This window comes from Artemia sp. Qi Xiang Cuo, chromosome 16, assembly GCF_049724085.1.
Source record: "Artemia sp. Qi Xiang Cuo chromosome 16, ASM4972408v1, whole genome shotgun sequence".
Lineage (NCBI taxonomy): Eukaryota > Metazoa > Arthropoda > Branchiopoda > Anostraca > Artemiidae > Artemia > Artemia sp. Qi Xiang Cuo.
The window spans coordinates 13,482,359-13,554,447 of NC_142809.1; the positions used below are offsets into that span (position 1 = coordinate 13,482,359).

The 72,089-nt window shown below is 31.9% G+C and overlaps 1 protein-coding gene across 1 annotated transcript; it reads left to right on the plus strand.

The window, feature by feature from the left end:
• Positions 1-1,539: 1,539 nt before the first annotated feature.
• LOC148942588 (FAD-dependent oxidoreductase domain-containing protein 1-like) lies at positions 1,540-53,280 on the plus strand. Its single transcript, XM_089102310.1, has 4 exons — positions 1,540-1,584; positions 42,223-42,941; positions 47,888-48,047; positions 53,113-53,280. The coding sequence occupies exons 1-4, from the start codon at positions 1,555-1,557 to the stop codon at positions 53,278-53,280; spliced, it is 1,077 nt and encodes a 358-aa protein (XP_088958436.1). The 5' UTR covers positions 1,540-1,554.
• Positions 53,281-72,089: the final 18,809 nt, after the last annotated feature.

Sequence of the window (72,089 nt, forward strand, 5' to 3'; positions counted from 1 at the left end):
TTAGGATATATATATGAATATATATATATATTAACAAAAGTTATGTTGATACATAACTTAATTGTTAAAAACAAATAATAATTATGTACTTTAATAATTTATTTAATCACTGCAATATTTATTCTTTGTAAAACTTTTAAATAAGTCTGTCAAGACTTTTATATTATAAGTCCTAACTGTAATTAAAATATTTACAAAACAAAAGCAACTCCAACAAATAGATTTATGCACTATAACTGATTTTCAATTCTTTTCGAGTTTCTAAGCACTTGAGACAGTTTTATAACATTTTTGTCTGTAATCTCTCTTTTTTCAGCTTGAATATGTTTTTCGTTTAAGATTCTATTTATCGCTTATATCTGATAAGCTACAAATTATTTGCTGTTCACATTTTAAATGTAGTGACACTATCAAATGACTTTGCCTGTACTCTGAAGGTTCGCTTACCATGACTGCCTTCTGGTAGCTCCTTATAACTTTTCCAGGTCCTCTTGTCATGGGCTACCGCTAAAAGGACTATTATGAACCTGCACACACAATAATTAATTATTTAATAATTTTTGGCTACAATTTTCTCTTGGGCTATTCTTTTTTCAGAAAAAGTGGCCCTTCTGCCGAAAATACCTGGCCTTCATGGCACACAGTTTTTGACATACAAGTGACAATAACTATTTTCACTTTAACTTCCCCACTTTTAGTGGTCTTGTCTTAGGTTTCAACTTCAAGTTCTTAAGGCTATTATGTGCCTTACTTTCAATTTTCTATGTCATGCTTGTCATTTTTTTTTTGAAGCCTTTTTCCACTTTTTCAGTAAAATAGGTCTTTCCTAAGCCTATATTTTAATGGTTCACGTATTTTTCAAAACCCTTAACAAGTTTTTATGCTGATTGCCCTTCTATGGTTGAATTCATTATCTCCATATTTTTAAGAGGTGGGGGGGGGTCTAATTTTTGCAACCTGTATTTTTTGAAATTATTTAAATTTTTTCTTCCGAAAAGTTTTTGTGTTAGAAAAGTACTGTAGTTTTTTCAGCTAATTTTTTTTTTTAACACTTTTAATTAAGTTTTGCCCCGCATTTGCCAGTTCTCAGTTCTTTCTTAAAATGCTATTAGTACGATATACTGGTGGTCAATTTAATCCCAGCTATAATTACCATTTTATTTGCCGAAGAAAGAGAGACAATACTTCCGTTGCAAGACTAAATAGCATTGAATTTGTCGCTCCTTATCTGTGGTTTATTGATAAGCTTGAATCTGGGAGAATGACAAGAATGAATTTCTGTTCAGTGTTCATTGCTGCGAGTTTTCTTTTGTTGTGTAAAGCTATATTTTATTTTCAAAGAAAAAGTGGATACTGTTTAGTTTGTGTTAAGGTGTCAACGGGTTGGGATTTGGGTGTTTGGGTTGGAGCAGGTGACAACTAGTTATTTAAACTAGGATTCTCCTGTAGCCAGTTCGTTTTCTCAGATCCAAAACATCGCTAGAGTTAAAATTATTATCTTGAACTACTGTGGTTTGCTTGTGACGATGAGGTTTAATTTTTGGTTTATTTTTAATGGATTTTGTCCTTGGCTTTTACCTCCTGGTAAGTTTTTAGGTTATAATTTATTTTTATATCGCTTTTCGTTTCCTTTACCTAGCACTCTTTTTGCTTTCTAAGCTTATTCTAAGTTTTGCTTAAACCTTTATTGCGCTTCTTTAAAATTTCTTTTTTTTCTTTTTACCATTTGTAACTAATAAAAAAGTATTATATTAGACTATAACTAATTATAATAAGATTACAGCTAGCTTTTACATGTAGCGCGCACTTAATATAAACTCTCGCTGTTTTTCCTATTATAATTATTTTAAAATCCTTTAAAAACAATTTTTTTTTAATTTATCCCCCAAAAAAATATTTTTTCAATATATATATTAAAATAATTGCCTTTTAATGCTGGTTCTAAGTGTATAATTTAATTAGTTTCACAACACCTATTTACAAGTTACGTGGCCTTATTAATATCTTTTATGAAACGAAGCCTAATTTGTTTCGACAAGTCTTGTCACCATTCGCGAGATTTTATCTCGTCTCGGAAACAAAAGCTTTTGCAGGAACCTATGATGTCACTTCAGGTCGGAGCTAATAATTTAGAGTTAAAACGTAACGGTAATAATTTTTACTGGCGATATATATTGGAAAGAAAACTTGATGTTATTTATATACCGATTGAAAAGAAAATATAGATATTTCTTTAGAGGCTTATTACTCGTTTTATTTTTATTTATTATTTTTTTGTTACAATTGTTTTATTCAAATATTAATCTTCTGGGTGCTACGCTCGTTCTGCCTTTCTCCGTTTCCTGGTCCGAATTTTGGACCCCAAATGTTTGCTTTTCTTCTTTATAATATTTGCAAGTTTTTCCGTGGTCTCTATAGTGTGGTTTACAAGGCTCTGATTCCGAGTGCTGTTTTGTTGCCCCGTCAAATATCTTTAACCTTTGTTTCTCCTGAGGTTTGGCCTTTTTCATAAATGTTTTAGCTACTTGTGCTGCCGACAAAGGAACTTGTTGCTGCCCCTTTGGTTTCTTTACTGTTCTCCATAATTTTTCTCGTAAAGAAGGTTTTCTTGACGATGGCCCTAGTTTAGTTATATTGGTTTCTATAAAAGAATTATCTGTGTCACATTCTGTTAGCTCACATATGGTAGAAGACGTTTGTTCCGAAAGCCATTTTTGAGTTCCGGCTGTAGACGAGTCTAACGAATGAAAATCAGCTAATTAATTGGTTTCTTCAAATTTTTCTTCCTCTGTGAATTTTATCCTTGGTTTATCACATTTTAAACCCTTATGTTGGGTTTGATTTTCTTCATCGCTAGTATCCAAGGAGTATCAAATATTTCTCTTTTTCTCTTGTTTGTTGTGTAGAGTTTGTAGCCAAGACTGGGCTAAATACTCCTTCCACGCCTCCCAACTTTTGTGGTCATTAAAAAGGTCATAAAATTCATATGGTCTTCTTATATATACTGGTGAACTCGTGTCCTCAATTTTTTCTTCTGACAGTATAGGCTCTGTTTTCCACGGTTTTGAAAAATATCCCTTTTTCATTCCATTATGGTGTATTACTTCTTCCTTTTCCTTATGCTGATGCTTTAGAAAATATTTTAAGTTATTTGGTAGAATTTTTATAATCCTGTAGGGTCCATCCCATTTCGGTTTTAACTTCTTTGTTCCTTCCAGATTCGTTTTGTAAACATAAACCAAATCTCCTAAACAGTAACTCGTTTTATTTTTGCTTGTTCTGTCATATTTTTCTTTTTGTTCTGTTTTCGCATCTTCCAGATTGCCTTTAACTTGTTCCATACCTTTTTTCATTCGCATCACCATCTCTTGCTTATATTGGTCTAAGTTGTAATATATTCTGTAATTTTTTATTTTATCTAAACAAATTCGGGGATCTCTTATATGTTGCAAAAAAATGGCGTTTCTTTTAAGGTACGTGAAAAAGCCGTATTTATTGCAAAGACTACAAATGGTAAATGTTCATCCCAATTTTCATTTTCCTCTCTTGCATGTATTCCCAGCATGTAAGCTAATTCCCTATGTTTACGCTCAACCTTCCCATTAGCTATTGCCATGTAAGACTAGGTAAACCATCGTTTAACATCTAGATAATCTGTAGCTTCGTCTAATCATTTTTTTCGATGACCGTACACGTGATCGCTTCGGAAAAATCAGGGAAGAGTCCCAAGCTCTAGGGCCAGCTGATCGACTAAAACCTTTATACGGGTTTATGTCTCCATAAATTCAAATTAAAAAGCGTAAAACACGAGTTAAAATGGTCTACAATCGTTAGTACGCACCTGTTTCCTTTCCTGGAAACTGGTAAACTTCCCCCGGATCCCCAAATGTCTATTGACATTAATTCTCCTACCCCTGAAGGGGTGGGCTATTGACCTAATTCAGCCCTAGGGGTTCTTGGTGGCGACTTTTGTTTGGCGCACTCTTGGCAGCTTTGTATAAAAGTTTTTACTTTTGAGTACATTTTTGGAAAATAACATTTTCCTTTCAGTCTTCCCATAGTTTTTGCTTCTCCCATGTGACAGCCAATCGTCGCATGTGCAATCTGTAAAACTTCTCTCTCTAGAGATTTTGGAATAATTGTAATAATTTTAAAGTCCTTTTTTATATATTATTGCATTGGTCTATTATATATTACTAGAATATTTTTAATTTAGCCAAGTTAGAAATTATCCAAGTCCTTTAAAAAATGTTTAAATGGCTCTGGCTGTTCCGTTCCTTTTGATAGAAAGGATTTTATTGCTAAACAAAAATCATCTTTATCTTGATGGTCCGCAATATTTTCATTAGACAGTATTTCTGGCCCTTCCAGTTCGTTCTGGATGGTTATTACCAAATTTCCTTCCGTATCTGGATTTCGTGACAAATAGTCTGGTAAAATATTTGTACGGCCCTTTATATATATTGGGGTATATGAATATGCTTGCAGTCGTAGTATTCACCGTGTCAGCCGGGCTTAAGTATTCTGCATCGTATATATCCAAACTAATGATTTTTGGTCTTAGCGTAAAATTAATTTTTTTCCCAAGTAAAAATTGTCGAAAATATTCTGTAAAAACCACAAGTGCTAAACACTCCCTTTCGGCTTTCGAGTATTTTTTTTCTGCCTCCGACAGTGACCTGCTCGCGTATTGGACTATCGATTCTACTCCTTCAGAATTTATGTTTAATAATATGGCCCCTATACCGTACCCCGAAGCATCTGTTTGCAAACAGAAGTCTTGTGACAAATCTGGTAGTTTTAGTATTGGTGCCAGTAATAGTTGCCTTTTTATTTCATTTAATGCTTGTTTTGCTTCCGCTGGACATTCGAATTTACCTGATTTCTTCAAAAGCTTTGTCAAAGGTTGTGCTATTGTGGCATAATTTTTAATATATCGTCTGAAATAGCTTAACAAACCACAAACTGATCTGCAGCTTTTTTGATCTTTAGGAGGCTGTAAATTTTCTATGACTGTAAATTTTTCTGGATTTGGTGAAATAGTACCTTGGTTTATCAGGTGTCCAAGGAGAACTTATTTTGGTACTACTATTTTTAATTTTTCTGGTTTTAATTTTAAGCCTGCTTTTTCAAACTTTTCCAGTATTTTTCTAAGTCCAACCAAGTGGTCTTCCAGGTTTTCATTAAACAAAATTACATCATCTAAATAAGCCAAGGTATCTTTTTTTCTTCCTGGTTCGTTATCTTTTAAAACCAAACTCATTAGGCGACTAAAACAATTTGGACTAAATGACAAGCCAAAAGGCATACGTTCAAATGTGAACGTTCTCCCATCATCTAAGATTACTGTAGCCTTATGCTTTGTTTCTGCATCTAAAGCGATTTGCCAATATCCTGCTATTAAATTAAAACTAGTGTAATATTTTGAACCCCCTAACGAATCTAAAATCGTATCAATTCTTGGTAATTTCATCAAGTCTTTAACCGTGACGGCATTTAGTGATTTAAAGTCTATACATAATCTCCAGGTGTTATCTTTTTTCCTGACTATTGCTAGTGGAAAACACCAATCGCTAATACTTTCTTTAATTATTCCCTGATCTTCCGTTTCTTTTATTTGGCTTTCTAGCCATGGCTTTAAATAATAAGGTTTTTTATACGGTGACTTTTTGATTGGAGGGCCCTCTGTTGATATCTTGTGCGTGAGTAAGTGAGTTAATCCCTAATCCATTTTGTGTCTTGCAAAAATCCATTTAAAATCCCAAAGAATATTTTCCACCCTAGTTTTTACGTTTTTCGGTAAATGTTTTAAATCAAATTGTTGCAAAAAATCCGTTTTCGATATTTCATACTCTTCTTGTGGTTACGGTTTTAATGAGGATAAATGTTCATGGCTAGTGAAGTTTACGCTTAATTCTGGACTATTTATAGATTTTATTTCTGAATTTGAAATCTTTTCTACTGATCCAAGTTCTACCTGGTTCAGTTTTATTTTATTATTACTTAGATTTGATAGTTTTAAGTATGTCACACCATTTTCAATTTTTATAACTTGATTTTCCACGAAAATCATTGGGTATTCTTTTATGGTGTACCCTCCTATCATGGCATCCATTTTTTTAACCTTTCCTACTTTTGCATTCAATGTCGCTAAAACTTGAGCTGTCGTTCCCCCTTCTATGGTGATTTTTCCGCTTATTTTTAGGTTATAATTCGAATTTTCACTTTAGTAATCTGTTGCTATGCAAATTTGTCTATTATTTTCATTTGCCTAGCTTATGGTTATTGTATCGGATATGGGTTCCAAAACGATCCCATATTTTCTGATAGCATCTACTCTTAAAATACAAGGAAATTGTAGCTGCTTACATATTATTACTGTTACTGTTATTTCTTTATCCCCTGCACTAAATTTCAGTGGACATTTTCCTAAAATTGTCAGCTTTTGTCCTGTCACAGAAGTCAGGGTATTCAGGCATCTGCTTACGTGATTTTTGACACTAGGAGACAACCTCTTAGAAAGTTTCTCTCCAATTAATGATTTAGATGTGCCTGTATCTAGTAAACATTGTAAATTTTGAAAATACTTAATTTTAAAACAACGCAGAATCGGTAGACTATTGTTATTTGCATTTGTATCACAACATTCTAAACTATATAGGGGTCTTTGTAAGGAAACAGCTCTGTCGACCCTTACAGGCTGGTTTCTCCGTTTAAATGTCCACTGTTTGGCCAAAAGTTTCTGGGATTATCCCAGTTTTCTTCAGCGCTGCTACTTTGACCCTGGGTATTATTAACCGTTTGCCTCCTAGGCCTAAATTCATGAATATTATTAGATGTCTGCCAAGTCTTATTTTTTTCCTGTCTTCCTAAATTTCTATCCTCCTGCGTTATGAATTGGCGTCTTGTCTTGTAAGATTGGCCTTCTTTGAGTATTCTATGCCAACAATCTGCTGGATAGTGGTTCGGTTTGCTACAATAATAGCAATAAAATTTTCTCTTAAATTGTTTGTTTGTTTCCTGGTTATTTCTAAATATTTTTGATCGGTCCTTGTTGGTTCCCCAACTATCTGTCTTTGGTGGGGGAGGGTGCCCATATTTTCTATAGTTATTAGCTGCTAATTTCTCAAGGTCGTGGAGTCTGTCAGCTATTTTCCTAGGCGGAGACCCTCGGCCTCCGTCGCGCCTTTTTGGTTCACGATTCGGCTCCTCAACGCTCACCCTTTTCTTTCCCCTTTCATATTTTATACTTTCTTGGGCTCCTGTGTTATTTATTGACATCTGATCAAACTTTTTCATAGCCTCGTTAATTTTTACCTCTGTTTCGACTAGTATTATAGCCTGCTTTAAATTTTCAGGTTTCCGTGATAATATTAGTCTTAATAACTTTTTTGATAACCCTTGGGTAAAAGTATGTAGTTGTACTTTCTGTACCGTCTCGTCATTTCCGCCTTTTCCTAATTGTAAACGCACAGATCTAAAACTTTTGTCAGCATATACCCTGATACTAGTTGAGGTATTGAATGTGATTACCTCTTTTCTTTATCTCTCGGAGATGCTTGTCTCTTTGAATCTTGTTTTAAAAGATTCAATTGGAGTACTGATGTCCTTAGGCTCTTTTTCCTTAATTGCCTCAAAATATTTCAGGGCGCTTCCCTATAATCTGGCTGCAAAGCATTGCTCTTTGACCTTATCTTCAAATGATTTAGTTAGTTCGTCGAAAATTTTTAATTTTTCGATTAACTCATCTATGTCTGAATTTCCAGCGTATTCTGGTATCATTTTTGCAATTTCAAGTACTGTTGATAGGGAAGTCATTTTTTCCTCTGGTAAAGCCATTTTATTTCAATTTACTATTTTTATATAGCCTTCTCGACCCAGTTTTTCCAGCGACCACCAGTTGTTGCGAAGTTGATTTGTGGTATTTGGGTGTTTTAGTCGTAAATGCCTTTATTCTCCCTTTATAGGGGAGATAAACTCTGGCCCTAAGGTAATTTAACTTTGGTAGCGTGCCTTAGGCTATGACCAAACCAATGAGGCGTACCGACTGGGTATGTTCGAGAGGCTATAGGTAGATCGTAGAGAGGTTGTCTAAAACACAATACTTTTATTCAATTTACACATAGTAATTACAGATATAGATATGCTACTGGGACTGGCTGCCCCAAATAGACCACAAGTCTCAAAAGCTACAATAATATATAATAAGATACAGACACTTAAAATGATCCAACAAAGTCCCAAGGTGTTTCTAATGAGAAAATAAACGGGCAGAGGTTCACCCTGCAAGTCAAAAAGTCTGCCCCAGTCTCAAAAATCGGGGTATATGTATGAAAAACTAACCACGTCCTTCCGGTACATTGACGCATTTAGCCAGGAAATTTGTTATTGGGCAAGTTCCCTCCAAGCCCACACATTCCAAAATTTGTATCTTTATCTTAAAAAGTGGTAGTTTGAAACTTTGTTTTTGCGTCTTAATATATTTTTACTCAATTAATAATTAACTAAATTAGAAAGCTTTACCACATTTTTGTCAAGAGCATTTGGAAAAACTTGAAATGGTTTGAATTGAAAATCAAGTATTTTATAGGTTAGGTTATAATTTCTTTGTGTGGTTACAAAAATGAAATACTTTTGGGGCCTTTTCAGGGCTCAAGATTAAATTTACAAGAATAATTATTTCCTTGTAGTCTAGGCTAGCCTAAGAAAAAAGATTAGTTTGAGTTAGTTAAAATAAGGAGACCTAGTTAAATTTTTCTGAGGGAACAGACAACCTTCAAAAGTTTTTTTTCAGTGGGCCAAAGTCCACAAAAAAGGTTAAAGCTTTATTTTGTTCTATGTGTTACGGGTACATATCTTTCCTATAGTGGCTTAATTCTCTCTGCCTCCAGAGGGAGTATTAGGGGTATCCTCTCTATAATGAAACCCCCTAAGGAGGTATCATTCTAGTTGGATAGCTCTGTAGAAGGAAACATCTTAATAAAAAAAACAATTTCATTAGATTCCTTTTTTTATATCCTTTTAATGTATCATAGTTCTGTTTTTGACAATGCACCCAACCTACTGAATGATCCTGTATAGGCCTATAGCCCTTATAATATATATATATATATATATATATATATATATATATATATATATATATATATATATATATATATATATATATATATATATATATATATTTGTTGTTTTCACATTGTAATATGTTGTATACTACATTATGAAATTGATGAATTTCATTCTTGAATTGATGAAATACTATTTTACCCAAGTGATTAAAATAGATTTGAGGATAAAATATTATTTGGAATGATTTAAAAACATAGACAACAATAGGAGGAATTTGAGGAAACATGGCAAAAGGAATTTGATTAATATTGGCAAAAAAGACAGCATAGCTGTTAGAAAAAATCTTAATCTATCATGAAATACCCTTCTTATTTGGATAGACCTATTGGGCTGTGTAAATGAATTTTTTAGGAATTAAGTATTGTATTAAAAATGTTTGAAAATTATTCACTTCAATTAAAGTGCTTTTTCTCAATTGTTAATAAAATTTGTTCAGAAACTGATAGAATACTATATGTACCCTTGTCTGAAATAATTGTTCATCCAACTATATAAACATTAATTAAAATGTTTAACTAATTAACACATACTAACATAAATTTTATTAATTTATAATAATATAATATATAATTAATAATAATTTAATAATAATTCTGGTTGTGTTAGTTGTAAGTTGTGTCTTTGTATTTTATATTTATTTTGAATATACTCCTCATGGTAGATCCTGAGGAAAATAAAATAGTATTATTATTATTAAATAGCACCTCTGGAGCAATTTAGCCTATAAAATCAAACACTTTCATATGCATATGCATGCTAATTTATGTTTTCTGTTACTGTAACTGCATGTCAGCCCCCCCCCCCTTAATGCCTGGATAATGCTCTAGGCTATATTCAAGAATTTTCTGATTTTTTGGGTTTACTTTTCAAATTGAAATTTGGAGCAACCTTAGATCCTCCTGTACTGTCAGAGGCACCAAGGGTATCCATAAAGAGCCACCAGTCATCATCCATGTGCACCACCACCTAAACATCTTCCCATTGACGTGGGGTTGTTGTGTGAATCATAGACAGGTCTTGTTGATCTGTGTGACACAAGATGCTCTTTGGTTGACCTCTCATATGGATTCTGTGAGGTTGCCATTCCAAGATCTGTCTCAGAATTCTATCATTCTTTATACGGATTATATCCCCAAGGTATTGCCACCTTTTTCACCAAATAATGTCAGTAACTATGGGCTGGCCCAAGATAGAGCACACTAACTGGTTTGTGATGCAGTATCTCTAGTCAATGTTCAGAATCCTCTGAAGGCAGTTGTTCAGATTTTGAAGCAATGGTTGATGAGAAAAAAAAAATGTAAATTAGCACAATCTTTTGCATATAGCCCAGGGCTTTGTTAAGGAACTAGGAAGTGAGAGTTGTGAAATTAAGCTAAGAGCCAATACAAACATCCATTAAATACAGCTTCTCTGAAAAGTTAAAGTAAGAATTTTATTGTTTTTTGCTAGTTTAGAAGGTGAATTTTTCACCAAGATCAGCTCAGGTTTAACTGAGTTTGATGTTTCAAGGGATTTTCAATTATTAAGTCAAGTGTGAAAATTTTATGTATGTATCCATTTCCCCTTCCTAAAACCAAGCTGTTCTTTTCTTAAAACTTTGTCTTAGAACTTTTCTTAAAACTTTAAAACTTAATCTCTATAAGTCTTATAGGTACCATTGTACTAATTTGTACTGAAAAAATTCAAATGAATTTACTGAAAAAAATGTGTATTGTCAGTTTAATATACATATGCTGATATTAATTCCTTAAAATCTGAATTAATTTTTGTTTTCTTAAAGTTATAAGTGAAAACATTTAAAAGAATTTTTCTCAGCAAAGTACAAATTATATTCTGGCTTTTAGAAAGCCTAGGGTTTAGAACCCTACTCAGATTCATTTCTGCTTGTTTTGAGTTTGACCTATTTTAATTTTTGTTTGTTTTGGGTTTCATTTATTTATTGATACTGATTTGTGGTAGTTGTATGCTTGGTAGATTATTTGATTGCATTTTTGTTCATTTTTTGTTCAGTGGAGTTCTTTACTTAAAAAAACAACTTATTTTGTGCAAAAAGTTTTTTTGATTAATTTCTGTTCATTTTATATTGACATAGTCTTTTTCAGGGAGAAAGACTGAGCCTCTTCTGAAGTTAAACAACCATCCCTTCCATAAAAACCTTAAATATCCCCTGGGCATAACTTGCAACCCTTGCCCTCTAATCTCTGGGGTTTCTTTCAACTCCAAAAGCCTTGTTATATGATATTTAGACTATTTTGAATAGAATGGCTATCTCAAAATTTCTATAAGACACATTTCGGGACAAAATGACGTGTGTAGGGGTGAGAGGGTAGCTGCCCTCTGATTACTTTGACTCTTAAAAAGGGCACTAGAGCGTCTGATTACCAATCCAATAAGCCCCTTTGAAGTTTATATGACCACACTTTCTATAAAAAATCCTATATGTCCCCAGGGCACAACTTACAACCCTTGCCTTGAGGACTGGGGGGATTTTTTATCCTCAAAGACATCATTTCCAGACCTCTTTGATAGGCTTAACAAAATGGCTATATCAAAATTTTGATTAAAAGTGATTTGGGAAATGATAGGCATGGAGAGAGACATTTGCCCTCTGATCACTTTTGACTAATAAAAAAGGCACTAGTCCTTTCAATTTCAAATCAAATAAGCCCTTTTGAAGCTTCTACAACAAAACATTCTATAAAAATGTTATATGCCCAAAGCGCATAGCATACAACCCTTGTCATGAGGGCTATGGGGAGAGGATTGTCATTGTCAAAGATACAATTTTCAGACCTTTCAACTACATTGAACAAAATGGCCATATAAAAATGTTGATTGGAAATTTTTGGGGAAATGATGGGTGTTGGGGGAGAGGGGGGAATAATTCTCCCTCAGATTATTTTTGACTATTAAAAAGGACACCAGCCCTTTCAATTTCCAATTGAGTGAGTCCTTTTTGAATTTTTTATGACAATGCTATCTATAAAAACCTTCAGGGCATAACTTACAACCCTTACCCTGAGGGTTGTGGGGGGTTTGTCATCCCTTCAGGGCATAACTTACAACCCTTGACCTGAGGGTTATGGGGGGTTTGTCATTCTCAAGACATAATTTCCAGAATTTTCAACTACGTTGAACAAAAAGGAAATCTCAAAATTTTGATTGCATGTGTTGGGGGATATGATGGGCGTGAGAGGGGGATCAGTTGTTCTCAAATCACTTTCGACTATTAAAAATGGCACTAGCCGTTTCAGTTTCCATTCGAATGGGCTCTTTTTGAAGTTTCTACGACAACTCTTTCTATAAAACACCTTATATGCCCCCAAGGTGTTACTTATAACCCTTACCCTGATGGCCGTGGGGGGGGGGGGGGTATCATCCTCAAAGACTTAATTTTCAAAATTTTCAACTAAGTTGAACAAAATAGATATCTCAAAATTTTGATTGGATGTGTTTGGGGAAATGGTGGGCGTCAGAGGGGGGTTAGTTGCCCTCCAATCAATTTTGACTATTAAAAACGGCACTTGCACTTTCAACTTCCAATTGAATGAGCCCTTTTTGAAGTCTCAACAAAACGCTTTCTATAAGAAACCTTTTATGCCCCCCAGGACATAACTTACAACCCTTGCACTGAGGGGTTTGGGGAGTTTGTCATCCTCAAAATCATAGTTTCTGAGCTTTCAACTATGTTGAACAAAATGGTTATCTCAAAATTTTAATTGAATATGTTTAGGGAAAGGATGGGCATGAGAGGGGGATTAGTTGCTCTCCATTCACTTTCGGCATATTATAAAGGGCACTAGCCCCTTCAATTTCCAATCAAATAAGCCCTTTTTGAAGTTTCTACGACAACATTCTTATAAAAACTTTATTTGTCCCTAGGGTATAATTTGTAACCCTTGCCCTGAGGGCTCTGAGGGGGTTATCATCCTCAAAGACCTAATTTCAAGAACTTTTAACTATGTTGAGTAAAATGAATATCTAAAATTTTGATTGGATGTGTTTGGGGAAATGGTGGGCATGAGAGGGGGTTAGTTGCCCTCCAATTACTTTCATCTATGAAAAAGGGCACTAGCCCTTTCAGTTTTTAATTGAATGAGCCCTTTTTGAAGTTCTACAGCAGCGCTTTCTATAAAAACCTCATATGCCCCAAGGCATAACTTACAACCCTCGTCCTGAGGGCTGTGGGGGGTTGTCATTCTCAAAGGCATAATTTACAGAACTTTCAACCATGTTGAAAAAAATGGCTATCTCAAAATTTTGATTGTATGTATTTGGGAAAATGGTGGGTGAGAGAGGGTGGTTAGTTGACCTCCAATTACTTTTGACTATTAAAAAGGCCACTAGCCATTTCAATTTCCAATGGAATAAGCCCTTTTGAAGTTTCTACAGACCTTTTTGAAGTTTCAACAACGCTTTCTATAAAAACCTTACATGCCCCCAGGGCATAACTTACAACCCTTGCCTTGAGGGCTGTGGGGAGGGTGTCATTCTTAAATACCTAAATTTCCAAATCTTTCAACAACGTTGAACAAAATGGCTATCTAAAAGTTTTGATTGTATGTGTTTGGGGAAAAAGTGGGCGTGGGAGGGGGGTTAGTTGCCCTCCAATCACTTTTGACTATTAAAAAGGGCACTAGTCCTTTGAATTTTCCATCAAATGTGCCCTTTTTCAAGTTTCTACAACAAAGCTTTCAGTAAATACCTTATATGCTGCCAGAGTATAACCTATAACCCTTGCCCTGAGGGCTCTGAGGGGGTTATCATCCTCAAAGACTTTCAACTATGTTGAACAAAATGGCTATTTCAAAATTTTGATTGGATGTGTTTGGATAAATGGTGGGCATGGAAGGGGTGTTGATTGCCTTTCAATCAATTTTACTAATAAAAGGGCATTAGTCATTTAAATTTCCAATTGAATGAGCCCCTTTTTAAGTTTCTACAACAATGCTTTCTATGGAAACCTTATATGCCCCAAGGGCATAACTTATAACCCTTGATCTGTGGGCCGTGGGGGGGGGGGAGGGGTTGTCATCCTCACAGATTTAATTTTCAGAGCTTTCAACTACTTTGAACAAAATAGCTATCTCAAAATTTTGATTGGATGTGTTGGGGGAAAAGGTGGATGAGAGAGGGGGGTTATTTGCCCTTCAATCACTTTTGACTATTAAAGAGGACACTACCCCTTTGAATTTCTAATCTAATGAGCCTTTTTTGAAGTTTCTACAACGACACTTCTATGAAAACTCATATGCCCCCAGGGCATAACTTACAACCCTTGCCCTGAGGGCTATGGGGGTTGTCATCTTCAAAGACATAATTTACAGAACTTACAACTACGTTGAAAAAATGGCTATTTATGCCCCCAGGGCATAGCTTACAACCCCTGCCCAGAGGACTGTGGGCGGGTTGCCATCCTCAAAGACATAATTTACAGAACTTACAACTACGTTGAAAATATGGCTATCTCAAAGTTTTGATTGGATGTGTTTGGGAAAATGGTGGGCATGAGAGGGGAGTTAGTCGACCTCGAATTACTCTTGACTACTAAAAAGCCCACTAGCCATTTAAATTTCCAATTGAGTAAGCCCTTTTTGAAGTTTCTACAACAACGCTTTCTATAAAAACCTTACATGCGCCCAGGGCATAACTTACAACTTTTGCCCTGACGACTGTGGGGGGAGGTTGTCATCCTCAAAGACATAATTTCCAGAACTTTCAACTACGTTGAACAAAATGGCTATCTAAAAATTTTGATTTGATATGTTGCGAAAACGGTGGGCGTGAGAGGGGGTAGTTGCCCTCCAATCATTTTCGACTGTTAAAAAGGGCACTAGCCCTTTGAACTTTCAAACAAATGCGCCCTTTTTCAAGTTTCTACGACAAAGCTTTCAGTAAAAACTTTGAGGTAGCCATTTTTCAAAAATAGTTAAAAGACCATATAATGAAAACTCTGGGGTCGAGACAGCCCCCTAGGGCCCAAAGGCAGGCATTGTAAGTTATGGCCTGGGGGAATATATGTTTCTTATGGAAGGGATCCTCGTAAAAACTTCAGAAAGGGCTAATTTTTTTGGAAATTGAAAGTTTTAGTTCAGTTTTTGAGAGTCAAAAAGACTGGAGGGCAACTAACCCCTCCCCCCCTACATCCCTTTTTTTATGAATGCATCCAATACAAATTTTGAATTAGCCATTAAGTTAAAAATTATTAAAAAATCATATAACAAAAACTCAGGTGCCAACACAACCCCCCAGGGCCCAGGGGCAGGCGCTGTAAGTTATGCCCTGGGGCATATATGGCTCTTATGAAAGGGATTCTCCTATAAACTTCAGAGAAGGCTTTTTTGATTGGAAATTGAAAGTTTGAGTTCACTTTTTAATAGTGAAAAGAGATCCAAAGGCAACTAGCCCCTCCCACGCCTTCTTTTTCCAAACCCATCTGATGAAAACTTTGAGATAGACATTTTGTTAAAAAAAAAAAAGTTTAAAGGTCGAATGAGAAAAACTCCGATGTCAATACAACCCTCCACTCCAGGGCCCGGGGTGAATGCGTTCTAAGTTATGCCCTAAGGGCATGTATGGTTCTTATGAAAGGGATGCTTGTATAAACTTCACAGAGAGAGAGAGAGAGAGAGAGAGAGAGAGAGAGAGAGATATATATTTATTTCGAGAAATTACTATCACAAGCCCTGAAGGGCTGAATTCGAATTTCGAAGTCCATAAAAAAACAAACAAGCAAGAAAATCATAACAAAAGCACAACAACTAAAAATTGGCAACCAATACAAAAAAATAAAAATAAATAAATAATTAGATATCGGAATGCTATATGATTCCTTTGTCACTTATATTAAAAACTGCAAAATGGCAACTAGTTAAAAAGATAAAAACTAATAAAACTAAAAAAAAAAATAATATATACATTAACAAATGTTTAAAAATCAACGTAAAAAAGAGATAGGGAACAAAAAAAAAGAAACACGAGCTGTTTCTTTTATTGTATAAGAGAAAAGACAAAATTTATGTACAAATTAACCACTATTTATTATATCAGTAAAAAAAGGGATAAAAGATTTCTTATACCGCAAGGTAGTACAAAGAATGGGAGATGAGGTGGGGATAGTCTGGAACACAGTTCGTGTCGAACAATTTCTATCAGGTACATGGTATACAGGGAAAAGGTTCGCAGTACGGGGGTTCAAAAGTGCCAAGTTAGCAACACGGAGGAAAAACTTATTTCTTCTTCTCTTGAGGCTTGTAGTTTTCAAATATTTAACAGATGCGGATATGGTATATGACCCTCTTTAACAATAATTCTTAGACCTCTCTTTTGGACATTTTCAATTTTTTGTGTTGCTTCATTTGAGAGGTTAGGGTGCCACACAGGACAAGCATATTCTAATATGGGATGCACAAAAGAAATGTATACTTGTAGTAAATGTAATTGGGGGCAACTAAATTTGTTTAAAAGTATAAGGTGAAAAATGGAGGAGTTTGCTTGTCCTAGGATATTATTTACATGGACATTCCATTTCAAATTGGAAGAAATAGTAACGCCAATGACTTTATGAGATGTAACATCGAGGTTTCAGGAGAAATAGGGGCAGGAAAAAGGGGAGGGGATTTAAGGAAACTTACTGAGACTATTGCGGATTTAGAAGGGTTAACTGTCATGTCAAGGGAAGAGGCCTCACAGGCAATATCTTGGAGTATGCCCATTGGGTTGCTAAAGATGTTTTTATGACATATCTCTAAAACTGTCAAGTCATCGACAAATTTCCACCTATTGTCATAAAGGGTTGAAAGGCTGTTAATCATAAGAGAAAAAAGGAGAATGCCTAGAATAGTCTAGAGGGCCTAGAATAGGGCTCATTTGATTGGAAATTGAAAGTTTGAGTTTATTTTCTAAGAGCCAAGAGATTTAAGGGCAACTAGCCCCCCCTCCCACGCCCTTTTTCCCCAAACCCATCCGCTACAAATTTTGAGATAGCAAGTTTTTTATAAACAGGAATTTTCTCACTTTGATGGATGTTTCAAGGTCGATTTATTCGCTGTTGTTTGTCCAAGTGTAATGACATTGGGGTTATTTACATAATCGGTGGGGTAATTATGGGTTCACGAAAGATCAATTAAGAAACAAACATCCCTTCATTGTTGTTTGGCTAACCTAACCTGAGAAATTGATTTACATAATCGGTCGGGGAGAATGTAATGACTTACGAAAGGGGAATTAAGAAACAAACATGGCTTCTTTGATCTTTAGGCTAACCTATCCTGAGAAATTGATTTACATAATCGCTAGGGGAATGTATTGATTCACGAAGGGGGAATTAAGAAACATTATGGTTTCTTTAATCTTAGGTCTGAGGGATAAACGTTCTTTAGGTCAGAGAGAAAAATTAATATTCTATTTTTAAATAGGACTTCATTGATCTTTACTGTCAGGAATTAAAAATGACATCACTTATTATCTTGGAATTATGCGGGAGTCTAAAGAGATAGAAATTCTATTTTTAAATACGGCTTCACTGACCTTTAAGTCGGAGAGATAAATTGATATTCTAACGAAACATTAATAGTGTAGCTAGGAACATTTATGAGATGAAGAGATTAATTTAGGAAAGGGTTTCCTAGAAATTTGAAATGTGTCAGCGCAGAGATGCCAAAAACAAAAGGAATACGCTGAAGTTACGATTAGGGATTATTTGGGCGAAACCGTTTTAGGGAATTATTTCGGCGAAACAGTTAGAGACATTTTAAAAGATGATTTAAAAGATGATTTTAGAAGAGGATTTGAGGGTGAAACTCTGTGGTCGTCATAATACACAAGTTCCATTTGCACAGTGTTGTGAGGTCCCCTACCACAACCCCAAAGAGTCCCCATACCCCACCCCAACCCCGAAGGGTCCTCATACCCCAACCCCGAAGGAAGCCCCCGGTCCTCAAAGGTCCACCGGGCTCCCAAAGGGCCACCCGGCCCTCAAGGGTCCCCCAGACCCGCAAAGGACCCCCCAGGCCCCAAAGGCCCCCCCTTGGCCACCAAAGGGCCCCCTCTCTCTCTCCCTCCTCACCTTCCCCTCCCCCACCCCTCCTCCCCTCCCCTCCCCCACCCCCTCCCCTTCCCTCCCCCCATTTTTTTATATTTTTTTGTGCATTGAGACACAGAAGGACCCCCTCCCCCGCCCCCCTAAAGGGCCCCCGGTGCCCCAAAAGCTCCTGAGCCACCATTTTAATACTTTTTTAAGGCTTCATTATATCTTTTCAGAACAAATTATTATTTTATGGAATTATTTCAGCGAAACAGTTAGAGACATTTTAAAAGATGATTTTTGAAGAGCTTTTAGAAGAGGATTTGAGGGTGAAACTCTATGGTCGTTATAATACACAAGTTCCAATTGAACAGTGTCATGAGGTCCTCTATCCCCAACCCCAAAGGGTTCCAATACCTCTAACCCAAACCCCCAGGTAGCCCCTGGACCTAAAAGGTCCCCCCAAGCTACCAAAGGCCCCACCCGCCCGCCAGGGCCCCCCCAGACCCTCAGAGGCTCACCCTGGGCCCCGGATTTCGTTGATGTATGTTGTCTGAAACCTATGATTTGGGGTGTATGGGTTGCTATTTTTGACTTTTCTTAGTTGGATTTCCTAGTCTTTCATAGGTATGTGTTGTCTGAAACCTATGATTTGGGATGGGTGGTTTGCTATTTTTGACTTTTTTGAGCTGGATTTCTTAGCCTTTCATAGGAGTGTGTTGTCAGAAAATTATGATTTGGGATGTGTAGTTTGCTATTTGGACTTTTCAGAGCTAGGATTCGTAGTCTCTCATAGGTGTTTGTTGTCTGAAACTTCTGGTGTGAAGTTTTTTTTTGTGTGTGTAAGTTTTTGTGTGTGTGTGAGTTTTTTTGTGTGTGCCCATATCAATTAAATTTTACTAAAATAATATAAAATTGTCGTGTGTGTGTGTGTGTGTAGTAAGTTTTTGTGTGTGTGTAAGTTTTTGTGTGTGTATGTTTGTGTGTGTGTGTAAGTTTTTTTTGTGCATGGTTTTGTTTTTGTGTGTGTGTATGTTTTATGTTTGTGTTAGTTTTTTTTTTTTTTATTGTTTTTGTGTGTATGTAAGTATTTTTTTATATTTTAGTTTTTGTGTGTGTGTAAGTTTTTGTTTGTGGGTGTAAGTTTTTATTTGTGTTTTTGTTTTTTTTTGTGTGTATGTTTTTGTGTGTGTGTAAATTTTTTTTTGTGTGTGATAGTTTTTTTGTGTGTGTTTAATTTTTGTGTGTGTGTAAGTTTTTATGTTTGTGTAAGTTTTCGTGTGTGTGTAAGTTTTTATGTGTGTGTCAGTTTTTGTGTGTGCGCAAGTGTTTGTGTAATAAGTTTTGTGTGTGTAAGTTTTTGTGTGTGTGTTAGTTTTTGTGTGTGTAAGTTTTTGTGTGTGTTTATGTTTTTTTGTTTGTGTAAGTTTTTGTGTGTGTTTAATTTTTTTGTGTGTTTGTAAGTTTTTTTTGTGTGTAAGGTTTTTGTGTGTATGTAAGTTTTTGTGTGTATGTAAGTTCTTGTGTGTGTGTAAGTCTTTGTGTGTGTGTGTAAGTCTTTGTGTGTGTGTAAGTCTTTTTTGTGTGTGTGTAAGTCTTTGTGTGTGTGTAAGTCTTTGTGTGTGTGTGTAAGTTCTTGTGTGTGTGTGTAAGTCTTTGTGTGTATGTAAGTTCTTGTGTGTGTGTAAGTCTTTATGTGTGTGTAGTTTTCGTGTGTGTGTAAGTTTTTATGTGTGTGTAAGTTTTGTGTGTGTGTGTAGTTTGTGTGTGTGTGTGTAAGTTTTTGTGTGTGTGTGTAAGTGTTTGTGTGTGTGTGTAAGTTTTTGTGTGTGTGTAAGTTCTTGTGTGTGTGTGTAAGTTTATGTGTGTGTGTGTGTGTGTCATCATGTGTGTGTGTAAGTCTATGTGTGTGTAAGTTTTAGTGTGTGTGTAAGTCTTTGTGTGTGTGTAAGTCTTTCTGTGTGTGTGTAAGTTTTTGTGTGTGTAAGTTTCGTGTGTGTGTGTAAGTTCTTGTGTGTGTGTAGTTTTTGTGTGTGTGTAAGTTTTTGTGTGTGTGTAAGTTTTTGTGTGTGTGTAAGTTCTTTGTGTGTGTAAGTTTTTGTGTGTGTGTAAGTTTTTGTGTGTGTTTAAGTTTTTGTGTGTGTGTAAGTTCTTTGTGTGTGTGTAAGTCTTTGTGTGTGTGTAGTGTGTGTGTGTGTGTGTTTCTAAGTTTTTTTGTGTGTGTATGAGGTTTTGTGTGTGTATTTTTTTTTGTGTGTGTGTAAGTGTAAGTTGGTTTGTTTGATTTTGTGTGTGTGTATGTTTGTGTGTGTGTGTGTAGGTTTTTGTGTGTGTGTGTAATCTTTTGCTTGTTGGTAAGTTTTTATGTGTGTGTAAGTTTTTGTTTTTTTGTAAGTTTTTTTTGTGTGTGTATTTTGTTTTGTGTGTTTATTTTTTCGTTTGTGTGTGTTTGTTTTTGTTTGTGTGTTTTTTTTTGTTTTTTTGTTATTTTTTTGTGTGTTTTTTAGTTTTTTTTTGTGTGTGTATTTTTGTTCTTGTGTTCAAGTTTTTGTTTTTGTATGATTTTGTGTGTGTGTAACTTATTTTGTTTGTGTGTAAGGTTTTGTGAGTGCGTAAGTTTTTGTGTGTGTGTAAGTTTGTGTGTGCGTGTAAGTTTTTGTGTGTGTGTACGTTTTTTTGTGTGTGTAAGTTTTGTGTGTGTGTGTGTAAGCTTTTGTGTGTGTGTGAGTTTTTGTGTGTGTACCCATATCAATTCTATTTTCCTAAAATAATATAAAATTTCCACTTCAATTCAGATTTTTCTCAAACAGATGAAAGAATTTAAAATACTGTTCTAAATTTTTCATAGAAGATAGAAAAGTTCAAGTTCTCTTCTGAATTTTACCAAAGAACATAATTCAATTCTAATTTCTCCAGAGAAAATAAAAAGCTTCCACTTCAGTTTTAAGTTCACCAAGACATGAAAAATTTAATGTTCACTTCTAAATTTTTCCGTAGAAGATAGGAAGTTATACTATGATTGTGATTATTTTCCATGAAGATAAAAAGTTTCACTTTAATTCTAAATTTTCTTAAATTCAATTCAGACCTTTCTCAAAGACATGAAAAAATTGAAAGTTCTGTTCCAAATATTTCCCCAGAAGAAGAAAATCTCAACTTCGATTCTGAATTTTCTCAATGAAAATGGAATAAGTTATTGATCAATTCTATTTTCCAAAAATAATATAAAAAGTTTCCACTTCAGTTCGGATTTTTCTCAAAAAGATGAAAAAATTTAAAATACTGTTCCAAATTTTTCATAAAAGATAGAAAAGTTCAAGTTCTCTTCTGAATTTTACCAAAGAACACAATTCAATTCTAATTTCTCCAGAGAAAATAAAAAGCTTCCACAGATTATTTTCCATGAAGATAAAAAGTTTCACTTTAATTCTAAATTTTCTTAAATTCAATTCCGACCTTTCTCAAAGAGATGAAAAATTTAAAGTTCTGTTCCAAATATTTTCCCGGAAGAAGAAAAGTTCAACTTCGATTCTGAATTTTCTCAATGAAAATGAAATAAGTTATTGATCAATTCTATTTTCCTAAAATAATATAAAATTTTACACTTCAATTCAGATTTTTCTCAAAGAGATTAAAAAATTTAAAATACTGTTCCAAATTTTTCTTACAAGATAGAAAAGTTCAAGTTCTCATCTGAATTTTACCAAAGAACATAATTCAATTCTAATTTCTCCAGAGAAAATAAAAAGTTTCCACTTCAGTTTTAAGTTGACCAAGACATAAAAAATTTAAAGTTCAGTTCTAAATTTTTCCGTAGAAGATAGGAAAAGTTATACTATGATTTTGATTATTTTCCGTGAAGATGAAAAGTTTCACTTTAATTCAAATTTTTCTCAAATTCAGTTCTGACTTTTCACATAGAGATGAAAAAATTTAAAGTTCTGTTCCAAATTTTTCATTGAAGATAGGAAAATTTATACTTTGATCGTGAATATTCAAGTTCTCTTCTGAATTTTACCCAAGAACATAATTCAATTCTAATTTCTCCTGAGAAAATAAAAAGCTGCCACTTCAGTTTTAAGTTCACCAAGACATAAAAAATTTAAAGTTCAGTTCTAAATTTTTCCGTAGAAGATATGAAAAGTTATACTATGATTGTGATTATTTTCTATGAAGATAAAAAGTTTCACTTTAATTCTAAATTTTCGTAAATTCAATTCCGACTTTTCTCAATGAGATGAAAAAATTTAAAGTTCTGTTCCAAATATTTTCCCGGAAGAAGTAAAGTTCAACTTCGATTCTGAGTTTTCTCAATGAAAATGAAATAAGTTATTGATCAATTTTATTTTCCCAAAATAATATAAAAAGTTTCCACTTCAGTTCAGATTTTTCTCAAAGAGATGAAAAAAATTTAAATACTGTTCCAAATTTTTTAAAAAAGATAGAAAAGTTCAAGTTCTCTTATGAGTTTTACCAAAGAACACAATTCAATTCTAATTTCTCAAGAGAAAATAAAAAGCTTCCACAAATTATTTTCCATGAAGATAAAAAAAAATTTCCATAGAAGATAGGAAAAGTTATACTATGATTGTGATTATTTTCTATGAAGATAAAAAGTTTCACTTCAATTTTAAATTTTATCAAAGAAGTGAAGAAAAGTTCAACTTCGATTCTGAATTTTCGCAATGAAAATGAAATAAGCTATTGATCAATTCTATTTCCCCAAAATAATATAAAAATTTTCCACTTCAGTTCAGATTTTTCTCAAACAGATGAAAAAATTTTAAATACTGTTCCAAATTTTTTCATAGAAGATAGAAAAGTTCAAGTTCTCTTCTGAATTTTACCAAAGAATATAATTCAATTCTAATTTCTCCAGAGAAAATAAAAAGCGTCCACGTCAGTTTTAAGTTCACCAAGACATAAAAAATTTAAAGTTCAGTTCTAAATTTTTCCATAGAAGATAGGAAAAGTTATACTATGATTTTGATTATTTTCATAAAGATAAAAAGTTTCACTTTAATTCTAAATTTTCTTAAATTCAATTCCGACCTTTCTCAAAGAGATGAAAAAATTTAAAGTTCTGTTTCCAAATATTTTTCTGGAAGAAGAAAAGTTCAATTTCGATTCTGAATTTTCTCAATGAAAATGAAATAAGTTATTGATCAATTCTATTTTCCTAAAATAATATAAAATTTTCCACTTTAATTCAGATTTTTCTCAAAGAGATGAAAAAATTTAAAATATTGTTCAAAATTTTTCATAGAAGATAGGAAAAGTTATACTTTGATTGTGAATATTCTTCATGAAGATATGGAGCTCCACTTTAATTCTGAGTTTTCTCGAATAAGTGCTAAATGTACAATGTCTCTAATTAATTTTAATAAATAAGAGAAAAAAAAGTTAGCTCAATTCTTAAATTTACCATTGAAAATGAAAAAGATTCCATTTCAGTTCCTAATTCCTCAAAGACATAAAAAATTTAAAGTTCAATTAAGAATTTTTACTTAGAAGATAGGAATGGCTATACTATGATTGTGATTATTTACCATGAAGATAAAAAGTTACACTTTATTTCTGATTTTTCTTAAATTCAGTTCATTCATCTAACCACCAAAAACAATAGGTTAGGTTAGGTTAGCTATAAATAAATATAAATAAATAATTAGAAACATTTCTCCATGTTTAAGTTAGGTTAGGTTAGGTAAACTTATCACGAGCGCTCATGATAAGCTAACCTAACCTAACTTAAACATGGTAAAAAGATTAAATTAGGTTAGGTTAGGCTAGATTAAGTTAGGTTAGGTTAAGTTAGGTTAGGTTAGGTTAGCCTACGTACGCGCGCGTACGTAGGCTAACCTAACCTAACCTAACTTAATCTAGCCTAACCTAACCTAATTTAATCTTTTGATTGTGAATATTCTTCATGAAGATATGGAGCTCCACTTTAATTCTGAGTTTTCTCGAAGAAGTGCAAAATGTACAATTCTCTTCTGAATTTTCTGAGAGAAGAGAACAAAAAGTTAGCTCAATTCTGAAATTTACCATTGAAACAGAAAAAGCTTCCATTTCAGTTCCTAATTTCTCAAAGACATAAAAAATTTTAAGCTCAATTCAATATTTTCCCTTAGAAGATAGGAATGGCTTTACTATGATTGTTATTATTTACCATGAAGATGAAAAGTTTCAATTTGTTACTGATGTTTCTTAAATTCGTTTCATTCATCTAAGAACCAAAAACAATAGGTTAGGTTAGGTATAAATAAATATTAATAAATAATTAGAAACATTTCTCCATGTTTAGCCTACGTAAGCGCGCGTACGTAGGCTAACCTAACCTAACTTAACCTAACCTAACTTAATCTAACGTAACCTAACCTAATTTAATCTTTTTACCATGTTTAAGTTAGGTTAGGTTAGCTTATCATGAGCGCTCCTGATAAGTTTACCTAACCTAACCTAACTTAAACATGGATAAATGTTTCTAATTATTTATTAATATTTATTTATACCTAACCTAACCTATTGTTTTTGGTGGTTAGATGACTGAACTGAATTAAAGAAAAATTAGAAGTAAAGTGAAACTTTTTATCTTCATGGTAAATAATCACAATCATAGTATAGCCATTTCTATCTTCTATGGAAAAATTTATAATTTAATTTAAATTTTTTTTTGTCTTTGAGAAATTAGGAACTGAAATGGAAGCTGTTTCATTTTCAATGGTAAATTTCAGAATTGAGCTAACTTTTTTTTCTCTTCTCTCAGAAAATTCAGAAGAGAACTTGTACATTTTGCACTTCTTCGAGAAAACTCAGAATTAAAGTGTAGCTCCATATCTTCATGAAGAATATTCACAATCAAAAGATTAAATTATGTTAGGTTAGGCTAGATTAAGTTTGGTTAGGTTAAGTTAGGTTAGGTTAGCTTACGTAAGCGCGCGTACATTGGATAATCTAACCTAACTTAACCTAACCTAACTTAATCTAGCCTAACCTAACCTAATTTAATCTTTTTACCATGTTTAAGTTAGGTTAGGTTAGCTTATCATGATCGCTCGTGATAAGTTTACCTAACCTAACCTAACTTAAACATGGAGAAATGTTTCTAATTATTTATTAATATTTATTTATACCTAACCTAACCTAACCTAACCTAACCTATTGTTTTTGGTGGTTAGATGAATGAACTGAATTTAAGAAAAATTAGAAATAAAGTGAAACTTTTTATCTTCATGGTAAATAATCCCAATCATAGTATAGCCATTCCTATCTTCTAAGAAAAATTTATAATTGAACTTTAAATTTTTTATGTCTTTGAGAAATTAGGAACTGAAATGGAAGCTGTTTCATTTTCGATGGTAAATTTCAGAATTGAGCTAACTTTTTTTTCTCTTCTCTAAGAAAATTCTGAAGAGAACTTTTACATTTTGCACTTCTTCGAGAAAACTCAGAATTAAAGTGGAGCTCCATATCTTCATGACGAATATTCACAATCAAAGTATAACTTTTTCTATCTTCTATGAAAAATTTGGAACAATATTTAAAAATTTTTCATCTCTTTGAGAAAAATCTGAATTGAAGTGAAAACTTTTATATTATTTTAGGAAAATAGAATTGATCAATAACTTATTTCATTTTCATTGAGAAAATTCAGAATCGAAATTGAACTTTTCTTCTTCCGGAAAAATATTTGGAACAGAACTTTAAGTTTTTTCATCTCTTTGAGAAAGGTCGGAATTGAATTTAAGAAAATTTAGAATTAAAGTGAAACTTTTTATCTACATGGAAAATAATCTGTGGAATCTTTTTATTTTCTGTGGAGAAATTAGAATTGAATTGTGTTCTTTGGTAAAATTCAGAAAAGAACTTGAACTTTTCTATCTTCTGAGAAAAATTTGGAACAGTATTTTAAATTTTTTCATCTCTTTGAGAAAAATCTGAACTGAAGTGGAAATTTTTTATATTATTTTTGGAAAATAGAATTGATCAATAACTTATTTCATTTTGATTGAGAAAATTCAGAATCGAAGTTGAACTTTTCTTCTTCCGGGAAAATATTTGGAACAGAACTAAATTTTTTCATCTCTTTGAGAAAGGTCGGAACTGAATTTAAGAAAATTTAGAATTAAAGTGAAACTTTTTATCTTCATGGAAAATAATCACAATCATAGTATAACTTTTCCTATCTTCTACGCAAAAATTTAGAAGTGAACTTTAAATTTTTCATGTCTTGGTGAACTTAAAACTGAAGTGGAAGATTTTTATTTTCTCTGGAGAAAATATAATTTAATTATGTTCTTTTGTAAAATTCAGAAGTGAACTTGAACTTTTCTATCTTCTATGAAAAATTTAGAACAGTATTTTAAATTCTTTCATCTCTTTGAGAAAAATCTGAATTGAAGTGAAAATTTTTATATTATTTTAGGAAAATAGAATTGATATGGGTGTATACACAAAAACTCACACACATACAAAAAAACTTACACACACACAAAAAATCTGACAAACACAAAAAAACTTACACACACACAAACTTACACGCACACACAAACTTACACACACACAAAAACTTACACAAACACACAAAAACTTACACACACACACAAAAACTTACACACAAACAAAAACTAACACAAACACACAAAAAAAAACTTACACACACATAAAAGCTTACACACACACACAAAAACTTACACACACACACACATAAACTTACACACACACACACAAAATCTAACACACAAACACACAAAGAAACACACACACACACAAAAAAACTTACACACACACACAAACTTACACACACACACACACAAACTTACACACACACAAAAACTTACACACACACAAAAACTTACACACACACAAAAACACACACAAAAAAAAATACACACACAAAAAAATTAACACAAACACAAAAACTTACACACACAAAAAAAATAACACACAAACAAAAGTAAAGAAAAAAAAAAAAACTAACACACACACAAAAAAAAATACACAAAGACAAACAAAAACAAAAACAAAAAAACAAAAACACACACACAAACAAAAACACACACAAAAACATACAAACACACAAAAATCTTACACACACAAAAAATTAAAAACACACACAAAAACTTACACACACAAAAAAAATGACACACACACAAAAAATTACACACAAACAATGACTTACACACACACACACACACACACACATAAACTCAAAAACAAACAAAAATACAAAAACACACACAAAAACTTACACACACACACAAAAACTTACACACACACACAAAAACTAACACACACACACAAACAAACTAACTCACAAAAAAAAAATTACACACAAAAAAGAACTAAAACACACACGAAAACTTACACACACATAAAAACTTACACACACATAAAAACTTACACACACACAAAAACTTACACACACACACAAAAACTAACACACACAAAAAAAAATACAAACACACAAAAAAAAACACACACAAAAAAAACTTAAAAACAAAAAGAAACATACACACACACACAAAAACATACAAACACACAAAAACTTACAAACAAACAAAAACTTAAATACACAAAAAAACCTTACACAAACAAAAAAATTAAATACACAAAAAAACCTTAAACACACAAAAAACTTACATCCCAACAAAAAAAAACACACACAAAAAATTACACACAAACAAAAAACTTAAACACACAAAAAAAATTATTACACACACACTTGCACACACAAAAAAACTTACACACACATAAAAACTTACACACACACGAAAACTTACACACACAAAAAAACTTACACACACAAAAACTTACACACAAAAAAAAACTAACACACACACACACAAAAACTTACATACAGACACACAAACTTACACACATACAAACATAAACACACACACACCCAAAAACATACAAACACACAAAAACTTACACACACACACACACACAAACTAACACACACACAAAAACTTACACACACACAAAAACGTACACACACACAAAAAACTTACACACACAAAAAAATTACATACACAAAAAAATATTACAAAAAAAAAAAAAATTACAAACGCACAAAAAAACTTACTAACAAAAAAACTCTTACACACACAAAAACTTAAACACACACAAAAACTAACACACACACAAAAACTTATTACACACACACACACACACACACGAAAATGTAATATTGTTTTTGGAAAATTGAACTGAGATTGACCCACACAAAAAAACTCACACACACACAAAAGCTTACACACACACACACAAAAACTTACACCAGAAGTTTCAGACAACAAACACCTATGAGAGACTAAGAATCCTAGCTCTGAAAAGTCCAAATAGCAAACTACACATCCCAAATCATAATTTTCTGACAACACACTCCTATTAAAGGCTAAGAAATCCAGCTCAGAAAAGTCAAAAATAGCAAACCACCCATCCCAAATCATAGGTTTCAGACGACACAGACCCATGAAAGGCTAAGAAATCTAACTCAGAAAAGTCAAAATTAGCAACCCATACACACCAAATCATAGGTTTTAGACACCATACATCACCGAAATCCGGGGCCCGGGGAGAGCCTTTGAGGGTGTGGGGGGGGGGGCCCTGGCGGGCTGGGGGGTCATTGGGGAGCTGGAGGGGACCTTTGTGGACCAGGGGCTTCCTTCGGGGTTGGGGTAGAGGGATTGGAACCCTTTGGGGTTGGGGATAGAGGACCTCACGACACTGTTCAAATGGAAGTTGTGTATTATAACGACCAAAGAGTTTCACCCTCAAATCCTCTTCTAAAATTTCTTCAAAAATCATCTTTTGAAATGTCTCTTACTGTTTCGCCGAAATAATTCCCTAAAATAATAATTTGTTCTGAAAAGATATAATAAAGCCTTAAAAAAGTATTAAAATGGTGGCTCAGGAGCCTTTGGGGTGCGGGGGGCCCTTTAGGGGGGGGGGGTGGAGGGGGTCCTTATGTGTCTCAATGCACAACAAAAATATAAAAAAATGGGGGAGGGAAGGGGAGGGGAGGGGGAGGAGGGGAGAAGGAGGAGGGGTGGGGGAGGGGAAGGTGAGGAGGGGGAGGAGAGGGAGGGAGAGGGAGGGGGGCCCTTTGGTGGCCAAGCGGGGGCCTTTGGGGCCTGGGGGGTCCTTTGGGGGTCTGGGGGACCCTTGAGGGCCGGGTGGCCCTTTTGGAGCCCGGTGGACCTTTGAGGACCGGGGGCTTTCTTCGGGGTTGGGGTATGAGGACCCTTCGGGGTTGGGGTGGGGTATGAGGACTCTTTGGGGTTGTGGTAGGGGACCTCACAACACTGTGCAAATGGAACTTGTGTATTATGACGACCACAGAGTTTCACCCTCAAATCCTCTTCTAAAATCATCTTTTAAATCATCTTTTAAAATGTCTCTAACTGTTTCGCCGAAATAATTCCCTAAAACGGTTTCGCCCAAATAATCCCTAATCGTAACTTCAGCGTATTCCTTTTGTTTTTGGCATCTCTGCGCTGTCACATTTCAAATTTCTAGGAAACCCTTTCCTACGTTAATCTCTTCATTTCATAATTGTTCCTAGCTACACTATTAAGGTTTTGGTAGAATATCAATTTATCTCTCCGACTTAAAGCTCAGTGAAGCTGTATTTAAAAATAGAATTTCTATCTCTTTAGACTCCCGCATAATTCCAAGATAACAAGTGATGTCATTTCTAATTCCTGACAGTAAAGATCAATGAAGCCCTATTTAAAAATAGAATATTAATTTTTCTCTCTGACCTAAAGAACGTTTATCCCTCAGACCTAAGATTAAAGAAACCATAATGTTTCTTAATTCCCCCTTCGTGAATCAATACATTCCCCTAGCGATTATGTAAATCAATTTCTCAGGTTAGGTTAGCCTAAAGATCAAAGAAGCCATGTTTGTTTCTTAATTCCCCTTTCGTAAATCAATACATTCTCCCCCGCCGATTATGTAAATCAATTTCTCAGGCTAAGTTAGCCAAACAACAATGAAGGCATGTTTGTTTCTTAATTCCCCATTCGTGAACCCATAAGTTCCTAACCTATTATGTAAATCACCCCAATGTCATTACACCTACACAAACAACAACTAATAAATCGACCATGAAACATCCATCAAAGTGAGAAAATTCCTGTTTTTCCATTCTCACTGACAATGAACCATAAAACATCCATCAAAGTGAGAAAGTTCCTGTTTTTTCATTCTCACTGACAAAAACCATAAAACAGACATGAAATGCTGTTGACATCCATGACAAACATCAAATATATTGACCATCGACCTTGGAAAAAGAAGTCATTGACCCCATTAACCATGGGTTCTCCCTAGGGACTCTATGCCCATATTTGGTGCCCCGTTCGGAACTTCTGAGGCCTTTCTACTCTCCTATGGTTTTTATTAAAGGAATGCTCATATAAACTTCAGAGAGGGCTTATTTGATTGGAAATTGAAAGTTCTATTTAAATTTTTAAGAGTCAAAAGATATCCAAGGGCAACTAGCCCCCCCCCCCTGACCCACACAACCTTTTCTCCCCAAGCCTAAAATAGCCATTTCATTAAAAGTAATTCAAAGGTCAGATAAGAAAAACTCCTGTGTCGACGCACCCCCCAGGGCCTGGATGTAGGTGTTGTAAGTAATGCTCTGGGGGCTTATATCATTTTTATGGAAGGGATGCTTGTATAAACTTTGGAGAGGGTTAATTTGATGGGAAATTGAAAGTTCTCGTTCACTTTTTAAGAGTCAAAAGAGATCGGAGGGCAATTAGCCCCCCCTCCATGACCTAAATGCATCAGATAAAAATTTTGAGGTTGAAATTTTGTTAAAAATGGGCGCTTTTTAAAGTTTCTACGACAAAGCTTTCAGTAAAAACTTTGAGATAGCCATTTTTTAAAAAATAGTTCAAAGACCATATAATGAAAACTCCGGAGTCGACACAGCCCCTCAGGGCACGAAGGCAGGCGTTGTAAGTTATGCCCTGGGGAAATATATGGTTCTTATGGAAGGGATCCTCGTAAAAACTTCAGAAAGGGCTAATTTTTTTGGAAATTGAAAGTTTTAGTTCAGTTTTTGAGAGTAAAAAAAGACTGGAGGGCAACTAACCCCTCCCCTCCCCCCCTACATCCCTTTTTTTCTGAATGCATCCAATAAAAATTTTGACATAGCCATTAAGTTAAAAATTATTAAAAAATCAGATAACAAAAACTCAGGTTTCATCACAACCCCCCAGGGCCCAGGGGCAGGTGTTGTAAGTTATGCCCTGGGGCATATATGGTTCTTATGAAAGGGATTCTCGTATAAACTTCAGAGAGGGTTTTTTGATCGGAAATTGAAAGTTTGAGTTCACTTTTTAATAGTGAAAAGAGATACAAAGACAATTACCCCCCCCCCACGCCTTATTTTTCCAAACCCATCTGATAAAATTTTTAGATAGACATTTTTTTAAACAAAAAATAGTTTAAAGGTTGGATAAGAAAAACTCTGATGTCAATACAACCCTCCACTCCAGGGCCCAGGGAGAAGGCGTTTTAAGTTATGCCCTAAAGACATGTATGGTTCTTATGAAAGGGATGCTCGTATAAACTTCATAGAGGGCTCATTTTATTGGAAATTGAAAGTTCTAGTTTATTTTCTAAGAGTCAAGAGATTTAAGGGCAACTAGTTCCCCCCCCCATGCCCTGTTTCGCCAACCTCATCCGCTACAATTTTTGAGATAGCAAGTTCTTTGAAAATTTTTCATAAATTAGATAACAATAACTCTGGTGTCAACACAGCCCCCCCGGGCCCTGGGGGTAGGCGTTGTAAGTGTTGTCCTGGGGGCTGCTATGGTTTTTATTAAAGGAATGCTCGTATAAACTTCAGAGAGGGCTTATTTGATTGGTAATTGAAAGTTCTATTTCAATTTTTAAGACTCAAAAGATATCCAAGGGCAACTAGTCCCCCCCCCATACAACCTTTTTTCCGCAAGCCTAAAATAGCCATTTCATTAAAAGTAATTCAAACGTCAGATAAGAAAAACTCCTGTGTCGACGCATCCCCCAGGGCTGGATGTAGGTGTTGTAAGTAATGCTCTGGGGGCACATATCGTTTTTATGGAAGGGATGCTCGTTTAAACTTTGGAGAGGGTTAAGTTGATTGGAAATTGAAAGTTCGCGTTTTCTTTTTAAGAGTCATAAGAGATCGGAGGGCAACTATCCTCCCACCCCTCCACGACCTAAATGCATCAGATAAAAATTTTGAGATAGATATTTTGTTAAAAATAGTTCGAAGTTCAAATAACAAAAACTCCGGTGTCGACACAGCCCCCCAGAGCCCGAGGGTAGGCGTTGTAAATTATGCCCTGGGGCATATATGGTTGTGATGGAAGGGATTGTTGTATAAACTTCATAGAGGGCTCATTGGTTGGAAATGGAAAGTTGTAATTCACTTTTTAAGAGTAGAAAGTGATCAGAGGGCAGCTAGCCTCCCCTCACACTCCATTTATTTTTTCCCAGAGGCACTTCATATAGAAGGGGTCTTCGTATAAACTTCAAAGGGGGCTTATTTCAAAGGTGGCAAACTTTTTTCACTTTGATATGGTCATTTTGATACCAGTTTTGATACTTTGATGAACATTTGATTTTTTTTTTTTAAGTTTGATTTTGAAATAAGAAATTTTTAAAAACTTGAAACTTCAAAAACAAACAAAAATTAATTAAAAAAAACTTTCTAAAAAATAAGTTTTTCAAAGAAAAGTACAGGCCAATTTAAACTTACGCTCAGCAGATACAAATACCTGCTAAAGTTTAAACCCAAAACGACCAGAAATTACTATTAAAGAACAAATAAAATCCAAAACAAACAGAAATTAAATAAACAATCATAGGAAAAAACATACAACAAGTAATAATATAAATGAAAAAATCTAAGCAAGTAATGCTTAGATTGAATATGAAAATCAAGCTTAAAATGAAAAAAAAATGTTTTGCTATCTAAGTATAAATGAAACTTAAAACGAACAGAAATTAAACAGACAATCAATGCAAACAAACATACAATAGATATTAATGTAAATGAATAAATAAATCTTAAAACGAGTGAAACTTAAATTGAATATGCAAATCAAGCTAGAAACGAATAAAAATCACTACAAACAAGAGTTTGCGTATCGCCTCCTTCTCTCACTGTAAAAGTCTAAAACCTACTGCGTCATTGGCACTTTACTGAAAACTATATACATCTTGAACGGTCTTGGAAAGTATAAACAACACCAAACTGAATATTTGGTATATAATGATACTAGTTGTTGAAAGATCCATCAGTTCAAGAATTTATTTCACTCTTAATTTTATTTTTATTTTCAATGCTGTAAGAACTGGAAAGGAAAATATTTTTAATATAATTCGTTTTCAGTGAAGTGCCAATGACGCAGTAGGCTTTTGGTTTTTATTTACAGTTAAGGAAGGGGGCAGTATCCAAATTCTTGTTTGTAGTGAAACTATATTCGTTCGTCTTCAACAACTTTAGAAAGAACTAGTAAATTGAACTGAATATTTGATGTATAATAATATTAATTGCCGGAGTTCATCAGTTCAAAATTTTACGATAATTTTAATATTTATTTTCAATATTAAGTACAAAAGAAGATATTTGTAATAAAACTGGTTTTCAGTAAAGAGCTAATTACGTAGAAGATTTTCGACTTTTTCAATGAAAGATGCAGGTAATACCGAAACCTTTATTTGTAGTGATTTTTGTTCGCTTCAATCTTGATCTGCTTATTAATGTTAGTTTGCATTTGTTTTAAGATTAATTTATTCTTTTATTTTGACGTTTTTTTTGTGTTAGTTTTAATTTAATTTTCATTTAATTTATGTTCGTTTTAGGTTTCACTTATTCTTCAATAGCAATACATTTTTTTTCGTTTTAAGCTTGATTTTCATATTCAATTTAAGCATTACTCGCTATTAGATCTATTTATTCATTTATTTTATTACTTGTTGTATGTTTTTTCCTACTATTTTCTATTTAATTTCTGTTCGTTGGATTTCATTTTATCTTCAATAGTAATTCCTGGTTGTTTGATTTTTAATTTTAACAGGTATTTGTATCTGCTGAGCTTAAGTTTAAAATGGCCTTTACTTTTCTTTGAAAAACCCATTTTTTGGAAAGTTTTTTTTTAGTTAATAACCTCAAGGAAAGTAATGAATACCACTGGTGTGAGCCAGGACTAATAAAGTCTGCATAAGTAATAAAGTCAGGGTTATAACAAGACAGCAAGATACTCCCTGGACCTCAAATGTAATGGAGGCTTTGCACAAGCCTGGTCCATTTAATCACTATATGGTTTTGGAACTTATAAATGCAATCCAATCAGCAACAGTTGATATCCCTCTCATGTAACCTTTGGCCTATTCTCCCTGACACATTAAATATTCATGTCTGCAAATATTTTACTGTGATGGGAAGGTAACCTATAATAAATAAAAGAGCTAGGAAGAGGCTAATTAGCCTAAAAAATCCCACCAAAACAAACATGACCTAGAAGAAGTAATCATTAATCAGAATCTTGTGCAATGTTTTTTCAATTATTATGCTATAATTTCCTTCAATGGTGCCAGCCCTCAATGTCACTGCAGCCATGGTTTTATCTAGGCAAACTGAAGAAAGGTTTACTCCAACATTGCCTTGTGGCTGGACAAACAGGATTTTTCTTAGTGGACAGGGACAGAGTGGAAAACCTAAACCATCTCGCAAAACTGGAACAGCTTAAACCTTTTATACCCAATCTCTACTTGTCAGGACATTTAAGAACCAGAATACTGTGAGGGAATTCCTCATGTGAGAATAGTCTAAAAGGCCCATACAAGAAAAAATTAAAGATAGTTGTTTAAAAACGTACTTTTTCATATTTTGGTCTCTCCTTCACCCTATTTATGGTTTCATCCTATGCATTGATCCATATCTTAAACACTTAACACTTATCTAATATTTGTTTGACCAATTTGATAGCATGATCAGCACTTTAAGCATGCCAGTGAGTAAACAATCTAATAAAAAAGGGGATTGGCCTTGAATAAAAGGTGAGGCAAAGGTCTGACAAAGGATCCCTTGTTGTAATATTGGCTAATGTCTCTTATGAAAATTTTAAAGTGCTAGTGCATGTTTTAACACTGAAAGTGATCATATATGGCCATACTCAATGAAGGTGGTTGGTTGACTAAATGTGAATCTTTGGTAATATTTTTTCTTTGAGTGAACATTTAGTTGCTGCACTTGCATGAAAAGATCAGAAACATGACGTATAATAACACAATTGTTACCCATCTGTATATGTCTTGTTTTGCATTATTTTTATTACATCAACATAGGGGATGGAAGTCCCCCTCCTTATACACAATGATTCCAAATCAGGAGTATGTATAATCAGAAATAAGGTGCCTCTGTCATACTCCCATAAAAAAAAAAAATCCTAGAGGTTTGATTTTTCACTCCACACAAAAACTATAACCCCTTGCAAGAATTTGATTTGGAAATGAGTATAGAAATTGGAAATTAAAACAAGAAATACATAGACCATGTAAGAGAATATACGGAGAATCTTGAGAGACTGAAACTTTGCAGCTGGATTGTTAATTATAAAATTAAAGTATATAAGGCTGAAGTATCATAGGCAGTACAATAGCGCTGCCTAAGTAAAGAGTGATGTGAGCATAATGTTTTATTTATTGATTTTTTTTGTTTTGTTTAGACCAGGGCACTTTGTATCAAAGGAGTTGTTGTCTTATGCTTGTCTTATGGAGGGCAACTAACCTCCCTCCCACACACACCATTTCCCCAAACACATCCAATTGAAATTTTGAGATAGCCGTTTGGTTCAAGGTAGTCGAAAGGTCCAGAAATTGTGTCTTTGAGGATGGCAACCCCCCACAGCCCTGAGGGCAAAGGTTATAAGTTATGCCCCGGGGGCATATAATGTATATACAGAAAGGGTGATCGTAAAAACTCCAGAATGGGCTCATTTCATTGGAAATCAGATGTTCTAGTGCCTTTTTTAAGATTCAGAGTGATTGGAGGGTGAACGCCCCCCCCACACCTCATATTTTCCCAAAATGCATCTGATCGAAATTTTGAGATGGCCATTTGTTGTTGTATAAATTTTGAAAAGAGCTCATTTGATTGGAAATTGAAAGGGTTATTGCTCATTTTATTAGTTGAAAGTGATTGGAGGGCAATTAACTCCTCTCGCACACCCACCATTTCCCCAAACGCATCCAATCAAAATTTTGAGCTAGCCATTTTGTTCAACGTAGTTGAAAGGTCAGGAAGTTATGTCTTTGAAGATGACAACCCCCCTACAACCCTTAGCACAAGGGTTGTAAGTTATGTCCTGGGGCTGTATAAGGTATGTATAGAAATGGTGACTGTATAAACTACAGAGGAGGCTCAATGAATTGGTCATCAGAAATTCTAGTGCCCATTTTAAGATTGAAAGTGATTAGAGGGTGAATACCCCTCCCCCACACCTCATATTTTTCCAAAATGCACCGGATAGAAATTTTAAGATGGCTATTTGTTGCCAAAGAAACTTCAAAAACAGCTAATTTGATTGGAAATTGAAAGAACCAGTGCCCTTTTTAATATTTGAAAGTGATTGGAGGACAACTAACCCTCTCCCACGCTTATCATTTCCCCAAACACATTCAATAAAAATTTTGAGATAGCCATTTTGTTCAACATAATTGAAAGGTTAAAAAATTATGTCTTTAAAGATAACAACCCCCACAGCCCTCAGGGCAAGGGTTGTAAATTATGCTTTGGGGGCATATAAGGTATATATATAGAGAGAGTGACCATATAAACTTTGGAGGGGGCTCATTGGATTAGTAGTCAGAAGTTCTAGTGCCCTTTTTAAGATTCAGAGTGATCAGAGGGTGGATTCCCCCCCACACGCCTCATATGTTCCCGAAATGCATCTGATACAATTTTTATATGACCATTTGTTGTCGTAGAAATCGCAAAAACAGCTCATTCGATTGGAAATTGGAAGGGCCAGTGCACTTTTTAATAGTCGAAAGTGATTGGAGGGCAACTAACCCCCCTCTCACTCCCACCATTTCCCCAAATACATTTCCCCATTTCCTCCACCATTTCCCCAACTCAAAATTTTGAGATAGCCATTATGTTCAACACAATTCAAAGGAGCGGAAATTAAGTCTTTGAGGATGACACTTCTCCATACAGCCCTCAGGACAAGGTAAGCTATGCCCTGGGGGCATATAAGGTATATAGAAAGGAAGATCCTATAAACTTCGGAGATGGTCGTTGGATTGGTAATCAGAAGTTCTAGTGCCCTTTTTAGGATTCAGAGTGATCAGAGGGTGGATACCCCCCCCCCAAACTTTGTATTTCCCAAAATTCGTCTCATAGAAATTTTGAGATGGCCATTTGTTGTTGTAGAAACTTTGAAAAAGATTCATCTGATTAGAAATTGAAAGGGCTAGCGCCCCTTTTATTGGTCAAAAGTGATTGGAGGGCAACAAGCTCCCCCACGCCTATCAATTCTCAAAACATATCTAATCCAGATTTTGAGATAGCCATTTTGTTCAGTGTAGTTGAAAGGTCTGGAAACTATGTCTTTGACAACAACCATACCTTCTCAAGTCCATAACATTATTTGCAATTTACTGAACAAAAAAAAAAAAAAAAAATGGCTGTGGATTGTCAGTTTAGTATACATACACTGATATATATTCCTTACAATTTTAATAATTTTTAATTTATGAAAGTTAAAACATTTTAGACGTATTTTGTTTATTTAAATCCTACAATAATAACCAGATAAAACTCACAATGAGCAGAAATTAACATGAGCAAGGCTGACAACCCCCATGCCTTCTCCAGATCAGAATATAACTTGCACTTTACTGAAAACAAATACATTTAAAATGTTTTCACTTTGTATTTACTTGTTTAAAATGTTTTTACTAGATATATCAAGAGGGAGTCCTCCTCCTTGCACTGCAATTACAGCGTGAGTGTCTGGTGCCCTGTTTAAGAGTAACAAGCAGTCCTTCTCTCAAGCCCATTCATTTTCCAATGCATCCAGTCAAAATTTTGAGACAGCCATTTTGTTCAACATAGTAGAACAGTCCAGCAACTATGTCTTTAGAGATATAAGGGATGTCACCCCCCCCCACAATGATGCAATTTGCCCATTGCTTTAAAAGAAATCAAGAAGCTTTGTGTTTAAGGTTACCAATAAAACACCTTAGTAATATGTCGAGGACGATAGAAGTTGTCAGTCTGAAACTTCTGGAACTATTACTATTACTACTTCTGCTCTTACAATTTAAACAAATAAAGTGTCTTTGAGTGTCTGTTCTGTCTTTGTTTTGTAAACTTCGAAAGGTTAGATTTTCGTTTTTTTTTTTTTTGTTTAGCACTGAGGACGACTTGGCGGAGGTCCTTGTCGAAATATTTGCTTATATTTTGTCATCTTCATGGTTCGCTGGCTGACAAAATCCTCGTTTTTTCACCCTTTTTGATTTTATTTTTCATTTTGTTACTTTCTCTCCTCTCTGAGTTTCATAAGAGTGCAAGTGTATCCAGGTTGTCAAGGAGCATAGATGGAATCTTTTGGGAATGATATTAAGCTTTACTTTTCAGGTCTACTTCAGAAGCTTTAAAATTAAATAAAAATATACTGTTTGGGTCAGGATTCATAAATTGATGAAAGTTTCTTCAATATACAAATAGCGAATAAAAATAAAAAACAAATAGAAAATAATAACAGAAACTTTTTCCACAAGACAAGTTTTTGAAAAAAAGTAAAGAGCTCCATTAAGTCTAAAATGAGCAAAAATGAAGTCAAGTAATCTTCCAAGCATAAAACTACTACAAATCACTATGAATAAATAAAGGAAACTCAAAACGAACAGAAATTACAATAAATAGCCAAGTCAAACTCAAAACGAACAAAAATTAACATGAGTGGGGCTGATAACCCTCATACCTTCTCAAGACCAGAACATAATTTTTGCTTTACAGAAAAAAAAATACGTTTGAAATTTTTTGAACTTTCTTAATTTCATAAATGAAAAATTGTCAAGACCTTAACGAAGAAATGTCAGTATATGTCAATTTAAGTGACAATCCACAGTCAATTTTTTTTTCAGTAAACCGCAAATTGTGTTCTGGTCTTGAGAAGGCATTGGGGCTATCAGCCCTACTCATGTTAATTTTTGCTCGTTTTGAGTTTGATTTGGCTATTTATTGTAATTTATTTTCGTTTTGAGTTCCATTTATTTATTGATAGTGATTTGTAGTAGTTTTACGCTTTGAAGATTATTTGACTTTATTTTTGCTCATTTTTGGCTTAATGGAGCTCTTTATTCTTCTTTGTAAACGTTTTTTAAATTAAGAAAAGATAAGAAAATAAAATGCACACAATTAATCCAGTACTAATGAAGAAAGCAACACTTTACTATAAAAAAAGAAAGAAAAGAAAACATAATAGCCATAGAAAAGTAACTTAGTAGAATGCATTGAATGGAAATAGTGAAAAAATAAATTCTGAAGTGTCTGTTAAATTCTGAAAAAACAAAAAATTTATAGATAACCAGAATATTTTCTGGTTGTTTGTTGAAGTTATGCATTTTAATATTAACTCTTTCCAAATGCTCATTAATTTTAGATCCTGAGGCTGGATCAGTATTACCAAAACAAATTGGAAAGTCAAAATTAAAACAAAAAGTCAAAAACTTAAAACAAAAAATTTGCCATATTTGAAATAAAAAACGAGAATTATGAAAAATCACAAGTTTTAAATCTTGTGAGAGAAGAAGAGCATAAAACATGGAGGAGGGTTTCTGCATTAAAGAGAGAACCGAATATATTGCAAAAATAGATACCATGAAGCCATATTGTTGACCCAGACAGCTTAGTAATTAGCATCAATTTAGTATCTTGAGCTGAAGTAGAAAAGGCAACTCAAGATAAAAAATAGCATCTGAAACCAAAAATTAATTAATTGTATTGCAAGTTTCGCCAATTTTATAGATTCTATTTTACCCTGGAAGTTGAATTTTTTTTAATATTCTTTAGCAATTTAAATAAGTTTTCAGAATTTCTACTGGCTTAAAATTTCATCCAGGAATCATTTAGGTTTTATCAAGTCAGGGTTATTGGCTACCCTCTTTGGCGTGCATTAAATAGTCATCTGATTGGCTTATCAAAATTCAGAATAAATGTCAAACAATGAAACTAAAGCACACTTTTTACTACAGAATTATAGCAAAGTAATTGTTCTTTTTCTCTTTGTTTTAATGCAATTCTTGACCAAAATAAATGTTTTATTTATTTTTTTTTTTTTTAAAGGGTAGATTTGTTTTGGTAAGAACACATCAAATTTCGGAGATTCTACAATGACCAGTTTTTGGTTACCTAATTGTATTGATTCTGTTGTACCCTGGAAGATGAAATTTTTTCAGCATTCTTTATAAACTTAAATAAGTTTCCAGAATTTTTACTGGCTCAAAAATTTCATCCAGAAATCATTTTGGTTTTACCAAGTCAGGGTTATTGGCATGGCCGTATCCAGGGGGGGGGGGGTTACCCGTTTTGAACCCCCCCCCCCCGAAATTTTTTGACCGACTCGAAAATAAGTCGAAAATTAGTAAAACCTAGGTAAAAATCAGTAAAATTAGTCGAAAATGAGTCAAAAATTAGTAAACCCCCCCCAAAAAAAGTCAAAAATTAGTAAAACCCCCCCTGAACAAAAATCCTGGATACGGCCCTGGCTATTGGCTACCCTCTATGGCGTGCACTAATAGTCATGTGATTGACTTATAAAAATTCAGAATAAATGTCAAACAATGAAACTAAAGCACACTTTTTACTGCAGAACTATAGCAAAGTAATTATTCTTTTTCTCGTTATTTTAATGCAATTCTTGACCAGAATAAATGTTTTATTTGTTTTGTCTGTTTTTTAAAGGGTAGATTTGTTTTGGTAAGAACACATCAAATTTCGAAGATTCTACCATGACCAATTTTTGGCTTACCTAATTGTATTGATTCTGTTGTACCCTGGAAGATGTATTTTTTCAGGATTCTTTAGAAATTTAAATAAGCTTCCAGAATTTTAACCTATTGAATTTTCTGTCTCTTCACAGGAAACATGTTCATTAATTTATGTAGGGGTAAGCTATTCCATGGTGTTGTAGGATCTATAGATGCTAAGATTTAAGCTGTTTCTTTTCGATAGGCTTAATATATTTTATCACCTTATAGGATTAAGGGATTGTTAGTCTGATTTATGGTTGGGGTATTGTCAGTAAAGTAAATGTCGAACTGTCTTTTTAATTTTTTTCGTCTCTTTTACTATTCAGATTGCTTAAATTCTTTATGTAGATTTTGACTCCATTCTATATTAAATGTTGCAATTAAAAAGGATTTTTATCATAGATCAAATTTATATTATTTGAAGTTTTTAACATTTCATTTTATAAAAAATCAGCACTGATAATTGGTAGAGCATTATTTTCATCACAATAAAATTTTAATGGGATGCCATTTTGTCCATGCACAAAGGGCTATAAAAAAAATGTTAGAAATCTATGACGGTTATACTAAAGAGAAACAGAGACTTCAGTTGTAAAAATGTTGTGACCAAAAAGTTTGTGTTCATTTTACTGACCTAAAATTTTATATAAAAGAAGCTTTTAGCCTTTGTGTTCTTTTTACTGGATCAAATTTTAAATAGCAATAACAGGTAAATACAACAACGGTAAAAAATGGGTTTATTTGATTTTCCTTTCTGACATACACTTATGAAACTAAGTGATTAGAGACTTACAAGATATGTCTCTGAAATTAACCAGTGGAGTTAAAGTACACTACACAGAAATACAGGACAAGAATCCCTCTTTTTTCTTTTTGTTATACCCTGAATATTTTATTTTAAGTTCATTTTTGTTTTATTGCCAGTTTTTTAAAGAGTAAATGATTTTGAGTTATATTTCATCTCGTGGAATTGTATTAAGATAATCTTTTTTTTTTCACTCTTGTTTCAGATTGAAATGCGTCATCTACTTCGAATTCCACCTTTATTTTCTAACAAATATTCAATTGTATCTGCTAGTTCATGTCAGATCAGAAGATACTGTGACACTAGTGATAAGAAAAAAGGTGACGAATTCACGCTCCTGAAGTCTAATGTTGATAACAAAATAGAACCCAATGTGCTTGTTCCCAACCCTGTAGAAAGAACCTTAAAAGCCATGGGTCTTATGGAAAAGGAAGAATTTGATAATATTGATCCAGATATTCCACGATATTGTGACGTTGTAATTATTGGTGGTGGGGTTGTTGGTTCTTCAGTAGCTTATTGGTTGAAAGAAAGTGTGCCAGATGGGCTAGAAGTAGTCGTTGTTGAAAAGGATATGACTTATTCAAAAGCATCAACAACACTGTCAGTGGGTGGAATTCGTCAACAATTTAGTATTCCCGAAAATATTCAGATGTCCCTTTTTGGTGCTGAATTTTTGAGGAATGCAAATAGATATTTGAATTGTGATGATTTACTTCCTCCTGAAATTCAATTTCATCCCCATGGATATTTGTATCTTGCCTCTGAATCAGGAGCTGGCCAACTGATGGAGAATGTGACACTTCAAAATGATTTTGGTGCTAAAGTAGCACTGCTGACAGCAAGACAACTTAAGGAGAAATTTCCATGGATCAGCACCGAGGGTGTTGCTTGTGGTGCTTATGGACTAGAAAATGAAGGATGGTAACCCGTTTATATTTTCGTTTTGTTTTTGTTATTATTGCAATGAGGTTTTTTTTTCAAGTTCAAAGAAAAACAATCAAATTATGTGATATAGTAAACAAACAGTAAGAATGAAAACACTTCAAACTTGAAGTAGGGGGTGTCAATCCGGGAAAATTTAGTGGGTGGGATGCAAAATTTATTTTTGAAAAAGGGGAAGGGGGCCAACTTCTTTCAATCAAAATATAAAAAAGATAATTTCCAATGAAAATACAAAAACTAAGCTATTTTTCAAAAGCGAGGCCCCTGATTTGGAGATGTTTGTGCTTTTACAAATGTTTAAGATACTATGTTACGTTAATTTTAAATGCAACCAAAGTTTTAAACTTAATAGCCCTTGGTGCAGACAGATGGGTAAGTAATAGATGGTAATAAATACTTCACCAAGTTCTGACAGTTCTGATTATTGTATTTGAAATGAACATTGAATGGGGAATTAAATGGGATATTTGTTTTTTATCTATCTGCTTGTAAGTGTTTCCTGTTTAACTGAATTGGAACCCCCTCTACCTAATGTCTGGATATACCCCCAGGCAGAATACAAAAATTGGCTGATTTTGAGTGGTTTTTTTTCAAATTAGCAAGGAAATCATTCACTTTGCTGGCTTTTTGTTGCCTCTGCCCACTTGCTTGGGCCTTTGACATTCGAACGCTTTACACTTATTTCATTATTATCTTGTACCTTAGGTATAGCCATGTTGTTTGTGGCATTTTTCTTTATACTCAGGGGAGCTGCCAAACCCTAACTCGGTTTCTAATCTATATCTTCAAATCTGTTTAAAAATACATACATTTTTAAATTTTGTAAATTTTAAAATCATTAAAGCAAATTCTTTTTAGTTACTCTTGATATAACTACAGCAAATATCTGATGTATTCTAAAAAAAGTCACAATTTTAATGGACCCTACTGTATAATGAGACAAGCAAAAATTAGTTTGGCAGGATGTCTATGGGTGCCCAATGTATGACATCACTTGACTGTGACAAAGCTGTAGTTCATAAGCATAGCCAGTTATTATGTAGGATCTAATCTTAGTTATATTCTTACAAAACTCTAAATAAAAGTTCAAATAGGGATAAAATCCTTTTAATAGACAGTGATGATGATAACAGTGATAGAAATTCACAAAAATACCAGATATTTCGGTAACATATACAGTGACCGTCATCAGTAGTAAAACTAAACTAAAACAATTTAAAACAAAAGTTTATATATTAAATCAAATAAGACTACATATTGTTTAAGTCTCTAATTCTTTTCAAAGCAAAGGCGGAAGCTATTCTCTTTGACCTTCTTGGATTCGGTTCAGTAGCGTCCAATGACATAGAATTTGGACAGAGGTCAAATACATTGGGTGAATTGAACTTCACACTGTCAGATTTTAATAAATTATCATAGATAGAGTTCCGCCCAAATTCATCTGTGTCCCGATTCAAAGCTATATTCTTAAATAAGATTTTCTTTATTTCAAGAGTTTCACGAAATTTTTTTTTGCTTTAAACTCCAATCTCTATAAATCAAAGAAACGTTATTGAAAGAAGTAAAATGGTCTGGAAAATTGAAAATATATTCTGAAAAGGCTGAAATAAAATCTTCAGACTTGGAATTTTGCTCTAACGCCAAATAAAAAGAATCTGTGTGCTGTAGTAATCTCACTTCCAAATTCTGGTTAGTAGGTCCTAAATATGAGCTTCCGCAAGTACATGGGATCTGATAAACCCCACTTTGTTGCCCCAATGAAGTTAGATCCTTCCCAGAATTTAGAAAACTACCCAAAGTATTATTACTCTTTAAAGCTACCCTTAGACCATTGCTTTGTAAGATTCTTTTAAGTTTTTTACTTAGCCCGGGTACATATGGTAAGGAAAAAAAAAAATCGTTCTCCCGAGCTGTCTCCAAGACTTCCTTGGAAGCCTCTAGCAACCTTTTTCTTCTTCTTGAAAAAAGTCTGGTTAATTAACCATTCTGGATATATGTTGCTTATTAGTATTTTCCTTAGAAAAGACAACTCCTCCTCACCAAATTTTGGAGAGCAAATACTAAAGATCCGATCAGTTAAAGAAATGATCAAACCAATTTTTAATTGGCGAGCGTGACCGGAACTATAAGACAAAAATCTATTGTTATTTTTCGGTTTTCTGTAAATTTTAAAATCCAGACTATTTTGATTTTTCAAAAGAAGAACATCAAGGAAAGGAAGTTTCCCATTCTCTTCAAATTCAGCAGTAAACTTTAAATCCCCCCCCCCCCAAACAATTAAGATGTTCCAAAAATCGTTTTAATTCCTCCTCCCCATAATCCCATACTGAAATAATGTCACCCATATACCGGCCCCAGAAATTTTGTTTTAAAAAATATGAATCTAACGCAATTGTTTCAATATTCTCCACAAAAATATTAGCCAATAAAGGGGATAAAGGGGCCCCAATAGGTAAACCATTTATTGGTTTAAAATACCCCCCTCTAAATAATAAAATAATAGAACTTATTGCACAACCTTACTAAATACATAATTACAGAAACTTCCAAATCTGTTTTGCCACTAATCAAATCCAAATTTCTTGACAGCTTTCCTTCTAGAAGAGTTTCGGCTGCTTCTACATCAATATTTGTATACATTGATACAATGTCGAAGCTTGAAAGCAAAGAATTCGAAGAAATTTCTACTTTTTTCAGTTTTTCAACCAAACTCGCCCGGGTACATATGGTAAGGAACAAAAAACATCCTTCTCCCGAGTTGTCTCCAAGACTTCCTTAGAAATCTCTAGAAACCTAGTGACCGAATCTCTAGAAAGATGTGAGTTCTAGTGACCGAAATATCTGGTATTTTTGTGAATTTCTATCACTGTTATCTTCATCACTGTCTATTAAAAGGATTTTATCCCTATTTGAACTTTTATTTATCGTCATGGAAAGGCAGTGTGGTCTCCGAAATTATCTACTTACAAAACTCCCAAAAGCAAAAACAAGATTTTAATATAACAGACAGAGAACAAGAAAGAAAACACTCGATTAGGTGAATATAGCCTACTTAATTAAACGCACCTAATTAGATCAATTAGGTTGTATGTTTTTACAAATGTGAAAATTACTCTTTTTGAATAAGAGAAAATGAAACAAAATTTGTGGCCTTTCTAGGCTTGTAAAATATATTTTTAGAAAAATGTTCTTAGAAATAACTTTAAAAAAGAGCATATTGGTCATACGTTTATAAAGGTTTAGAAGTAGACAAATTAGACTTCTCAAGGTCAGCTATACGCTTAAGCTGCAGTCCTTTATTCTTTTTAACCAGAGTAACCAGAGTTCTAGTAGTTGGAGAAGGAATGTTTTTTAACTTTGAATTGAACCAAATATTTGATTATATGAATGCCCCTTATTCAACAAACAATTTAAAATCTGAATTGTGAAGCCAAATTTCATTGTTATCAGAGCCTATTTACCAAAACTCTACATTTTTAGATTACCAAGGACAGCAAAATAAAAGGTTTTTTTGTGTCCTGGGCCCAACTTGGATCTATTCATGCCTGAATTAGTGTTGCCACGTTGAGCTTAGTTTTGAATAATCAAAACTAGTTAGCTAAACTTGACAACACTTTGTCTGTAAAAATTCAATAATTGCTACACCTTCAAAAGAAAGCTACACATCCTTAAGCTGTCATATGTCTTGTGTTTTTAACTTTTATTTACTGATTTTCACCCATACTCCTTCTCTTTTTTTTAATGTTACAGCTGCTACTACCAGAAATTGCATTTTCTTTTATTATTTTTTTCAAAAATTGATTTGTTAATTTTTTTTACTTTTTAAAGATGTTTTATGTAAGTTTTCACTTGATCAATTAAAACAATCAGGTTTTATTTTCACTGTCCTTTGTACTTTAAAAACTTGTACTTTAAGAGCAAAATCCTGGGGGACGCCATTGTGACAAGGGTGCCAATGAGCAAAATTCTGGGGGAGGCCAATGTGACTAGGGTGCCAATGAGCAAAATCCTGGGAGGCCCAATGTGACAAGGGCGCCAATAATTAGCCAAATTGAAAATTTATTCTAAAAAAAGAGTAAAAAAAATAAAAAAAGCAAGGAGTGAGGATGTCATAAAATAATCTTGGGGGGCCAGCCCCCCCCCCCCCAGCTCCCTGGATCCGCCATTGATAATGAGAGAAAGGTTGAGATGGCTAGGGTACGTTCCGTGGATGAAGGATAGCAGATTGCCGAAGATTGTCCTTTTCATCCATCCGTCTAGGACTAAATGGAAAGCAGGTCGTCCGCGCTTGGGGTGGAAGGAAGTCCTAAGGAAAAACTAAAAGGATATGGGAACTTCCTGGGAGGGTGTAAAGAGTTAGGCTTTGAATAGATTAGGATGGACGAGGAGCGTCCGTAGATGTGTTGGCCTTAAGCGGCTTTGCTCTACGGTGCGTTGTTAGTAGTAATAGTAGTAGAAATAAGAGTCAGGCTATTATTCCTGAATTAGCTTCAAATGGCCATTCTTCCTTGAAGTTTTTTTTTCAAAACATATGTTAAATTTATGTGTGCTATGGACTATGGTTCATTCTTTACTAGGTTGTGCCTGACACCCAAATCATTGTGCTGAGGAAAACTCGCTTTAGGTACCCGTTGCATAGCAACATGCTATTATTCGAGAGCTTAGAGTCGACAGCCATAGTCAATTATTAGTCTATATAGGGTAAGATTTATGATTTTTGTTTCACATATACCATAGACAAACAAAAATACTGAAATGTGGCCAGCAAGGAGCTAAGCTCAAATCAAAGACCACCAATTATCAAAACAATTCCATGGTCTACCAAAAGCAGGTACCATCAGGTAAGCAGGCATACCTACTTTATCTTCTATTATTGTAAGATGTTTTTATTTCTGTGTATGTTAAATGTTTTTTAACCGTTTAAGGTTTGATCCATGGAGTCTTTTATCCGCATTGCGTCGGAAAAATCACTATCTTGGCACCGAGTACGTCGAAGGAGAAGTTGTGGGCGTTGAAGACTTACACCTTGGTGCTAACTATTCAGGACAAGAAATTATGGAGTCAAGAGCTCCGCGAGACTTACGGGTAATTGCAGTAGTAGTAGTAAACTAGGGACAGTTAATTCAAATTTTTATTTTTGATAGTTTTATGAGCAATTCTAACAGGATTCGAATTTTGTAGACACATCTAAATTTGATGATTCAGACCGTATTTTTGATAGTTTACTTGGCAAAATTTACCAAATAAATCGGGTTGTATCAAATAGAAACTTGCTCTAGTTTCATCCGAGTATTGGCATGAAAAAGTAGAAAATTTTGCATGAAATTCGCGTGTCCTATTTCTCTTCCGAATATACAGTTTTGAGGCACACTGTTTTAATTGAAGGGTATGAGGAACAAAACCTAACAAACAAAAATAGAGTTCGATCCCACTCTCTAGAGCTATGATGAAAGAAAGGTTGAGATCGGTATGCCATGTTTTACAGATAAATGATTGCCAAAGATTGTGGTTTTCGGCCATTCATCAGCGGCCAAACGAAAGGAAAGTCGTTCCCGAATAGGATGGGGAGAGGGAAACTCTTGGAAGGGAGTAAAGAGTAAAGCCTTGAATGGGATGGGGTGGAGGAGGAGTCTGCGCAGCTGTGTTGGACTCAGGAGGCTTGGGACTGTAGTGAGTTCTGGTAGTATTAGTAGTAGTTTTTCTTTTGACAAAGGATAGCAGAAAAGGGGTGAGCTCCAAGTTTTTTATTCAGTTTTATAAATAATACAAATAATTTTATGTATAAAAGAATAATTTCTTATGTATTAAAAGAAAAAGAAAATGTTGAGAAACTGAACCGGATGCACCCTAGGATTTTGCTTCTTTTTGGATTGAAACCTATTAGTGGAGGGGAAAGAATATTTGATGTATTTTCTTAATCGGTCCTTAGATATTTCCATTAGAAAATTTTCGGGGGGGGGGAGAGGGGGGGGGTCACTAACAGCTTATTAATCTATGCTATGATATTGTCAACTGTGGGCTATCTATGTATTCACCTGGATTGAAATTATTGGGGAGTTAAACGATATTAAGAACTTAAAACTGTAACTTAAGTTCCACATCAGACTACACATTACAACATCGCGTAGTCGGAATTACTTGACAGAACTTACCGTCTTCTATCAGAACTTAACTTCAAGCCAGGTTCAGACGGGAGTTGAATTTTGCTTTGACATCTGTGTTTCTATCCACCTGATACAGATGTCTTTTTATGGGCGAGTATTCAGTTTGTTTCCTTTCCGAAAAAAACGTTGAATAATTTGTTTCTCTGGCCGATAATATCTTATGTGTAGATTTATTGTCCGTCATAAATGTAAAACTACAGCACTGATGGAGTAATCAGCAGAAAAGAAAACAGAACGAAGTACAATCAATCATTTAAAAAAAAACACAATCAAAAGATATAATGAGGAGACAATAATTTCGAAGTTTGTGCTTACGGATTGTTTTGGGTACCTGATTGACTGACTGTATCTCAAACAGTAAGCTGTACGAAAAATGTGGTTTAATCTCGCTTTGCATAATTTTAGTGAGAGAAAGGTTGAGACAGCTAGGACACGTTCTGTGGATGAAGGATGGCAGATTGTCAAAGATAGTTCTTGTCTGCCAACCTTGTAGGGCCAAACGAAAAGCAGTTCGTCCCGAATGGTGTGGGAGTAATGATTTAGGGAAATGTGAACTTCTTGGGGGGGATGTAAAAAGGGAGGCTCTGAATAGATTGGGATGGAGGAGGATATTGGTTAACTGTTCCTCAGGCGGCTTGGTGCTGCAGTGAGTTGTTGGCAATAGTAGTAGTTTCCCAGTACCTCTTATTTAGTTTTTGCTGTGCGATCACGGGATTAGAAAATCCATATCGTGAGAAAAAGGAATATCTTGTGTTTAGGAGTATCGGGAGGGATTGTTTTTTAAAACAAGCAGAGCATTGTATACGCTCTGGTAAAAACATAACATAGCCTACTGTTTACGAAAATTTAAAAGAGAAAAATGGGTTTAATTTAGATAAAGCTGTGACAACGAGCAAAAAAAAAAAAAAAAAACAAAAAAAAAAAAAAAACGACATAACATTAATTAGTCAAAAAACTTCCGAATATTTCAGCTCCACATCCGGGAGTTTTCATCAAGGGAAAAAAAGAGAAAAGAAAAAATTGAAAAAAAATTAATTCATTCATCTAAAAGAAAAGACTAAAAACAACGCAACAAGAGAAAAAAGAACAAAAGGCAAACAAATTAATAAAACTCACATCTTAATAAACTTCCATAATACTGCTCTACTGCAACATAGAAAAGAACACCAAAATCTTTAGTGGAGAAGATATTTTCCCTCTATAGTGTCAGATTGGCAAATGGACAAATGATTCTATAGAGGAAAAATATCTGCTCCGCTAAAGATTTTGGTGTTCTTTTCTGTGTTACAGTTGAGCAGTATTGTGAAAGTATATTAAGATATCCCATTTGCCAATATCATCCTGTAGAGGAAAAATATCTGCTCTACTAAAGATTCTGGTGTTCTTTTCTGTGTTACAGTTGAGCAGTATTGTGAAAGTATATTAAGATATCCCATTTGCCAATATCATCCTGTAGAGGAAAAATATCTGCTCTACTAAAGATTCTGGTGTTCTTTTCTGTGTTACAGTTGAGCAGTATTGTGGAAGTTCATTAAGATATCCCATTTGCCAATCTGATCCTGTAGAGGAAAAATATCTGCTCTACTAAAGATTCTGGTGTTCTTTTCTGTGTTACAGTTGAGCAGTATTGTGAAAGTATATTAAGATATCCCATTTAATAAGCTTGAGGCTAGGTTCTGTCAGGAGTTAAATTTCCCTTTGGCAACCGATTTTGCTTCATTTTACCGAAAAAGAAAAATCGTTATCGTGTTGGCGAATATTCTGTGCATTTCCTTTTTTGATCAGAGTTGTTTGTCTGGTCAACAAAGTTGTGTTCAAAATAAATTAAAGCTTAGTGCGTATGCACTGGTGAATCATAGGTACTATTTTTTTGGTACGTGTATTAAATTTTTATCTAAAATGAGATGCCTACCTCTCTTAGACGAAGAAATTTTTTTAAGAGCATTTTGGGAATTTCACTTTCAGTTAGACATATCAGTCAGATTTCAAATAACGACGTCAATTATTTGTTTCCGCCTGTCTGTTAGAACCTGGCTTAAAGCTAGGTTCTGATAGGAATTGAATTCAGGGCCGAATTGACAACTTTTTTGTGGTCCCCCTGATAGTAGTAGGTACAGTTGGGGCCTACTTCTGGTATTTTTAATCAGAGTCCAGCCAGTGGTAAACCTACCCAGGATATGATCATGAGGTAGGCTATTATGTCAAATGCAGAGCCAAGTGTGATTGAGCTGTAGTCATTAATGGATACCGAAATCATTACCGGGGGGTTAGTCCCCCTGGACATGTGAAGTACCGACTGTGGCGCAACAAAAAACCCTTGGTGAGCAATCCGAGGCGGGGAAAGCTATTATCTTGCTATTACTGGCTCTGAGGATCAAGTTTCCCTTGTCACTGAAATTTAATTAGTGGTGGGTGATTGACTTCCTGAGCTGCTTTCGCCTGGCAGGGAGAGGGGGGGCACTGCTAGCCCAGCTGCTATTGATGTTTTTCTAGGTGTGTATGTACTGTTTTCTTTCGCCTAGACTCAGCTTTTTAAGTATGTTCATTATAAAATAACAAGAGCAGGCGAATATTCGCTTCGTTTCTTTTCCAAATTGAAGTTAAACATGCATTTTTCTGCTAAAAAAATTGTGTTAATAACTTTTTTCATGCCTTTGTTTGCGTGTGCGATCTTTTTTATTTATTTTTAAACACACGTGTTTTCTCTTGGGCTCTTTCCCTTTTCAAAAATGTGGCCCTACTACAAGGAATATATCCTTGCCTTCTTTTTTTGTTACGTACGGTAATTTATTTTAAGACATATAAGAGATATTACTGTTTTCGCTTTAACGTTCCAAACTTTTAGTAGTCCTGCCTTAAATTTTGACTTCAACTTGTGTCATTTAGGCTATTAAGGTACCTTCTTTTATTTTTTTTTTATGCCATGCTAGTCGCTTTTCCAAATACGACTCCCACATCAAGAACATACTTTTCCATCTCTGCCTGAAGCATATCTTCAGTATTTCAATTTAATCACGGCCAGGGTTACACCTGTGGTCACTAGGTGTCTCCCTAGCATAATATGCTACTTATTTGTACTAATTTAGTACACAAATCTTGTACTAATTTTGTTCGGTCAGCTCAGTATGCACGTATATCGAAGTCTAGCCGACTCCATTCAATTTCTTTCACTTCACCACCGTCTGGCTACTAAAAAATCTATTAGTAGTCACGGACTATATTTCTAACTTGAACCCCTTTTTTATTTTTTTTTTATTATTTACTTCAGTGAAGCCTAAGGTTTTTTTCAGGTTTTTTTCGGCTTTATCAGTACAATAGGTGTTTTCTAAGCCTATATTTATATGTTTCCTGTCTTATTCACTACGTTTTTCAATCAAAAATGTTCCTTATGTTTCCTTTATGTTCCCAAAGTTCCTCCATGTCTTAAGGGGCGGGGAGTTGTCTATTATCACAACCTTTATTTGTTTGAAATTATTCAAGTTTCTCCGTCCAAAAGTGTTTATTTAGTGTTCGAAAAGCACTGTGTTTTAAGTTTGATTCTTAGACTAGTTTAATCAAGTTTGGCGCGACATTTCTAGCCTTCATTTGTCCTCCAAAAATTCATTTTTACGATATGCTGGTTGCAAATTTAATTCTTTTTAGCTTTAATAACCATCTTATTCGCCAAAGAGAGATAATAATTTTTTGGGCAAGCTAGATAGCTTTGCATACGATTTGTTTCTGCCTGCGGTTTCTTGATAACTTCTAATCTGGGAAAATGTATTAAGTGGTGATTTCTTAATTTCCTATTCAAGGCTACACATACCAGGATGTACTCTTTTATCTTAATAGAAAGTGGTATTTCAAAACTTTGCATTTTGTATATCGCGTCTTAATATTTTTACTAAAATCAAATTCTGACGTAATTAGTCAACTTTACTACACTATTCTAAGCTGAATAGGATATTCGGGATTTAGTTGAGTAATAATATTAATGCATTTTATAGGTAAGAACAAAAGATGGGAAGGTTTATCCCTTAAGATTTGCAGTTGCAGTCATATGTGCTGGGCATGCATCAGGGGAAGTGGCCAAACTGATGGGAATTGGTGGTGGTGATGGATTGTTTGTTGTTCCCGTTCCAGTTGAGCCAAGGTATGTGTTTTGTCCCATGTAAGCTTTTCAAAAGCCAATCTAACTAATTTAATGATATCTTTTTTATACTTCTTTATCGTATACCATCAAGGACCTTGATAGAGTGAAGCTATCCCTGGCGGTTTGGTCTGGTCATGATTTGAAAAACGATCAAAAATTGAGTAAAAAAAAGTTTTCCAACCGAAGGTGAGGAGAAACATACCTACTTACATAACTTACATAACTTACTTACATGATCATTAAGCTTTCTTCTTCCATGTTGAATCAAAAGGGAACCTGAAAAAGCAAAATGTTAACTATTAGTCGTATGCTTAGGAACATTTTTTAAAAATAATATATAACTTACTTACATGATCCTTAAGCTTTCTTTTTCCATGTTCAATCAAAAGGGAACCCGAAAAAGAAAAATGTTAACTATTAGTCATATGCTTAAGAATATTTTTTTTAAACAATATATAACTTTCTTACATGATATTTAAACTTTCTTCTTCCATGTTGAATCAAAAGGGAACCTGAAAAGGAAAAATGTTAACTATTAGTCATATGCTTAAGGACATTTTTTAAAATAATATATAACTTACTTGAATGATACTTACAATTTCTTTTTCCATGTTGAATCAAAAGGGAACCTGAAAAAGAAAAATGTTTACTATTAGTCACATGCTTAAGAACATTTTTAAAATAATTTTTAACTTACTTACATGATCCTTAGGTTTTCTTCTTCCATGTTGAATCAAAAGGGAACCTGAAAAGGAAAAATTTTAACTATTAGTCATATGCTTAAGAACATTTTTTAAAAACAATATATAACTTACTTACATGATCCTTAAGCTTTCTTCTTCCATGTTGAATCAAAAGGGAACCTGAAAAAGAAAAATGTTAACTATTAGTCGTATGCTTAGGAACATTTTTTTAAAATAATATATAACTTACTTACATGATCCTTAAGCTTTCTTTTTCCATGTTCAATCAAAAGGGAACCCGAAAAAGAAAAATGTTAACTATTAGTCATATGCTTAAGAATATTTTTTTTAAATAATATATAACTTACTTACATGATATTTAAACTTTCTTCTTCCATGTTGAATCAAAAGGGAACCTGAAAAGGAAAAATATTAACTATTAGTCATGCTTAAGAACATTTTTTAAAAATAATATATAACTTACATGATCCTTAAGTTTTCTTCTTCCATTTTGAATCCAAAGGGAACCTGAAAAAGAAAAATGTTAACCATTAGTCATATGATTAAGTACATTTTTTTAAAATAAAGTATAACTTACTTACATAATCCTTAAGTTTTCCTCTTCCATGTTGAATCAAAAGGGAGCCTGAAAAAGAAAAATGTTAACTGTTAGTCATATGCTTAAGAACATTTTTTTAAAACAATATATAACTTACTTACATGATCCTTAAGCTTTCTTCTTCCATGTTGAATCAAAAGGGAACCTGAAAAGGAAAAATGTTAACTATTAGTCGTATGCTTAAGAACATTTTTTAAAATAATATATAACTTACTTACATGATCCGTAAGCTTTCTTCTTCCATGTTGAATCAAAAGGGAACCTGAAAAAGAAAAATGTTAACTATTAGTCGTATGCTTAGGAACATTTTTTTAAAATAATATATAACTTACTTACATGATCCTTAAGCTTTCTTCTTCCATGTTGAATCAAAAGGGAACCTGAAAAAGAAAAATTTTTAACTATTAGTCATATGCTTAAGAACATTTTTTTAAAATAATATATAACTTACTTACATGATCCTTAAGCTTTCTTCTTCCCTGTTGAATCAAAAGGGAACCTGAAAAGGAAAAATGTTAACTATTAGTCATATGCTTAAGAACATTTTTTTAAAATAATATATAATTTACTTACATGATCCTTAAGCTTTCTTCTTCCATGTTGAATAAAAAGGGAACCTGAAAAGGAAAAATGTTAACTATTAGTCATATGCTTAAGAACATTTTTTTAAAAAAATATATAACTTACTTACATGATCCTTAAGCTTTCTTCTTCCATGTTGAATCAAAAGGGAACCTGAAAAGGAAAAATGTTAACTATTAGTCGTATGCTTAAGAACATTTTTTAAAATAATATATAACTTACTTACATGATCCGTAAGCTTTCTTCTTCCATGTTGAATCAAAAGGGAACCTGAAAAAGAAAAATGTTAACTATTAGTCGTATGCTTAGGAACATTTTTTTAAAATAATATATAACTTACTTACATGATCCTTAAGCTTTCTTCTTCCATGTTGAATCAAAAGGGAACCTGAAAATGAAAATTTTTAACTATTAGTCATATGCTTAAGAAAATTTTTTTAAAATAATATATAACTTACTTAAATGATCATTAAGCTTTCTTCTTCCATGTTGAATCAAAAGGGAACCTGAAAAAGAAAAATGTTAACTATTAGTCATATGCTTAAGAATATTTTTTTTAAATAATATATAACTTACTTACATTATCCTTAAGCTTTCTTCTTCCATGTTGAATCAAAAGGGAACCTGCAAAAGAAAAATATTAACTATTAGTCATATGCTTAAGAACATTTTTTAAAAACAATATATAACTTACTTACATGATATTTAAACTTTCTTCTTCCATGTTGAATCAAAAGGGAACCCGAAAAAGAAAAATGTTAACTATTAGTCGTATGCTTAAGAACATTTTTGTAAAATAATATATTACTTACTCTCATAATCCATACCCTTTCTTCTTCCATGTTTAATCGAATATGAACACGAATAAGAAAAATATCGAGGAATATTCATTCGCGTTATAACATTGATAAAAAATAATATATAGCTTACTGTCATGATACTCAAGCTTTGTTCGTACATATTGAATCAAAAGGGAACCCTAAAAAGAAAAATTTTTAAGTATTAGTCGAACGCTTAAGAACATTTTTTTAAAAATAATATATAACTTACTTACATGATCCTTAAGCTTTCTTCTTCCATGTTGAATCAAAAGGGAACCTGAAAAGGAAAAATGTTAACTATTAGTCATATGCTTAAGAATATTTTTTTTAAATAATATATAACTTACTTACATGATCCTTAAGCTTTCTTCTTCCATGTTGAATCAAAAGGGAACCTGAAAAAGAAAAATTTTAACTATTAGTGGTATGCTTAAGAATATTTTTTTAAAATAATATATAACTTACTTACATGATCCTTAAGCTTTCTTCTTCCATGTTGAATCAAAAGGGAACCTGCAAAGGAAAAATGTTAACTATTAGTCATATGCTTAAGAAAATTTTTTTAAAATAATATATAACTTATTTACATGATCCTTAAGCTTTCTTCTTCCATGTTGAATCAAAAGGGAACCTGAAAATTAAAAATGTTAACTATTAGTCATATGCTTAAGAACATTTTTAAGAAATAATATATAACTTACTTACATGATCCTTAAGCTTTCTTCTTCCATGTTGAATAAAAAGGGAACCTGAAAAAGAAAAATATTAAATATTATTCATATGATTAATAACATTTTTTTAAAATAATATATAACTTACTTACATGATCCTTAAGCTTTCTTCTTCCATGTTGAATCAAAAGGGAACCTGAAAAGGAAAAATATTAACTATTAGTCGTATGCTTAAGAACATTTTTTTAAAATAATGTATAACTTACTTAAATGATCCTTAAGCTTTCTTCTTCCATGTTGAATCAAAAGGGAACCTGAAAAAGAAAAATTTTAACTATTAGTCATATGCCTAAGATCTTTTTTTTTAAATAATATATAACTTACTTACATGATCCTTAAGCTTTCTTATTCCATGTTGAATCAAAAGGGAACCTGAAAAAGAAAAATGTTAACTATTAGTCATATGCTTAAGAACATTTTTTTAAAATAGTATATAACTTACTTACATGATATTTAAACTTTCTTCATCCATGTTGAATCAAAAGGGAACCTGAAAAGGAAAAATATTAACTATTAGTCATATGCTTAAGAACATATTTTTAAAATAATATATAACTTACTTACATGATCCTTAAGCTTTCTTCTTCCCTGTTGAATCAAAAGGGAACCTGAAAAGGAAAAATGTTAACTATTAGTCATATGCTTAAGAACATTTTTTTAAAAAAATATATAAGTTACTTACATGATCCTTAAGCTTTCTTCTTCCATGTTGAATAAAAAGGGAACCTGAAAAGGAAAAATGTTAAGTATTAGTCATATGCTTAAGAACATTTTTTTAAAACAATATATAACTTACTTACATGATCCTTAAGCTTTCTTCTTCCATGTTGAATCAAAAGGGAACCTGAAAAAGAAAAATGTTAACTATTAGTCATATGCTTAAGAACATTTTTTTAAAAAAATATATAACTTAATTACATGATCATTAAGATTTCTTCTTCCATGTTGAATCAAAAGGGAACCTGAAAAGTAAAAATGTTAACTATTAGTCGTATGCTTAAGAACATTTTTTAAAATAATATATAACTTACTTACATGATCCTTAAGCTTTCTTCTTCCATGTTGAATCAAAAGGAAACCTGAAAAAGCAAAATGTTAACTATTAGTCGTATGCTTAGGAACATTTTTTTAAAATAATATATAACTTACTTACATGATCCTTAAGCTTTCTTTTTCCATGTTCAATCAAAAGGGAACCCGAAAAAGAAAAATGTTAACTATTAGTCATATGCTTAAGAATATTTTTTTAAAATAATATATAACTTACTTACATGATATTTAGACTTTCTTCTTCCATGTTGAATCAAAAGGGAACCTGAAAAGGAAAAATATTAACTATTAGTCATATGCTTAAGAACATTTTTTAAAATAATATATAACTTACTTACATGATCCTTAAGCTTTCTTCTTCCATGTTGAATCAAAAGGGAACCTGAAAAAGAAAAATGTTAACTATTAGTCATATGCTTAATTACATTTTTTTTAAATAATGTATAACTTACTTACATGATCCTTAAGCTTTCTTCTTCCATGTTGAATCAAAAGGGAACCTGAAAAGGAAAAATGTTAACTGTTAGTCATATGCTTAAGAACATTTTTTTAAAACAATATATAACTTACTTACATGATCCTTAAGCTTTCTTCTTCCATGTTGAATCAAAAGGGAACCTGAAAAGGAAAAATGTTAACTATTAGTCGTATGCTTAATAACATTTTTTAAAATAATATATAACTTACTTACATGATCCGTAAGCTTTCTTCTTCCATGTTGAATCAAAAGGGAACCTGAAAAAGAAAAATTTTAACTATTAGTCGTATGCTTAGGAACATTTTTTTAAAATAATATATAACTTACTTAAATGATCCTTAAGCTTTCTTCTTACATGTTGAATCAAAAGGGAACCTGAAAATGAAAAATGTTAACTATTAGTCATATGTTTAATACCATTTTTTTAAAATAAGATATAACTTACTTACATGATCCTTAAGCTTTCTTCTTCCATATTGAATCAAAAGGGAACCTGAAAAAGAAAAATTTTAGCTATTAGTCATATGCTTAAGAAATTTTTTTTAAAATAATATATAACTTACTTACATTATCCTTAAGCTTTCTTCTTCCATGTTGAATCAAAAGGGAACCTGAAAAGGAAAAATTTTAACTATTAGTCATTTGCTTAAGAACATTTTTTAAAACAATATATAACTTACTTAAATGATATTTAAACTTTCTTCTTCCATGTTGAATCAAAAGGGAACCCGAAAAAGAAAAATGTTAACTATTAGTCGTATGCTTAAGAACTTTTTTATAAAATAATATATAGCTTACTCAAATGATCCATAACCTTTCTTCTTCCATCTTGAATCGACTATGAACACAAATAAGAAAAATATCGAGGCATATTTATATGCGTTAGAGTATTTTAAAAAAATAAAATATGGTTTACTTAAATGATACTCAAGGTTTGTTCGTACAGATTGTATCAAAAGGGAACACGAAAAAGAAAAATGTTAAGTATTAGTCAAATGCTTATTAACGTTTTTTTAAAAATAATATATAACTTAATTACATGATCCTTAAGTTTTCTTCTTCCATGTTGAATCAAAAGGGAACCTGAAAAGGAAAAATGTCAACTATTAGTCATATGTTTAAGAATATTTTTTTTAAATAATATATAACTTACTTATATGATCCTTAGGCTTTCTTCTTCCATATTGAATCAAAAGGGAACCTGAAAAGAAAAATGTTAGCTATTAGTCATATGCTTAAGAACATTTTTTTAAAATAATATATAACTTACTTACATGATCCTTAAGCTTTCTTCTTCCATGTTGAATCAAAAGGGAACCTGCAAAGGAAAAATGTTAACTATTAGTCGTATGCTTAAGAACATTTTTTTAAAATAAGAAATTACGTACTTCCATGATCCGTAAGCTTTCTTCTTCCATATTGAATCAAAAGGGAACCTGAAAAGGAAAAATGCTAACTATTAGTCATGTGCTTTAGTACATTTTTTATAAATAATGTATAACTTACTTACATGATCCTTAAGTTTTCTTTTTCCATGTTGAATCAAAAGGGAACCTGAAAAAGAAAATTATTAAATATTATTAATATGATTAAGAAAATTTTTTTAAAACAATATATAACTTACTTACATGATCCTTAAGCTTTCTTCTTCCATGTTGAATCAAAAGGGAACCTGAAAAGGAAAAATATTAACTATTAGTCATATGCTTAAGAACATTTTTTTAAAATAAAATATAACTTACTTATTTGATCCTTAAGCTTTCTTCGTCAATGTTTAATAAAAAGGAAACCTGAAAAAGAAAAATGTTAAGTATTAGTCATATGCTTAAGAACATTTTTTAAAATAATATATAAATTAATGACATGATCCTTAAGCTTTCTTCTTCGATGTTGAATCAAAAGGGAACCTGAAAAAGAAAAATGTTAACCATTAGTCATATGCTTAAGAACATTTTTTTAAAATAGTATATAACTTACTTACATGATATTTAAACTTTCTTCATCCATGTTGAATCAAAAGGGAACCTGAAAAGGAAAAATATTAACTATTAGTCATATGCTTAAGAACATATTTTTAAAATAATATATAACTTACTTACATGATCCTTAAGCTTTCTTCTTCCTTTTTGAATCAAAAGGGAACCTGAAAAGGAAAAATATTAACCATTAGTCATATGATTTAAAACATTTTCTTAAAATAAGATATAATTTACTCGGATGATCCTTAAGCTTTATTTTTCCATGTTGAATAAAAAGGGAACCTGAAAAGGAAAAATATTAACTATTAGTCATATGCTTAAGAACATTTTTTTAAAATAATATATTACTTACTTACATGATCCTTAAGCTTTCTTCTTCCGTATTGAATCAAAAGGGAACCTAAATAGGAAAAATGTTAACTATTAGTTATATGCTTAAGAACATTTTTTAAAATAATATATAACTTACTCATATGATCCTTAAGCTTTCTTCTTCAATATTGAATCAAAAGGGAACCTGAAAAAGAAAAATGTTAGCTATTAGTGATATGCTTAAGAACATTTTTTTTAAATAATATATAACTTACTTAAATGATCCTTAAGCTTTCTTCTTCCATGTTGAATCAAAAGGGAACCTGAAAAAGAAAAATTTTAACTATTAGTCATATGCTTAAGAAAATTTTTTTTAAATAATATACAACTTACTTACATTATCCTTAAGCTTTCTTCTTCCATGTTGAATCAAAAGGGAACCTGAAAAAGAAAAATGTTAACTATTAGTCATATGCTTAAGAACATTTTTTTAAAATAATATATAACTTACTTACATTATCCTTAAGCTTTCTTCTTCCATGTTGAATCAAAAGGGAACCAGAAAATGAAAAATATTAACTATTATTCATATGCTTAAGTACATTTTTTTAAAACAATATATAACTTTCTTAAATGATATTTAAACTTTCTTCTTCCATGTTCGATCAAAATGGAACCCGAAAAAGAAAAGTGTTAACTATTAGTCGTATGCTTAAGAAAATTTTTTATAAACAATATATTACTTACTTACATGATCCTTAAGCTTTCTTCTTCCATGTTGAATCAAAAGGGAACCTGAAAACGAAAAATGTTAACTATTAGTCATATGCTTAAGAATATTTTTTTAAAATAATATATAACTTACTTACATGATCCTTAAGCTTTCTTCTTCCATGTTGAATCAAAAGGGAACCTGAAAAAGAAAAATGTTAACTATTAGTGGTGTGCTTAAGAATATTTTTTTTAAAATAAAATATGACTTACTTACATGATCCTTAAGCTTTCTTTTTCGATGTTGATTCAAAAGGGAACCTGAAAAGGAAAAATGTTAGCCATTAGTCATATGCTTAAGAATATTTTTTTAAAATAATATATAACTTACTTACATTATCCTTAAGCTTTCTTCTTCCATGTTGAATCAAAAGGGAACCTGAAAAAGAAAAATTTTAACCATTAGTGGTATGCTTAAGAACATTTTTTTTAAATAATATACAACTTACTTACATTATCCTTAAACTTTCTTCTTCCATATTGAATCAAAAGGGATCCTGAAAAAGAAAAATATCAACCATTAGTCATATGCTTTAGTTCATTTTCTTTAAATAATGTATAACTTACTTACATGATCCTTAAGATTTCTTCTTCCATGTTGAATCAAAAGGGAACCTGAAAAGGAAAAATGTTAACTATTAGTCGTATGCTTAAGAACATTTTTTTAAAATAATATATAACTTACATGATCCTTAAGCTTTCTTCTTCCATGTTGAATCAAAAGGGAACCTGAAAAGGAAAAATGTTAACTATTAGTCATATGCTTAAGCATATTTTTTAAAAACAATATATAACTTACTTACATTATCCTTAAGCTTTCTTCTTCCATGTTGAATCAAAAGGGAACCTGAAAAGGAAAAATATTAACTATTAGTCATATGCTTAAGGACATTTTTTAAAATAATTTATAACTTACATGATCTTGAGGCTCTCTTCTTCCATGTTGAAGCCAAAGGAAACCTTAAAAAGAAAATTGTCTACCATTATTCGCATTCTAAAGAACATTTTCTTTAAATAAGATATAGATTACTAACATTATCCGTAAGCTTTCCTTTTCCATGTTGAATGAAAAAGGAACCTGAAAAGGAAAAATTTTAACCATTAGTCATATGCTTAAGTACATTTTTTTAAAATAATATATAACTTACTTAAATGATATTTAAGCTTTCTTCTTCCATGTTGAATCAAAAGGGAACCTGAAAAGGAAAAATATTAACTATTAGTCATATGCTTAAGAACATATTTTTAAAATAATATATAACTTACTTACATGATCCTTAAGCTTTCTTCTTCCCTGTTGAATCAAAAGGGAACCTGAAAAGGAAAAATGTTAACTATTAGTCATATGCTTAAGAACATTTTTTTAAAATAATATATAAATTACTTACATGATCCTTAAGCTTTCTTCTTCCATGTTGAATAAAAAGGGAACCTGAAAAGGAAAAATGTTAACTATTAGTCATATGCTTAAGAACATTTTTTAAAACAATATATAACTTACTTACATGATCCTTAAGCTTTCTTCTTCCATGTTGAATCAAAAGGGAACCTGAAAAGGAAAAATGTTAACTATTAGTCATATGCTTAAGAACATTTTTTAAAACAATATATAACTTACTTACATGATCCTTAAGCTTTCTTCTTCCATGTTGAATCAAAAGGGAACCTGAAAAAGAAAAATATTAACTATTAGTCATATGTTTAAGACCATTTTTTTAAAATAAGATATTACTTACTTATATGATCCTTAAGCTTTCTTCTTCCATGTTGAATCAAAAGGGAACCTGAAAAAGAAAAATGTTAGCTATTAGTCATATGCTTAAGAATGTTTTTTAAAATAAAATATGACTTACTTACATGATCCTGAAGCTTTCTCCTTCCATTTTGAATGAAAAGGGAACCTGAAAATGAAAAATACTAACTATTAGTCGTATGCTTAAAAATATTTTTTTTAGACAAAATATGAATTACTTACATGATCATTAGACTTTCTTCTTCCATGTTGAATCAAAAGGGAACCTCAAAAGGAAAAATATTAACTATTAGTCATATGCTTAAGAACATTTTTTTAAAATAATATATAACTTACTTACATTATCCTTAAACTTTCTTCTTCCATGTTGAATCAAAAGGGAACCTCAAAAGGAAAAATATTAACTATTAGTCGTATGCTTAAGAACATTTTTTTAAAATAATATATAACTTAAATGATCCTTAAGCTTTCTTCTTCCATGTTGAATCAAAAGGGAACCTGAAAAGGAAAAATGTTAACTATTAGTCATATGCTTAAGAACATTTTTTTAAAACAATATATAACTTACTTACATGATCCTTAAGCTTTCTTCTTCCATGTTGAATCAAAAGGGAACCTGAAAAGGAAAAATGTTAACTATTAGTCGTATGCTTAAGAACATTTTTTAAAATAATATATAACTTACTTACATGATCCGTAAGCTTTCTTCTTCCATGTTGAATCAAAAGGGAACCTGAAAATGAAAAATGTTAACTATTAGTCGTAAGCTTAAGAACATTTTTTAAAAATAATATATAACTTACTTACATGATCCTTAAGCTTTCTTCTTCCATGTTGAATCAAAAGGGAACCTGAAAATGAAAATTTTTAACTATTAGTCATATGCTTAAGAAAATTTTTTTAAAATAATATATAACTTACTTACATGATCATTAAGCTTTCTTCTTCCATGTTGAATCAAAAGGGAACCTGAAAAGGAAAAATGTTAAAGATTAGTCATATTCTTAAGTTAATTTTTTTTAAATAATGAATAACTTACATGATACTTAAGTTTTCCTTTTCCATTTTGAATAAAAAGGGACCCTGCAAAGGAAAAATATTAACTATTATTCATTTGCTTAAGTATATTTTTTTAAAACAATATATAACTTACTTACATGATATTTAAACTTTCTTCTTCCATGTTGAATCAAAAGGGAACCCGAAAAAGAAAAATGTTAATTATTAGTCATATGCTTCAGAACATTTTTTAAAATAATATATAACTTACATGATCCTTAAGCTTTCTTCTTCCATGTTGAATCAAAAGGGAACCTGAAAAAGAAAAATGTTAACTATTATTCATAAGCTTAAGAACATTATTAAGAAATAATATATTACTTACTTACATGATCCTTAAGCTTTCTTCTTCCATTTTGAATCAAAAGGGAACCTGAAAAAGAAAAATGTTAACTATTAGTCATACGCTTAAGAACATTTTTTTAAAAATAATATATAACTTACTTACATGATCCTTAAGCTTTCTTCTTCCATGTTGAATCAAAAGGGAACCTGAAAAGTAAAAATGTTAACTATTAGTCATATGCTAAAGATCATTTTTATAAAATAAAATATGATTTAATTACATGATCCTAAAGCTTTTTCCTTCATTGTTTAATCAAAAGGAAACCTTAAAAATAAAAACGTTAAGTATTAATCATGTGCTTAAGATTATTTTTTAAAATAATATATAACATACTTACATGATCATGAAGCTTTCTTCTTCCATGTTGAATCAAAAGGGAACCTAAAAAAGAAAAATTTTAACTATTAGTCATATGCTTAAGAACATTTTTTTAAAATAATATATAACTTATTTACATGATCCTTAAGCTTTCTTCTTCCATGTTGAATCAAAAGGGAACCTGAAAAAGAAAAATGTTAACTATTAGTCGTATGCTTAAGAACATTTTTTTAAAATAATGTATAACTTACTTACATGATCCTTAAATTTTCCTCTTCCATGTTGAATCAAAAGGGAACCTCAAAATGAAAAATATTAACTATTAGTCGTATGTTTAAGCCCATTTTTTTAAAACAAGATATAACTTAAATGATCCTTAAGCTTTCTTATTCCATATTGAATCAAAAGGGAACCTGAAAAGGAAAAATATTAGCTATTAGTCATATGCTTAAGAAAATTTTTTTTAAATAATATATAACTTACTTACATGATCCTTAAGCTTTCTTATTCCATGTTGAATCAAAAGGGAACCTGAAAAGGAAAAATGTTAACTATTAGTCATATGCTTAAGAACATTTTTTTAAAATAATATATAACTTACTTACATGATCCTTAATCTTTCTTTTTCCATGTTGAATCAAAAGGGAACCTGAAAAGGAAAAATGTTAACTATTAGTCATATGCTTAAGAACATTTTTTTAAAATAGTATATAACTTACTTACATGATATTTAAACTTTCTTCATCCATGTTGAATCAAAAGGGAACCTGAAAAGGAAAAATATTAACTATTAGTCATATGCTTAAGAACATATTTTTAAAATAATATATAACTTATTTACATGATCCTTAAGCTTTCTTCTTCCATGTTGAATCAAAAGGGAACCTGAAAAGGAAAAATGTTAACTATTAGTCATATGCTTTGGAACATTTTTTTAAAATAATATATAACGTACTTACATGATCCTTAAGCTTTCTTCTTACATTTTGAATCAAAAGGGAACCTGAAAAAGAAAAAATTTTAACTATTATTCATATGCTTAAGAACATTTTTTTAAAATAATATATAACTTACTTACATGATCCTTAAGCTTTCTTCTTCCATGTTGAATCAAAAGGGAACCTGAAAAGGAAAAATGTTAACTATTAGTCATATGCTTAACAACATTTTTTTAAAATAATATATAACTTACTTACATGATCCATAAGCTTTCTTCTTCCATATTGAATCAAAAGGGAACCTTAAAAAGAAAAACATTAACCATTAGTCGTATGCTTAAGTTTATTTTCTTAAAATAAGGTATAACTTACTTGAATGATCCTTAAGCTTTCCTTTTCCATGTTGAATCAAAAGGGAACCTGAAAAGGAAAAATTCTAACTATTAGTCATGTGCTTAAGTACATTTTTTTAAAATAATGTATAACTTACTTAAATGATCCTTAAGCTTTCTTCTTCCATGTTGAATCAAAAGGGAACCTGAAAAGGAAAAATATTAACTATTAGTCATATGCTTAAGAACATATTTTTAAAATAATATATAACTTACTTACATGATCCTTAAGCTTTCTTCGTCCCTATTGAAGCAAAAGGGAACCTGAAAAAGAAAAACGTCAACTATTAGTCATATGCTTAAGAACATTTTTTTAAAATAAGATATAACTTACTTGTATGATCATTAAGTTTTCTTTTTCCATATTGAATCAAAAGGGAACCTGAAAAGGAAAAATATTAACTATTATTCATATGCTTAAGAACGTTTTTTTAAAACAATATATAACTTACTTACATGATCCTTAAGCTTTCTTCTTCCATGTTGAATAAAAAGGGAACCTGAAAAGGAAAAATTTTAACTGTTAGTCATATGCTTAAGAACATTTTTTTAAAAAAATATATAACTTACTTACATTATCCTTAAGCTTTCATCTTCCATGTTGAATCAAAAGGGAACCTGAAAAGGAAAAATGTTAACTATTAGTCGTATGATTAAGAAAATTTTTTAAAATAATATATAACTTACTTACATGATCCGTAAGCTTTCTTCTTCCATGTTGAATCAAAAGGAAACCTGAAAAAGAAAAATGTTAACTATTAGTCATATGCTTAGGAACATTTTTTTAAAATAATATATAACTTACTTACATGATCCTTAAGCTTTCTTTTTCCATGTTGAATCAAAAGGGAACCTGAAAAAGAAAAATTTTAACTATTAGTCGTATGCTTAAGTATATTTTTTAAAACAATATATTACTTACTTACATGATATTTAAGCTTTCTTCTTCCATGTTGAATCAAAAGGGAACCCGAAAAGGAAAAATATTAACTATTAGTCGTATGCTTAAGAACATTTTTTAAAAACAATATATAAATTACTTACGTGATCCTTAAACTTTCTTCTTCCATGTTGAATCAAAAGGGAACCTGAAAAGGAAAAATGTTAACTATTAGTCATATGCTTAAGAACATTTTTTTAAAATAAAATATGACTTACTTACATGATCCTTAAGCTTTCTTTTTCGATGTTGAATCAAAAGGGAACCTGAAAAAGAAAAATATTAATTGTTAGTCATATGCTTAAGAACATTTTTTAAAATAAAATATGACTTACTTACATGATCCTTAAGCTTTCTTCTTCCATGTTGAATCAAAAGGGAACCTGAAAAGGAAAAATGTTAACTATTAGTCATATGCTTAAGAACATTTTTTAAAATAATATATAACTTACTTACATGATCCTTAAGCTTTCTTCTTCCATGTTGAATCAAAAGGGAACCTGAAAAAGAAAAATATTAACTATTAGTCATATGCTTAAGAATATTTTTTAAAAATAAAATATGATTTAATTACATGATCCTTAAGCTTTTTCCTTCCATGTTGAATCCAAAGGGAACCTGAAAAAGAAAAATATTAACTATTAGTCATATGCTTAAGTACATTTTCTAAAAATAAGGTATAACTTATTTACATGATCCTTAAGTTTTCTTTTTCCATATTAAATCAAAATGGAACCTGAAAAAGAAAAATGTTAACTATTAGTCGTATGCTTAATAACTTTTTTATGAAATAATATATAACTTACTTAAATGATCCTTAAGCTTTCTTCTTCCATGTTGAATCAAAAGGGAACCTGAAAAGGAAAAATATTAACTATTAGTCATATGCTTAAGTACATTTTTAAAAAACAATATATAATTTACTTACATGATATTTAAACTTTCTTCTTCCATGTTGAATCAAAAGGGAACCCGAAAAAGAAAAATGTTAACTATTAGTCGTATGCTTAAGAACATTTTTTTAAAATAATATATAACTTACTTACATTATCCTTAAGCTTTCTTCTTCCATGTTGAATCAAAAGGGAACCTCAAAAGGAAAAATATTAACTATTAGTCATATGCTTAAGAACATTTTTTTAAAATAATATATAACTTACTTACATGATCCTTAAGCTTTCTTCTTCCATGTTGAATAAAAAGGGAACCTGAAAAATAAAAATGTTAAGTATTAGTGTTATGCTTAAGAACATTTTTTAAAATAATATATTACTTACTTACATGATCCTTAAGCTTTCTTCTTCCATGTTGAATCAAAAGGGAACCTGAAAAGGAAAAATGTTAACTATTAGTCATATGCTTAAGTACATTTTTTTAAAATAATGTATAACTTACTTACATGATCCTTAAGTTTTCCTCTTCCATGTTGAATCAAAAGGGAACCTGAAAAGGAAAAATATTAACTATTATTCGTATGCTTAAGAAAATTTTTTTAAAACAATATATAACCTACTTACATGATATTTAAACTTTCTTCTTCAATGTTGAATCAAAAGGGAACCCGAAAAGGAAAAATGTTAACTATTAGTCATATGCTTAAGAACGTTTTTTAAAAACAATATATAACTTACATGATCCTTAAGATTTCTTCTTCCATGTTGAATCAAAAGGGAACCTGAAAAGGAAAAATATTAACTATTAGTCATATGCTTAAGTATATTTTTTTAAAACAATATATAACTTACTTAAGTGATATTTAAACTTTCTTCTTCCATATTGAATCAAAAGGGAACCTGAAAAAGAAAAATTTTAACCATTAGTGTTATGCTTAAGAAAATTTTTTTAAAATAATATATAACTTATTTCCATGATAATTATGCTTTCTTCTTCCATGTTGAATCAAAAGGGAACCTGAAAATGAAAAATGTTAACTATTAGTCATATGCTTAAGAACATTTTTTTAAAATAATATATAACTTACATTATCCTTAAGCTTTCTTCTTCCATGTTGAATCAAAAGGGAACCTCAAAAGGAAAAATTTTAACTATTATTAATATGCTTAAGAAAATTTTTTTAAAACAATATATAAATTACTTACATGATCCTTAAGCTTTCTTCTTCCATGTTGAATCAAAAGGGAACCTGAAAATGAAAAATTTTAACTATTAGTCATATGCTTAAGAACTTTTTTTTAAAATAATATATAACTTACTTACATGATCCTTAAGCTTTCTTCTTCCATGTTGAATCAAAAGGGAACCTGAAAAGGTAAATATTAACTATTAGTCATGCTTAAGAACATTTTTAAAAAATAATATATAACTTACTTACATGATCCTTAAGCTTTCTTCTTCCATGTTGAATCAAAAGGGAACCTGAAAAGTAAAAATGTTAACTATTAGTCATATGCTTAAGAACATTTTTTTAAAATAATATATAACTTACTTACATGATCCTTAAGCTTTCTTCTTCCATGTTGAATCAAAAGGGAACCTGCAAAGGAAAAATATTAACTATTAGTCATATGCTTAAGTACATTTTTTAAAAACAATATATAACTTACTTACATGATATTTAAACTTTCTTCTTCCATGTTGAATCAAAATGGAACCAGAAAAAGAAAAGTGTTAACTATTAGTCTTATGCTTAAGTACATTTTTTTTAAATAATATATTACTTACTTACATTATCCTTAAGCTTTATTCTTCCATGTTGAATCAAAAGGGAACCTGCAAAGGAAAAATTTTAACTATTAGTCATATGCTTAAGAACATTTTTTTAAAATAATATATAACTTACTTACATGATCCGTAAGCTTTCTTCTTCCATGTTGAATCAAAAGGGAACCTGAAAAAGCAAAATGTTAACTATTAGTCATATGCTTAGGAATATTTTTAAAAATAAAATATGACTTACTTACATGATCCTTAAGCTTTCTTTTTCGATGTTGAATCAAAAGGGAACCTGAAAAGGAAAAATGTTAAATATTAGTCATATGCTTAAGAACATTTTTTTAAAATAATATATAACTTACTTACATGATATTTAGACTTTCTTCTTCCATGTTGAATCAAAAGGGAACCTGAAAAGGAAAAATATTAACTATTAGTCATATGCTTAAGAACATTTTTTTAAAACAATATATAACTTACTTAAGTGATATTTAAACTTTCTTCTTCCATATTGAATCAAAAGGGAACCCGAAAAAGAAAAATGTTAACCATTAGTGGTATGCTTAAGAACATTTTTTTAAAATAATATATAACTTACTTACATGATCCTTAAGCTTTATTCTTCCATGTTGAATCAAAAGGGAACCTTAAAAGGAAAAATATTAACTAGTAGTCATATGCTTAAGAACATTTTTTTAAAACAATATATAACTTACATGATATTTAAACTTTCTTCTTCCATGTTGAATCAAAAGGGAACCTGAAAAAGAAAAATGTTAACTATTAGTCGTATGCTTAAGAACATTTTTTAAAAATAATATATAACTTACTTACATGATCATTAAGCTTTCTTCTTCCATGTTGAATCAAAAGGGAACCTGAAAATGAAAAATGTTAACTATTAGTCATATGCTTAAGAACATTTTTTTTAAATAATATATAACTTACTTACATGATCCTTAAGCATTCTTCTTCCATGTTGAATCAAAAGGGAACCAGAAAAGGAAAAATATTAACTATTATTCATATGTATAAGTACATTTTTTAAAAACAATATATAACTTTCTTAAGTGATAATTAGTATTTCTTCGTCAATAATCGCTCAAAATTGACCCTTAAAAGGAAATGTGTTAAACATTATTGGTATGATTAATAAAATTTTTTATAATCAATGAATTAATTATTTCAATTATAATTATACTTTACTCTTCCATGTTGAATCAAAATGGAACCTTCAAAGGAAAAATATTAACTAGTAGTCATTTGCTTAAGAACATTTTTTAAAACAATATATAACTTAATTACATGATATTTATACTTTCTTCTTCCATGTTGAATCAAAAGGGAACCCGAAAAGGAAAAATATTAACTATTAGTCATATGCTTAAAAACATTTTATAAAATAATATATTACTTACTTACATGATCCTTAAGCTTTCTTCTTCCATTTTGAATCAAAAGGGAACCTGAAAAAGAAAAATGTTAACTATTAGTCATATGCTTAAGAACATTTTTTTTAAATAAAATATGACTTACTTACATGATCCTTAAGCTTTCTTCTTCCATGTTGAATCAAAAGGGAACCTGAAAAGGAAAAATATTAACTATTAGTCATATGCTTAAGTACATTTTTTAAAACAATATATAACTTACTTACATGATATTATAACTTTCTTCTTCCATGTTGAATCAAAAGGGAACCCGAAAAAGAAAAATGTTAACTATTAGTCGTATGCTTAAGAAATTTTTTTAAAAACAATATATAACTTACTTACATGATATTTAAACTTTCTTCTTCCATGTTGGATCAAAATGGAACCTGAAAAAGAAAAATGTTAACTATTAGTCGTATGCTTAAGAACATTTTTTAAAAACAATATATAACTTACTTACATGATATTTAAACTTTCTTCTTCCATGTTGAATCAAAATGGAACCCGAAAAAGAAAAGTGTTAACTATTAGTCATTTGCTTAAGAACATTTTTTAAAAATAATATATAAATTACTTAAGTGATATTTAAACTTTATTCTTCCATATTGGATCAAAAGGGAACCCGAAAAGGAAAAATATTAACCATTAGTGATATGATTAAGAACATTTTTTTTAAATAATATATAACTTACTTACATGATCCTTAAGCTTTCTTCTTCCATATTGAATCAAAAGGGAACCTGAAAAAGAAAATGTTAACTATTAGTGGTATGCTTAGGTACATTTTTTAAAAATAATGTATAACTTATTTCCATTATAATTAAATTTTACTCTTCAATGTTGAATCAAAAGGGAACCTGAAAAAGAAAAATATTAACTAGTAGTCATATGCTTAAGAACATTTTTTTAAAACAATATATAACTTACTTACATGATATTTAAACTTTCTTCTT

Excerpts from the sequence above, each read along its gene's own strand:
- LOC148942588 (XM_089102310.1), top strand. The coding sequence starts at position 1,555 with ATGGATTTTGTCCTTGGCTTTTACCTCCTG. Across the intron at positions 1,585-42,222 it reads TCCTTGGCTTTTACCTCCTG|ATTGAAATGCGTCATCTACT; the intron begins GTAAGTTTTTAG and ends CTCTTGTTTCAG. Across the intron at positions 42,942-47,887 it reads GGACTAGAAAATGAAGGATG|GTTTGATCCATGGAGTCTTT; the intron begins GTAACCCGTTTA and ends TAACCGTTTAAG.